We start from the raw sequence: 72,089 nt of genomic DNA, 5'->3' as shown, positions 1-72,089 counted from the left end.
GAAATGCCCTAAAGTGGCTAGGTAGCAAAATCTGCGGGATATTTGTTTTAAAAATTGACCATCATTACTTTCAGTGCAGCAGGTGCAGTGACGATGGGGAAATAGTGTGAAGGTGTACTACACCCCATTAACGGCTGTGTCTAGCAAAAAGGGGAGTGGGAGACATTTTTCGTGCTAGCATTGGGGCCTGGTCACTCTTGCTGTGTGCTGGGAAGAGGTCCTAAGCAGGTGCCTTTTTTAGTTTTTAACACATAAAGTGGCAGACAAGTTAGCAGGCCTAGGAGTGATTGTCCAGTGGAGTGGGCAGTGGAATAAGTATTATTGGTGCTGCAGATGCAGTGCAACTGGGGCTAAAGAGTCTGAGGGCCTAACTAAACCCTAATTATGGCTGCTTTACTATACTTCCTAGCTGCTTTCTTGCTTTCCTACTTCAGAGTTAGGCTACAGACTAATGACCCAAGAGAGGGAAAATTTTAAAGCAGAGGTGACATCCTAGCTTAGGCTACAGAGAGATGGCAGAGTGGCAGATGGGGCAAAATGGAGGTCCATGTTTAACATGCTGTGTAGGAGACTGTCTGCTTCACAAGGCTGTAGATCCCATTAGTGAAACTGGTGCCGTAAAGCCAGTGCCCAAGAGTGTGACGTGCCAACAGCATCACAATTATTACTGTTTTACTTTACAAAAGATGCATGGTGGCTCGTTATGCATGCTACATTTGGGCTGAGGGCATTCTTGCTGCAAAGAGGCATGCAACAAGATTAATTTTTAAAGAAAAGCACAAGGGGTGTGTTTCAACATTGGAGTAATGTCCAGAAATGGCGGGGGGGGGGTTAAAGAAGCAAGGGAAATAACCTGCTACTCATGAGTGCAGCAGGTGCAGTTGTATTGTGGAAGAGGAGTGTGAGGGTCTCACATCACACACAATATGGGAACCAGTGTTGTTTGGTCAATTTCCTGTTTTTGTTTAATATATTTGCTCTTTTATAAATGTCACACTTATTAGTGTGGATTACGGGCTACAGTAATAGCACCCCTGAAAAGACCTGATAAGCCTCATCCCACCATCTCCCCCATTGTTGACAGTTATCTCCACACAATCAAATTACATTTGTTTACACAAGGGGGCTTATTACGATGTTGGGCGGAATGCCTCAGCTTGACACCGACTTGCGGTTGGCGGTTCTGACCACCGGATTACAATGCGACCGAACACTGTTCAGTCGGAGTATCATTATACCCATAAGAGCTCGTGTTCCACCAGATAACCAACCGCAACAGAGGCTCCTTGGGGAAATTGGGTACTTGCAAAAAACCCTAAATCCTGTCAGAGGCACCCCATTGTACCTGCCACACAGTGAAGGGTTTTAGAGGGGGGGTCCCTTAGGTACCTCCTCGGCCACCAACCGTAAGCCGCAGGGCCGTGGCCTGGGACCACCATTGTCACGTTCCGACAACCTTTCCGTGTCAGACAGGCCAAAGCGGAAAGGCTGTTGGAAATTGACATCGTAATCCTGAGGGCGCAAATGCTGGCCATAGGGGTGTACGATGAGGTTCCAACCGACATGAACACTCCGCTTGTCACTCTGAACCGATTCGGAATGACTGCATGGTTTATAATCTGATGCAAACATTGTAATCGGTCGGTCGGAATGTAAACCGACGGAGTTGGTCGGAAGGGCTCAGACGCGGTCAAGGAGATTCTGACTGTCGGGAGGAGGCTTTCTGCCTGACACAGTAATCAGCCCCTTTATGTTAATCAGAACACAGAAACTGTGATCCCCCACTGTCCCACTTTTTGCATTAGCTTTAATAAAGCAAGATTGAAAATTAATTCACTAATACCATTGAGTGCCGCAACTGGCTGCTACTCGGCAGTGCCCCCAACACCTCATAATAAGGCATGGCTATATATATATATAGAACCCATTGTAATTTCTTCATAACTAAAGCTATGGCCATTAGACACTGCCTCTTAGTCGTTAGCACCCTGGGTACTGGCAGGAAATTCCCTTCCAGTTTCTTCCAGAGGACATCCTGTTGCTGAAGCGAAAGTTCCTCACTTTGCAGTGTGACCGGACCTTTTAATTTGTGCTTTGGGCATTGAAGCGCCGGCCCAACGAGGAGCTGCCCGATGATGAAGCATGACACCCCTTGGGGTGTGTGAGGGCCCTTGCTCCTAAAAGGAGCACTCCCCTTGATTCACTGTATCAGGAGACCCAACAGCCTAATTCATGAAGCCCGATTCGGCTCGCAAAGGGCCAGATTCTGAGAATCTGGCCCTTTGCGAGTGAGATTTTTCCATTTGGGATTCATCATCCCAAAAGCAAAAATCGGTAATTGCGTTTTCGCAAATTTGCGATGGATTACATTTAAGGAATCTCTATTTGAGATTCCTTAAATGCAATTCATCATCCATTTTAAAATTGCGAAATCGCAATTTCGGGCCGCTATTTACCGCGAGGTCAAACCTCGTGGTAAATAGCGATAACTCAGAAAAATGCTTTTAAAAGCATTTTTCTGAGTTGCATGTTGCACACACACATGTCCTTTGGACATGTGTGTGCGCAACCCCTGTTCATATTAGCATTTAAGGGGTGCTACAGGGTGTCTTTTGGACACCCCTGGCACCCTTTCAATCGCTATCTTATTTGCGATTAGCTAATTGCTAATCGCAAATAAGGAATACTCCCCATTCATTCCTATGGGCCTTTTGGCCCATAGGAATGAATGGGGAGTTATTCCTTATTTGCGATTAGCAATTTGCTAATCGCAAATAAGGAATTAGTAGGAATCGCATTTTTTTTGCATATTCCTACATGAATCCCGTTTTGCGAGTCCTTAATAGCGATTCGCTATGACTCGCTATTAGGGGCTCGCAAAACGGGAGTATGATGAATCAGGCTGTATATCCCTACATAGGAACTGCACACTCCTTGTTCTCATAGCTATAGAGGTTTGTGTGCTGGACCTCAGATAAGCCCTAGTTCCTCCACCCTTGTATTGACCGATTTCTCTATCGGCAGGCCCTTCCTTATAATGTTACTCGAACGCCTTGCTAGCAATATTGGACCATATTACACAGTCTCTTGTTATTCATCATATATATATATATATACATACGCATTTGGCGCCAGTTTTGGGGAATGAAGGCATCTGATGAAGGAGACACTACTCCGAAACGCGTCATGCCAACACCATTCTGAATCAATAAACCTACCTGAGTACTGCCCGCTGAGTCTCCCGTCGTTTCTGTTCTAGAGGCGACTTTCCTGGACATATATTTATATAAAAACCATAGGTTTCACACCAGTTATAGTTAGGAATTAGCATTTAAAAAACCTATTAAATTCACTGAGTTATAGTTAGCTGGAAATTTTACTGACATAAAACCATTGAAATTCCCACGTTATAGTTCGTTGGACTCACTATAACTTGCGCGTCAAACCTATTGTGACGCGCAATGGTGAGTGAACTTAATAGGTTTTTTAAATATCAATTCCTAACTATATCTAGTGTGAAATCAATGGTTTTTTTCAGTGAATTTCATGGGTTTTTTAAATGCTAATTCCTAACTATAACTGGTGTGAAACCTATGGTTTTTTCAGTGAATTTCATAGGTTTTTTAAATGCTAATTCCTAACTATATATAGGGCCTCAAACCTATGTTTTTTTAGTGAATTTCAAAGGTTTTTTAATAGCAAAGTTCTATAGCTATGACATGTAATATTTTTTATATTGAATCCTATATTATATATTTATGTAATACTATTTTTTTATGCATATTGTTCATGTTTTTTATTTATATATTTTTTTTTGCCCTGGAGCGCTCCCGGTGCGCGTCCCGGTGAGCGCACCGGTAAGCGCAGTCTTGCAGCGCGCCACGGGGCGCGTACGGGTGAGCGTCCCGTTAGCGCTATTGCCACGAATGAAAACATCATCAAGACGTATCGCGTAGCCGTGTCCGCGTGAAACGCACGGCGTAAGCGCACCCGGAAGCACTCGAGCGCATACGATCGCGCTACTTAACCATCCAACGCGCTTACGCGACGCGCCCCTTTTTATTGGTTCAGGACAGTTTTGGTTTCCAAATGATGAAAGCCCTGGTCATGTGACCTGAAAATAACACTTTTCATTGGTTCAGGACAGTTTCTTTTCCTAATGATGAAAGCCCCCACCTTTTTTCCTTATTCTCACTTTGTACTTTGAGTGAGGAATACCTGTTTCAAGAGCTATTACTAATTTGTACTCAGAAATGGCTTCAGTAGCAGCAGGAGCATCTCAGCCACCACCACCACCACCAAGAGGACCACCACAACACCACAGTGGTGGAGATGAAGAAGAGGAGGAGGAGGAGGAGGAGGAGGAGAGGAGGAGGTTCCTGCCAGAAGATACTACCGCATATAGGCCAAAGCAGCACATTATCTGGGAGTTTTTTTCAATCCCAAAGGACCTCAAAAAAGTAAATGCGCCAAGGGTTACTTGCCTAATCTATGGCACTGAACTTTCAAGGGGGAACCCTAACAAAAAGTACTCTTTTGGCAATAACACCATGATTCACCACATGCAACGCCGGCACCCTAACAACTATGCTGCGCCAGAGGTCAGAGAACTGACCAGAAACCCTCCCCAATCTTCACCCAACACCTCCAAAAGTAAGCAACCTACTCCATCGGGTCCAGAGACAAGGGAGATGGTCCCAAACATACAACCCCAGTTTGGACGATACAAAATCAGTTGTATATTTTGTGGTAAAACAATTACCTATGGTGAGCAAAGCATTAAACTCATCAACCGTACTGGTGACAACCACAATTGCCCCAAAAAACCTTAATTTGTTCCTGATTTTTTTTTGCTCCAGTTGAGCCGTTTACAATTCCCTGTTTTTTGTTTCTCCCAATAAAAATAACAAAAACAATATAAAATTGTTCATAAAAGCCAAAAAAAGTACAAAATGTTCAAAAAAAAACAATAAAAAAATATAAAACAACAAAAAGAAGAAAAAGAACAGTTCTTTTTAGAACTACCTCCAATTTATAAAAAAAGGCTACATTTTTTAAAAACTGTGTCATTCTTTTTTCCCCATGGTACGCTCCCCGGTATGCTCCCCGGTGCGCGTAACGGGCGCTCCCCCCACGAAAATCAAAAAAATAAAGAATTTTTTTTTTGCCCCGCAGGGCCCTTTTATGGCCCCCATATCAAACCTAGGGGGTCAGGGGGGGCCTACTCTGTCCCCTTTTGGTCATTTCCCCCTTTGTTTTTTCCACCTCTTGTGTCTCGATCCTACCGAGACACAAGATGTCGGCCGCTCCGGACTGTTTGGAATGTTGCCAGACACCCGAGAGCCAATCAGCTTTCCGCGCGCGAACTCGCGTAGCACGCTGGTACGCGTACCGGGGCGTGCTAACAGATATATATATTTTTTAACCTAAATTACTCAAAATCCACTTGAGCTCATATCTTGAGACATAGCAAAGGCACATCAGGGTACCAGTCCCTACAATTTTGCCAAGTTTGGTGGAAATCCATTCAGCCGTTCAGGCTAAAAGTGAGTTAACCGCCCTACGGCAATTAACATGGGGAAAACATGTTTTGGGACCCCCCTTTTATCTCGGCCCGCGCTTGATGAATCCCCCCCAAACTTTCAGGGAAGGAGCGGAGTATCGCGAGGCAAATCTGAGGAAAATTTCAGGCAGATACCTCAACCGGCGCCAAAGTTATTCCCAATAGAATGTTGCGAATTCCCTATACAAAATAATCCTAACTATAACTACCTACTGGCGACCACCAGTAGGTAATATATATATATATATATATATATATATATATATATATATATATATATATATCTATATATATATATATTTATATTACCTACTGGCGGTCGCCAGTAGGTAGTTATAGTTAGGATTTTTTTCAATGTTAAATCTCAAAATTCTATTTGGAATAACTTTGGCGCCGGTTGACGAATCTGCCTCAAAATTTCCTCAAAATGGCCTCGCGGCGTTCCGGTCCTTCCCTGAAAGTTTGGGGGGGATTCGTCAAGCGGGGGCCGAGATAAAAGGGGGGTCCCAAAACGCGTTTTCCCCATGTTAATTTCCATAGGGCGGTCGATTTCACTTTTAGCCCGAACGGCTGAACGGATTTCCACCAAACTTGGCAAAATTGTAGGGACTGGTAGCCCGATGTGCCTTTGCTATGTCTCAAGATATGTGCTCCAGTGGATTTTGAGTAATTAAGGTTCAAAAAAATATATATATCTATAGCCGCGCTCCGGTACGCGCACCGGTACGCGCACCGGGCGCGCCACGCGACTTGCGCGCAGAAAGCTGATTGGCTCTGGGGTGTCTGTAAACATTCTAAACAGTCCGGAGCGGCCGCCATCTTGTGTCTCGGTAGGATCGAGACACGAGAGGTGGCCAAAACAAAGAGGGAAATGACCATAAGGGGGCAGAGTAGACCCCCCTTGACCCCCTAGGTTTGATGTGGGGGCCATAAAAGGGCCCCGCGGAGCAAAAAAAAAATTAAAAAAAATTTTGATTTTCGCGGGGTGAGCGCCCGGTACGCGCACCGGTACGCGCACCGGTAAGCGTACCGGGGAGCGTACCATGGGGAAAAAGAATGACAGTTTTAAAAGTAGCTGTTTAAAAAAAAAATGTTTTGTTGTTTTTTTTATACATACACATACATATATATAAATGCATATGCATATATATATATGCATATATGTGTATATGTGTGCGTGTAGAGAGAGGTAGAGAGGTAGAGGTGTAGAGGTAGAGAGGTAGAGAGGTAGCGGTAGAGAGGTAGAGATTAGTAGAGAGAGAAGAAGAGAGAGGTAGAGAGGTAGAGAGTAGAGAGTGAGTAATAGAGAGTAGAGAGTGAGTAGTAGAGAGTAGTAGAGAGCAGTAGAGAGAGTAGCAGAGAGTGAGTAGTAGAGAGTAGTAGAGTGAATAGTAGAGTGAGTAGTAGAGAGTAGTAAAAGTAATTTACAATCGTTCGGAATATCGGTGTTTGGGCAGATATGATCCAGGGACCCCCAGTATGCAAGGGGAATTAGTCCCCCCTCTACAAACGCGCCAGTGGCCTGCAATGCAGAGAGGTGTAACAAGGGTGTGGCCTCATTACACTTCTCTGCAATGCAGCTCCCTCGCGCATACTGGAGGCTCCTGGTGGACCAGTTAACCCCAGGGACCCCCAGTATGCAAGGGGAATTAGTTCCCCCTCTGCAAACGCGGCAGTGGGCTGCGTTGCAGAGAGGTGTAACAAGGGGCATAGTCTCATTACACCTCTGCAATGCAGCCCCTGGCGCATACTGGAGGTTCCAGGTGGGCTAATTGGCCCCCAGGGGCCCCCAGTATGCAAGGGGAATTAGTTCCCCCTCTTCAAACATGCACGGGGGCTGCGTTGCAGAGAGGTGTAAAAAGGGTTGTGGCTTCATTACACCTCTCTGCAATGCAGTCCCCTGGCGCAAACTGGAGATTCCTGGTGGGCTTTCAGGTCTTATATAGTTAGGAATTAGCATTAAAAAAACCTTTGAAATTCACTGAAAAAACCATAGGTTTCACACCAGTTATAGTTAGGAATTAGCATTTAAAAAACCTTTGAAATTCACTGAAAAAACCATAGGTTTCACACCAGTTATAGTTAGGAATTAGCATTTAAAAAACCTATTAAATTCACTGACAAAACCATAGATTTCACACCATTTATAGTTAGCTGGAAATTTTACTGACATAAAACCATTGAAATTCCCACGTTATAGTTAGTTGGACTCACTATAACTTGCGCGCCTGTAATGCACTGCTGATGACGTCACATATTACATCACTCATGACATGGTCAGTGACATCACTCATGACATCACTGATGACACCATCCTTGTGACAGAGTGACAGACCTAATTTCAGTGTAATGTAACGCTTGAAACACATATTCAAAAATAGAAACAAACATTTTCAAAAAAATGGAGATACCCAAACCAGTAACAACAACCAATTCAGTAATTCCACCATCTATATACACATCCACTCATTCACCAACAGTTCTATATAGTCACTCATATATATACTCACTCATCATATGTAGTGATACACCTATACATCCTGTTACACATCAGCAGTCATCCAAAAGTTACTCACACACATACTCACACATGCAAATAAACTATTGAACATCCATTTATTTGCATATACATTTATACACACACTACCACCTTACTTCTAAGGAAACTTACCCATACTTACTCTCTTAAACAATCACTTATAGAAACACATACTTATTTAAACAGGAACTCCTACAATCTCTCACTATATATACTATACTCACTTATATACATCAATACTCACATATACTAGATTAAAACATATGTCGTTACTAATGAAGACACTAGTGAGACAGTCATTCACTCACTAACACACACATATACACACTCATCCACCCATACAGTCCTGCACATGTGCTGTCTTCAAAACACATACAAACAGTGAGTCAGTCACCAACCCCTGCAGCCACTTATACACAAAGAGAAACACTGATACAAACATTTAAATATTTAAACAATACTCGCTAATATATGTATTCACTAAGATACACGTAATAAGCCAGTTACCCAACCAATTTTTTTTTTAAAAAAACATCCATTTACACACTTATTTAAACATTTATTCTTCCATCGACCTTTACAAATACATATATAAAACAAATTTATTTTTCAGAAAGACACACATTCACTGGATGGTGTCATCAGTGATGTCATGAGTGATGTCACTGACCATGTCATGAGTGATGTAATATGTGACGTCATCAGCAGTGCATTACAGGCGCGCAAGTTATAGTGAGTCCAACTAACTATAACGTGGGAATTTCAATGGTTTTATGTCAGTAAAATTTCCAGCTAACTATAAATGGTGTGAAATCTATGGTTTTGTCAGTGAATTTAATAGGTTTTTTAAATGCTAATTCCTAACTATAACTGGTGTGAAACCTATGGTTTTTTCAGTGAATTTCAAAGGTTTTTTAAATGCTAATTCCTAACTATAACTGGTGTGAAACCTATGTTTTTTTCAGTGAATATATATATATATATATATACATATATGTATATCTACATATGAAAGGCTCCATCCGGGACCCAGGACCTGTGAGGGGTGGTGCGTGTTGCCAGCGTTGCATACCAGCATCAATTTCCCACAAAGAGATCCAAGCACACTTAGGACAGTTGCGAAGCTCAGCATATTTTATTCTCATTCCCAAAGTATATGCTGAGTTTCACAACTGTGTCCTGAGTGTGAGTGGATACCTGAAACTTTTTGTAGGATACTTATATACATATATATATATATACCCTATATACCTTCTTATTACATAAAGCAACCTATGTGTGAGGTGTAAGATGATAAAAAATAGGGAATGTAATGAAAGAATAGACATTCAAAGATGGTGCCTATGTTGTGTTGGAGGGTTAAGTCCTTTGTCTATGTCCTTGGATGTAAAGAAACTTTATTAACATGTCGAGAAGAGAGTGGCAATGACACTGACGAAGGCAGAACGCCGAAACGCGTTTGTGTGGTCCCCGAATGAAATTAACCTGTGGACCTGATTTACCCCTCTGGAGTGCTGTGATTTTTGCTAATAATAAACAAAAATAGGTGCAAGTGCCGCTAACTCATGGATATGACAACTATTTGGTCAAAACATACGGGTAAGACGATATGTTTGATGGTTTTTAATCCAATTCCTTTATTTCTTTCTTATTTTTGATTTTTCACTTTTGTTTAAGTGTATGATTTATCAGATTATTATACAAATGTTAAAACCTGGTATACACAACACAAAATGTGACATTCAATATATCAAAAACAACTCTCCTATTTACAAAGATTTACATTCTATTATACATTCAATCCACACTCATTCATCAATCATACCAGTACAAACAACACAAAGAGACATCAATGGTGCAGTGTATGCTGGAATCTCAATATTCACAACAAAAAGCCAATGAGTGTTTTGAAACAAAAACATATATATATACACAATTTTTGATTTTTCTTCAATTACTAATTTGTAATTTTGGCTTGTAACATAAAGTCTACGCGTTTCGAACTTGTATCATTTGCGAGTTCTCATCAGGACCAATATCTGTAATGGAAGCACAAAAGGTTGCTTTTAGGATTTTTTGGGTGACTGCCTCTATACTACCTCTCCCCAAAACTACAAACTACAAGTTTCCACACCTACCTCGCGCTCATCAGAGTATTACTGGAAATGTCCACAAAGTCACACACTACAAAAAATGCAAAAACGCAAAAGACCATAATCAGCAACTAATTTGTAACCAATCTTAACCACATCCTCAAACATTCAACCACATGCCAGTCCACAATCACTTACTTGTTTGTTTTTATAGCCCGATTAAAGCTGCCTGACTCCCAGCGTTCTAAAAGACAAGGAGAGCAAAAGGAGCGCCTCAATTAACTTCTTGGTCCTGTTCCAATCAGCTATATGGCTCGGTGTGGGGTGTTTACAACACAGCGCTTACCTGGAGAGGGGAATCAGGCGCGTTGTGTACGTTGTCCGCGAGCTTCCGTGTTTGGTTCTGTAAACAAGCGGGAGACTCAATATTAGAAAGTTACGTCCCATTCGGATTTTCGGAGCATTACTGACAAAGCACATTCGTTTCCTGAAGTCACGCTTACTTTCTTCAAACGGAATCCGCTGTGGCTGTCGAGCCTTTGTTCAGACAGCTTCGAAATGCTTTCCTACTCGCATTCACTTCCTGGTCCGCATAGGATCATGGGAAGTGTAGTACGGAAGCGTTCCGATATTTATGTCATAATTATAAGTGACAGGGTGTTTATCTTTCAAATTCAATCTTTATTTGTTTATGTTTGTCCGTTAAATTGTGTCGATCGCATTTGTTAATAAAAAAAGATTAATTTAAATATTGTTATTGCCACAGTGATGATTCGGCATTTGTAGTTTTTTGGAGTAGTTGTTCTGAGATTGCTCTTTAAGTGCCAGAAAAGCATGTATTGATAACGTCCGTCCGGTTTTTGAGTGATTATGTAATTTTAAATCGTGTTTCCCTTCTGGTTTTGAGTTGGTCACTACATGTCATCGCCTGCATAACCAGTGCATGTTCAGTTCGTACAAGTGGTCATGGTGGGTGTGGTCATGTTTTGGCAGATTCAGTGGGGAGAACATTGCTAATGGGTTGGTATTCCATGTTGATTCGGCATTTGTAGTTTTTTGCAGTAGTTGTTCTGAGATTGCTTTTTAAGTGCCAGAAAAGCATGTATTGATAACGTCCGTACGGTTTTTGAGTGATTATGTAATTTTAAATCGTGTTTCCCTTCTGGTTTTGAGTTGGTCACTACATGTCATCGCCTGCATCACCAGTGCATGTTCAGTTCGTACAAGTGGTCATGGTGGGTGTGGTCATGTTTTGGCAGATTCAGTGGGGAGTACATTGCTAATGGGTTGGTATTCCATGTTGTGGCCTGGAGTGTCCAGCCTGCTGATCAGATTAGCCTATCACTGGGATTGTTATTGTCATAGTTTGAACATTTCTGATAATTCGTTCAGTCCTGACAATGCTGTATTGAACTTGACTATAAGCATCGCTTCTCTTCTTATGAGTTTGGCATCCAAATCACCACCTCTTGCGTCATTTTCCACCTTTGAAATTACTGTCCATGTCATCTCTGACTCTTTGTGATTTTTTTCTTTCCAATGGTTTACCAGAGGTGCATTTGCAACATTGTTTTTTATTCTTTATTTATGTTGCTGTATTCTTAGACGCACCTCTTGATTGGTTTTGCCAATGTATAGAAGGTTGCATGGGCATATGATCACATACACCACATAACGAGTTTTACAATTCGAAAACGCTTCATGTTTCCAATTCGTTTGATTGTGTGTAAAAACTTTTCCTTCCTGTGTTGAATCACAGCATGAACAAGTACCGCATCTATGGTGGCCTTAAATAGGGGGTAGACATAACATGGTACGCAAGTCTGGGTTCTTAACTTCCGGTACAGCTGCTCTCCCTAATTGATTAGCAATGCTATGATTTTTCTTGAATGCAAAAAGTGGTTCATTCTTAAAAGATGGATCCAAATTTTTTAACAAATGCCAATTTTGTTTTATCAATTTTTTCAAAGTGTTTGAATTCGGACAGAAAGTAGATACGAATACCATTCTTTCAGTCTCCTTTTTTTGGTCTTCTTTCCAGTAGGCTTTCTCTAGGTGTCCACCAAGCTCTTTTTAATGATTTTTTGAGTAGTTTTTTTGGGTATCCACGTTGTTTGAGGTTGGAAGTGAGGATTTCTGCATGTCGTAAATACTCTTCTTTTTCTGTACAATTGCGCCGTATCCGGAGATATTGCCCATAGGGAAGATTATCCTTAAGGCTACGCGGATGATTACTTCCGAAATGCAAGGCTTTATTCCGATCAGTATTTTTTTGTACAGAGTTGTTACTAACCCTCCACTTGAAGGATAAACCTCAACATCCAAAAATGGCATTTTGTCTCTGGAATGTTCCATACTGAATTTAATTGTGGGCATTCTGTTATTTATCCATTCATGGAAGTTTTTTAGATTCTCCTCTGAGCCGATCCGCACAAAAAAGATGTCGTCTATAAATCGATACCAGTGTGTTATCCATTGTGCAAAGGGATTGTTATTATAGACAAATGTTTCTTCATACTTAGCCATGAACAACACAGCCAATTCCGGGGCAAAAGGGCAACCCATGGCCACTCCTCCTACTTGAAAGAAGAACTCTCCATTGAAATTGAAGTAATTCCTCTTTAAAGCAAATTCTGCAAGTTTTTTAATGAATGTGGTCGGTACCCTATGTGGTCTCTCGCGTTCCTCCAGATATAAATCAAGGACATTAATTCCTTCGTCTTGGGGTATTTGGGTATATAGAGAAGTGATGTCCATCGTAACCATTAGATGAATATTTTTGTCAAACTCAATAACAGAGAGTTTATTGATGAAATCAGTTGTGTCTTGTATAAAAGATCTAACCTGATGGAGAAAAGGCTTTAGAAAAAAATCGACAAACTTAGAAATAGGTTCCAATAAGGATCCACAGCCCGAAACAATCGGGCGGCCAGGGGGAGGTGTTTCATTTTTATGTATTTTTGGCAATACATATAATAGGGGGGTTCTTGGATGTTTGGTTTTAAGAAATTCAAACTCCTTTTTTCCAAGGAACCCTTGTTCAAAACTTGCATCAAGTAGGGCAAATAGTTCATTCTTCAAGTCAGATGTTGGATCTTTATTAATTTTGCGATAGCAAGTATCATCACTTAGTTGTCTCCGTACTTCTTGTATGTATAATTCCTTGTCCCAGATGACGATTGACCCGCCTTTATCGGCCTGTTTTATAATGACCGAAGTGTCTGCTTTTAGATTGGAGAAAGCTGTTGACTCTGCTTTTGATATATTGTATTTGATCCATTTCTTCCTGTCTTCCATTTGGGTCACAGCAGATAATAGGGTGCGTTCAAACGTAATTATTTCTTTGGGGACTTTATTGGTTGGGGGGCAAAAGGATGATTTATTGCGTAATCCTGTTGTTTCTAATGATGGCTGGTAAATATTGCCGGCAAAAAATGATTTTAATCTCAATTTTCTACAAAATTCAATCACTTCTGTCTTGAGTTTGATGAAATCTGTATGTTTAGATGGAACAAACATGAGTCCTTTTCTTAAAATAGACTCTTCATCTTTTGTGAGGATTTTTTCAGACAGATTAAATATTGGCGATGGACTTAGTTCTTGTAATTTTGCTGTCTCGTCGACATTTCCCATGGTTGGGGGGTATTCCTTGTCTTCCCCCGTTGTTTTGTTTGGCCTCTGGCTAAAAAAGATCCTTGATGTTGTTGCTGGAATCCTTGATGTTGCTGTTGGTGGCCGCCTCGTCTGTTATAGTTTCTCTGAGGGGTTGAATTTTCACCTTCACTAGAGCTACCAGATGACGATGTATCTGAAAAGGTTATGAATTTGTTGAAAGATCTTCCCTGATATTGTTGTAGGTATTTACTAGATTCTGATCTCGAGTAGAGATCCGATTGGAGGAACGGATAAACTTTCCCTAAATTGAAGTTGTTTTTATCCTTGTCAAATTGCGCGGTTTTTTGATTGATCGTATAATCTTTAAATTCACCAATCTCCTTCTGAACTTTTTCCAGTAGCGTTTTAGCGTCTGTTATTAATTGATTGTTGGAGATTGCAATTTCCAAAGCTTGAATCTCCTCTAACTGTGTTTTCGATAATCTTTGTGCCGTTTCAATTGTTAATACCATTAAATCCCTGCTACATTTGGTCTCTATGCAGCTGTAACCTTTTTTATATATGGGATTCTCTGTGAAGATGACCGGAATGTTTTTTAACTGTAATCCACCTGGGATTGTTCCACCTCTCAAATGTTGCAGAAGGAAGTGACCATGTAAATCCGTCCGGATTTGTTTATTTTTTAACCTCGTAAGTTTGTCTATTTCATTTTGGTTTTGAGCTGAGACGCTTAGTGATGCGGAAACGAATAAGGGGGGGGCAGCTAGCAGAGATTTTTGCTAAGGCGGAAAGTAATGAGCAATATGTTTTGCGGCATTCCACGAACCGCTGACAGCACCCGCCGGTGAGTGCGCGAGAGAGTAACGTGGAGTACGAGCGGTTTCTGAATGGTGTCGTGCACCGCCGCTGCTGTTTTGGACGTGAATTGAAGTCAAAGCCTGAGGACCGAAGCGGTCGAGTGTACCTGGTGATTCCGGGAAACTGACTGATGAAGACGTCCTCCAGTGAGCCCATTTTTGTATTTATGAAACCAACAGCGTGATTGCGGCAGGGCGTCTCGGAAGCGCATCAGAATCTACAGAGCGGGGCTCGCAATAGACCAACAGACCGCAGCTAGATCAGCGTGCTGGTCTTTTATTTTTGACTCTTGGCATGTTTTCAGATACATGTTTAAACGGCGAGAATAGCCGTGTGAAGCTACATCAAAAGCGGCGGAACCGCAAAGCAGCAAACTGAAGGACAACATGTCCAAATTGGAAAGACTTCACGAGCGTGAAGTATGGAAATGGTGGGAGGCGACAAGCTTAACAAGCTACATTGAAGTGCATCGGGTACCAAGAGGCTTGAGAGTTCATACTGTTCCATCAAATGAACATCCGGACCCACAACTATTAACGGATTGGGCAGAGCACACGGCCATGTACTGTGAAGGCACTCTTAAGATACTCGTGAAGTATGCCTGGAGCGACAGGGAGAAGGCTTTGGTGGAAATCAAACTGGCTGAATAAGAACTTGATAAGGAGCCAGATTCAGAAAAGGTACTACAACTTAAGGAGCTGATGAAAGCGCGTCTTATCAAATATGAACAGAAGATCAGATTTAGAAAGCAAGAGAAATACGAGCGCAATGAGAATGACTAACTACAAGGCCGCGTGTTAACATATGCTAAAAAGTTTAATGCTCCACGAAAAGCACTCCGTGAAGGCACACAAGCCACAACTGATCCGGACGCAGTAACCTTGGAATCGGAAGTTATTGAAAATGAATCTAGTGACGACCAACAAGACTCCAAGAGTAAACAAAGAGGAAGAGCTGGGGCAACCTCTTTTCACGAGGAGTTCAAAGTAATCAGAAAATCATGGCTACGTGGGGGAAAAAACAAACCACCCGAAGTGACAACAGGAGGACCAGGAGGACCAGGAGGGCAGGGGGTGGCAAGAGGAGGCAGAGGGAGAGCAAAAGCCACAAACTGGGCCAACCGCAACAAGAAGTAGCAACTGAAGCGGAAGAAGTGAGAGTGACCAATCTAACTGTGGTCAATCTCACAGAAAAGATCTTGACGGACACGGAAATTGATGTTTTGAGCCTAGGGCTTACCTTCTGCCCCAATAGTAACCTAGAGTATACCCAGACAGGCATCGATCTCTTTAAATTTACAAGAAAACTGAAACTCCACAAATATGTTAAGCTACACCCACATATGAAAGCTATAACTAAGAAAGGTTTGAGAGCAACAGCTACGGACATATTAAGTAGCAGAGACATACCGACTGTAGAGGCCCTTGAGGATTTAAGAACAGAACAAGAATCTAACCTCGGTGCCCTGGGCATGACCCAACGGGCAGAATTGGAACAAGAAAGGGATGAAAGCCATTTTAAACCAGTCTCTGCTTTTGTCCCACAAACACCGTGGGATGCTGTGGATGTTTTCAAGGAGGCGATGAATAATGATCTGATGAGGTATAGAAAGGCCACACACCCGAGCAATAAGAACAGCACAGACCCGCAGAAGACAGCACTACAGAATTTGATGAGAGATAACACTGTGGTAGTGAAACCCTCGGACAAAGGAGGGAATGTTGTTCTTCTCAGTAGGGAATACTATAGGAGTGAAGCAATGAGGCAAATATCGGATGAGAAGTACTATATCATGTGTAACAACGAAGTATATCAACAAAGCATCAAGGACTATGATGTCCTGATTCGCAAATGGTATGATGAATCAATGCTGGGCAGAGATGAACATCTTTTCCTATGTAGTAACCATCCGATAACTCTTATGTTTTACCACCTTCCCAAACTGCACAAGTACAGCACATGTCCTCCAGGACGTCCAATTGTTTCTTCAATAAACAGTCTCACAGAAAATATGTCCAGATTTGTCCAGATTTGTGGACAACTTTTTGTTTCCTTTCGTTGTTTCCTTACAAGACAGTAAGGACTTCCTGAACAAGATCCAGGATATGGCATTGGACTCTGATTACCTGTTGATGGTGTTGGACATCACCAGCCTATATACATGTATAGAACATGGACATGGTCTGGAGGCGGTTCGACATTTTCTGGACCAACGACAAATGCGTTTTGCTAATCATAATATAATGATTCTGGAATTCACAGACTTCTGCCTTAAGAATAACATCTTTCTGTTTGAAGATCAACTGTACAGTCAGAGGTCTGGAACGGCGATGGGCACCTGCTTTGCCCCCAGCTATGCAAACTTGTTCGTTGGCTGGTGGGAGGAGCAGGTGCCCAGGAGCTGTATAGTGGGGCAGGATAAGGGTGAAGTTGTGTGTTGGCACAGGTATATAGACGACCTATTCATTGTGTGGCATGGGGCAATGAATACGGCCGAAAAGTATATTGAGGTACTGAATAACAACGAGTATAATCTGCACTTCTCAGGTTCAATTAGTCCGGTGGCAGCGGAGTATTTGGATCTGAAGGTGTTTATAGATGAGGGCCATATACACACTGCTTTATACAGGAAAGAGACTGCTGGCAATTCAATACTCTTTGCCAGCAGTAGCCATCCACCCCAGTTAGTATAGAGCATCCCTTACAGGGAATTATTGAAACTCCGGAGGAATAGCTTGAGGGACCAGAATTTTGAGGCGGCTGCCAAGGAATGCCTAGCGTGCTTCACACTAAGAGGGTATGGTGTGAAGCTATTGCAAGACGCTTTGAAAAAGGCAAGAAGAATCCCTAGGAAGGAACTTTTGAGTAAAAAACCTTCCAGAGAATCCTTTGAGAGTAATGATGTAAATAACGAAGGGAAATTCAGAATGATAACTCCATTTTCTTGAGGGGCCAACGACCTAAGAGCCATGTCGAGAAAAAACTGGCACATTCTCCGGACGGATAGGATGATTTACTGCATACCCTTTGGTGACCTTTAGCAGAGCTAGGTCGCTAAGGGACATGCTTGTAACAAGCCATTTAGAGTGACTGATCCCGAGAACTAATACCTTATTGGAAATTAAGGGCGTTTACCCCTGCAGCCGCTGCAAGGCCTGTGCAGGCAGCAAGAGAGTCCTTACATATGATGTACCTGAAAAGGAAAATAATGCAGATAAAGAAATTCATCACCTGCAGTACCCCATATGCAGATATTGTTTGATCTGTCCGTGTGGCTTACGCTACATTGGTAGCACAATCAACCAATTAAAAATGAGAATATTAGAACATCTTAGAGCCATTGAGAAAGCGGATCCAGCCTATCCGGTGACACGCTATTTATTAGAACTGCATAATAGGACAGAAGCAAGCTACAATATTTTGGTTTGGATTGTGTTCCACTGAGTGTCAGAGGTGGGGACCGGCAGAGACGGCTCCGTAGACTAGAGTCAAGACCAAACATCCTAGGGGCTTGAATAGTGGGGAGGAGATGGCGGTTCATCTGGGGAAATGATATAGAAACATGACAATATTTTGATATGCTGATTTGTTTGCTGTGTAACTATGGTGTGAAACATATTTAATGAGTATTGAGAATCTGATCTAAATGTGAAAGAGTAATAAGAGACCTCCAGGATGTGATGAATTGATCGATCAGGGAATGATTTTCCAGAGTGATGATTACTTTAGTGCCGTTTGATGAAGTTTATTGAAAGCAACGTGAACAGAACATTGTGTGTGAATATAAATAGGGTGTTCCGTTGTATTTGTAGTGATCTTATTTATGTGATCCTTTTTTGATCTTTTGGATCGTTTGAATTTCTTCTTTTTTGCTCCGACTTTGACTGAGTAGATCTTTAACAACTTGGGCAGAGTAACAAAGGACATTAGCCGATCCACGGCTTTATGAGTGACAACTTTGAAATGATGACACTATATACCTTCTTATTACATAAAGCAACCTATGTGTGAGGTTTAAGATGATAACAAATAGGCAATGTAATGAAATATTAGACATTCAAAGATGGTGCCTATGTTGTGTTGGAGGCTTGAGTCCTTTGTCTATGTCCTTGGATGTTAAGAAACGTTATTAACATGTCGAGAAGAGAGTGTCAATGACACTGTTGAAGGCAGAACGCCGAAACGCGTTTGTGTGGTCCCCGAATGAAATAAAACTGTAGACCTGATTTACCCCTCTGGAGTGCTGTTATTTTTGCTAAGACGGAAAGTAATGAGCAGTGTATATATATATATATATATATATATATTCAATGAAAAAACCATAGGTTATAGGCCATATATAGTTAGGAATTAGCATTTACAAAACCTTATTTTACTCGCATAAAACCATTGAAATTCCATATATAGTTAGCTAACTATAAGCGCTAACTATATATCGCGCACCCGCAATCCACTGCTGATGATGTCACATATTACATCATTCATGACATGGTCAGTGACATCACTGATGACATCACTGATCAAAACAACCAGTGATTGTATGTGTCTGTAAAGTTTAAATATGTTTCACATATTGAAGAATGAGTGGATGTATAAGTGTCTGGATGAAGAATTTAGTAGGTGCATGACTGACTGTATGAGTGAGTGATTAAATGTGTCTCACTGAGTACATGGGTTAGTGACTAAACTGTCTTAATTCGTGCATCAGTATGTTTGTTGTTGTGTAAGCTGCTGCATGTGTTGATCAGTAGCTATAAGAGTGGCCATATGGGTTATTGATTGGTTGCCCAAATATTTGAATGGGAGGCTGAGTGTGTGTGTGGGTGGCTGGGAGGTGCGTGACTCTGTGCATAGATGTGTAAGCAGTTGATTCACTAGGAGTATGAGTTCAAGAGTGCATGTGGAAACAGCTATATGGGCGGTTGACTGTGCATGGGTGTGTTGGTGAGTGAATGGATTTCTCATTGCTACATGTGCAAGTAAGTACGTATGTAAAACACAATACATGTGAGAGTTGAGATATATAAATAACTGAACATAAGACCCAGTGAATGTGTGAGTGGCTGTATCGATCACTGTGAGCTTGTATCAGGGATTATATAAGAGAGTAAATATGTGTTATTATATGTTTGAATAAGTAAGATGTGTATAACTGTATAGTTGAGGAAATGGAGGTGTGATTGATTCTTTGCATGACTGACTAGGTGTGTGAGTAACTCCATGGATGAGTGACAGTCTGTGAGTGTCTGTTTATACTGAGTGTATGTAAGGTTATATTTAGAGTCTGAAGAGGTTCATTGTATTATCACATGAGTGATGTGATCAGTGATGACAAATGAGATGTCATCAGTGATGTCATTTGAGTTGTCATCAGTGATGTCATCAGTGATGTCATTTGAGATGTCATCATTGATATCATTTGAGTTGTCATCAGTGATGTCATTTGAGATGTCATCAGTGATGTCATCAGTGATGTCACTGACCATGTCATGAATGATGTAATATGTGACATCATCAGCAGTGGATTGCGGGTGCGCGATATATAGTTAGCGCTTATAGTTAGCTAACTATATATGGAATTTCAATGGTTTTATGCGAGTAAAATAAGGTTTTGTAAATGCTAATTCCTAACTATATATGGCCTATAACCTATGGTTTTTTCATTGAATTTTCAAGGTTTTGTAAATGCAAATTCCTAACTATATATCCACTATAACCTATGGTTTTTTCTGTGAATTTCATTGGTTTTTTAATAGCAAATATGAAAAGCTTTAAAATGTCAAGTACGTGATAGATAAAAACATTTTCGTATTTATGCACGCTGATGTGCTTTGAACGCTGCCCCCCCCTCCCCTCTTTTGCCTTAGTAGTACTCTCTCTTTGCAGATACAGAAGGGTAGTTAACGCAGGCCTTTACCCCCGTTGTAATCCGTCGTACCTCCTTGTCTCTCCATTTGATTGATTGTTGTCCAAGCATTTACTGTTTTAGAATTGGTTCTCTTTGGATCATTCTCTATTTACAAACAAGCACAAAGTCGCAATACTCTGTTTAGTCTTTGCAGATAGTGAAAAATCGTGTAAAAAAATAAAAGTAATCGAGCAAAATCAGTAGGCCACTAATTGGATCTCTTTTTGACCTCGCTAAAATAGAAATATTAGGAACAACCCTTCTTGAGAAATACGAAAATAGTGAGATGAACTGAGCTCCACACCATGAGGGCTGCAAGACAGCTCGGCTCCATCACCCATCCCGCACAAAATAATGACAAACCCTATGCAAATATTAAAAATATAGACAACACACCAGCAAAGAAACAGGGTAAAACATTTTATTAAAAAACTATTTACATAACGTTGGTTTATAAGATGATGTCAGTAGTGGACCGATGTGTGAATAGATCGAAAACAGCACAAGGCTCCAAGATCCGGATAGCAAGCTCCTGGATGTTGGGTGCCATAGTTTAGAGTTCTGAATTTCAGCCTTTTTCAATGCCTGTGCTTTGTTGAATCAAAATGGCGGCTTGACACAAAGCTGACTCAAGCGTTGTTACTGATGCTATGCAGACCAAAACTGGTTTTCAGTTTGTACATTTTTCTAGATTTTTCAATCCAACTTTGGTTGACTTTGTAGAACGATGGCTTCAGATTTTCAACATACGGTGTGGTGGCGCTGACTGGGAGGGGGCGCTTCGCTCCTGCCCCCTCCCCAAGTAAGATTTTCATACGTGAAAGTACGTTAATGGTTTTGGTCCCTGAGATGCTTCGATGTCACTACCATTCTCAAATAGCATAAGTTCTAGATGTTGGGTGCCATAGTTAAGAGTTCTGAGCAGCGCTTGTAACACTGTCTGAAGCTTATTTCCACCTACTGCAGCTTCACTATTCTCAAAGTAAGTGAGTGTCGTTTGTGGACCTGACTGCATTAGAAAACAATGTGATATGTTACCTTCCTAAACAGCTTGACGGAGGCCCCTGAGGGGCGCTGTGATGGCCATGGACTCGGAGAAGACGCTTGGCTCCGACACCCTCCCCAAGTCTTATAGCACTGGTGTAGCCTGAGATCGCCCCCGACATAGGCGGCCGGCTCCCGGGGTCCGGCGGTACTTTTTGCCTTTTGATGACTCTTCAATTCTGGACCTTGTCCCACAATCCGTTTGACCTGAAGACAAGCTGTAGTGAGGCGCCCCTTTATCGTTTTAGTTGCCATTCCGCCCGCTTTTGCTACACTGTGCCTCTTCCGCCATTCAGCTGTTTTCCGCCCGCTCTTGCGACTACAGCGTCTCGCTCACCATGTAGTTGAGATGCGCCCGCTCTTGCGGTGCAGCGATAGGCGGCTGCCACAGGACTCTCAAAATGGCGGCCGGCTCTTCGGTTTTGGGCCTGGTCCACTAAAATGGCCCTGGGACACCTTGGAACTCGGACGCTTGTCTGCTAGGGCTTGGGTCCCATTCTCGAAAAGCGTCCCCTCAGCCGTGAAGATTCTACAAAAGTCTTGGGGGCCTCCGACTCCCGCAGGCTTCTGGTGGGGAGCGGCTGCCATGATTGCTCGTGGAATGGCCACGACGGAGCTACGAGATGGTAGTGGTCTCATGCTGACGCCAGCTTTAGTCTGAAACATCCAGAAACACTGTAGACTACCAATTCGATCAGTTCCGGTAGCGCCCCAACATGACCCGGAAGAGAAGAACTTGCCCTCCCCTCTTTGACTGATGGTTCTTATTGCCTGTCCCCTCTGTTGTCATTTAACAGAACTTTTTGGACTGCTGAAAGGGGTTGTGTTCTGAACGCTGGTTGGTGGAGACATTTAGACTATATTCTTGACCTACGTTGTCGCGTAATGCGTTTTATGACACGCCGCGTTAGCGCACCCGGAAGTGATCCGAGGCGCGGCGCGCAGCGCGTAACGTAAGCATAACAGGTCATGTGACTTGTTAATAAAACTTTTCATTGGTTCATTTTACTTTTGTTAATTTAATGATGAAAAGCTTGGTCATATGACCTAAAAATTACGCTTTTTATTATTTTCGAACAATATTTTTTTTTCAAACATATGTTATAATATTCCAGGCTAATGTACTTTCCCTGAAAATTTACAACTGTCTTGCAAGTAAAATATATTCCTTTTTCGAGAAAAAGGGCGTTTCTTCCTTCCATGACGGAGCCGTTGAGTAAAAGAGATTCGGCCTGCTGTCTTAGTCGCCGATACGCCTGATTATCAGATTCTTATCGATCACTTTATGTTGCAGACATGAAAAACACAACTGCCCTTGACCATTTATCTTTACTGCGTTCCTACATATTATACCTTTTATCCGTCATGTAATTGGACTGCTTTATTTCACTTGCCTTTTACTGATTCGAAAACAGTCACTAAAAGTAAAAACTTTACAAATGAAAATACTACTACCGTGTTTTGTTTTAAAAACCTTTATTGTGAAAATGTCAGTATACAAATACGGGCCTATAACCACGTGGGCCGGCCACGGAGCAAACTCAAATCGTATATGATGAGGAGACATTTACACTGTAGAAGAACGTAACGAGCGGGCCATTAGGTGACAAGAACAAAGGTGTCTAACAGTTGCGGAATCGGTGGACGTACATTTTGTAATTAAAATACGACAGGGCCACTTACAATAACATTTTCTAGATATATATTTGCGGGCAAAGAGTTACGAGTCCCATTTATACCGGCGCCATTTTGGGCGAGGCCGGGCAGGTCCAAGATATAGTCAAAATGTCTCCACCAACCATCGGCCAGACCAGAACCCCTTTCGGCCCTTTATGTTACAAGATGGTGTCTTCCATTCAGAAAATATTGGTGGCAGCATTTTGAAAGGAAACAGAAACAGCCGTTCTCCTAGTGAGTTTCACATTGTTACATTTAGGAAGAATGTTGAAGAGTAGTATGTGGAAAATCTGAAGCCATTTTTCTACAAACTCTCAATCAGACTTGGATGGAAAAAAAAACCTGAAGAATGTACAAACTGAAAACCAATTTTTGTCTGTATAGCACCAACAGTAACGCTTGAGTCAGCTTTGTGTCAAGCCGCCATTTTCATTCAATCAATAGCGTCCCCCTGCACACATTCAGGGACCTGGTCGTGTCTTCAGATGAAACGCATTGTAGGGAAAGAAGCAGAAAGGAAAAGGAAAAAAGTTCCGCCGGACCTAGTGAAGCTGCAGCAGGTGCAAATAAGCTTCAGACAGTCTTACAAGCACTGCTCAGAACTCTCAACTGAGGCACTCAACATCCAGGACTTGCCATTCGGATCTTGGCGCCTTGTATTTTTGTTTTGTTTTTGATGGAGGGGAAAGAACAAAAAACAGACATTGAAAAAGGCTCAACAGTGCAGGGCGCCTTGTGCTGGTTCCGACCTATTCACACATCGGTCCGCTACTGACATCACCTCATAAACCAACGGGGCACCCCACGCCGACTTTCGGCGCAGCATTGTAGGATGGCCACACCAGTGCAGCCACTTGCTGGACACCACCTCGGTGCCATCCGGATCTCAGCGCGTTCGAGTCACTGTGCCGGAAGAGTGACCGGAACTCAGCTGAACACGCCGTCTTTCGGCGCAGCATTGTAGGATGGCCACACCAGTGCGGCAATTTGCTGGACACCACCTCGGTGCCATCCAGATCTCGGCGCGTTCATTCATTCAATAGCGTCCCCCTGCACACATTCAGGGACCTGGTCGTGTCTTCAGAAGAAACGCATTGTAGGAAAAGAAGCAGAAAGGGAAAGGCAACAAGTTCCGCCGGACCTAGTGAAGCTGCAGCAGGTGCAAATAAGCTTCAGACAGTTCTACAAGCACTGCTCAGAAATCTCAACTGAGGCACTCAACATCCAGGACTTGCCATTCGGATCTTGGCGCCTTGTGCTGGTTCCGACCTATTCACACATCAGTCCACTACTGACATCACCTCATAAGCCAACGGGGCACCCCACGCCGACTTCCGGCGCAGCATTGTAGGATGGCCACACCAGTGCAGCCACTTGCTGGACACCACCTCGGTGCCATCCGGATCTCAGCGCGTTCGAGTCACTGTGCCGGAAGAGTGACCGGAACTCAGCTGAACACGCCGTCTTTCGGCGCAGCATTGTAGGATGGCCACACCAGTACGGCAATTTGCTGGACACCACCTCGGCGCCATCCGGATCTCGGCGCATTCGAGTCACTGTACCGCAACAGTGACCGCAATTCAGCTGGACACGCCGTCTTTCGGCGCAGCATTGTAGGATGGCCACACCAGTGCGGCAATTTGCTGGACACCACCTCGGTGCCATCCGGATCTCGGCGCGTTGTGCTGCCTTCGGCCTATTCGCACATCGGTCCGCTACTGACGCCGCCTCACGTGCCAACGGATTTTCTACGCTTTTTGTAGCCCTATGTCGCATAACAGGTCATGTGACTTGTTTATAAAACTTTTCATTGGTTCATTTTACTTTTGGTTTCCTAAAGATGGAAGGCTTGGTCATATGACCTAAAAATAACACTTTTCATTGGTTTAGAACATTTTTTTTTCCCAAACGATGAAAGCCCCACCTTGTTTCTGGATCATTCAGACTGAAGCTGGCGTCAGCATGAGAGCACCACCATCTCTTGGCTCCGTCGTGGTCATTCCGCGAGCAATCATGTCAGCCGCTCCCCACCGGAAGCCTGCGGGAGTCGGGGGCCCCCAAGACTTTTATACAATCTTCACGGCTGAGGGGACGCTTTTCGAGAATGGAGCCCAAGCCCTAGCAGGCAAGCGTCCGACTTCCAAGGTGTCCCAGGGCCATTTCAGTGGACCAGGCCCAAAACCGAAGAGCCGTCCGCCATTTTGACAGCCATGTGGCAGCCGCCTATCGCTGCACTGCAAGAGTGGGAGCAACTCCACAACATGGTGAGCGAGACGCTGTGGCCGCAAGAGCGAGCGCAACTCAGCTAGATGGCCGCCACCTGGGGAGGCCCGTTCACGCCGCCTCCCCCCCCACCGCCCCCCCCCCGGGCCGCCGCACGCCAATTTTCGGAGCAGCATTGTAGGATACCAAAACCAGTGCGGCAGTTTACTGGACATCACCTGGGTGCCTGTCGTACATGTTGTGTCAGCCATGTGACACTGGACACAGACCGCTACTGACGAGGCCTCCCCCCGCACCACCCGGGACGCCCCACGCTGTTTTTCTGTGCTGCATTGTAGGATCCCTAAACCAGTGCGGCACCCAGGCGACATCACCTGGGTGGCGTCCAGAACTCTGCACGTTGTGCTGCCTTGGGACTATTCGCACAACAGACCGCTACTGACGAGGCCTCCCCCCGCCCCACCCGGGACGCCCCACGCCAATTTTCGGAGCAGCATTGTAGGATCCCTAAACCAGTGCGGCACCCAGGCGACATCACCTGGGTGCCGTCCAGAACTCTGCACGTTGTGCTGCCTTGGGACTATTCGCACAAAAGACAGCTTCTAACCATTGTTGCTTTTTGTGTTAATAAATGTTTAAATGTTTTTAGTTTTTGTTCTGTTCATTATCGTTAAAAGTTAATAAAGTTTTATAACCTTAATTTGTTGGAGTGTTATCTATTTTTTGAAAAACGGGTGAATGGGGCCTTGAATCGGGTTATTGTCATGTGTGGGCTTTGGAAGTGTGCTGCTGCAGGATCGGACATTTCAAACTCAAATGCACGTTCTTTTTCTTACCTTTCCGAAGCATGGAGCGCAATAGCAGGCAGAGAAAGGGTGATGCACGTGTTGAACACTACCTGACCTGGCAAGTTGCTGGCAGTGCCCCCCCCCCCCCGCCCGCTCCTGAAAGAGGGCACACACACACCGCCGCCCCGAGTACTTCACAAATCTTTAAAAGACCATGCGCTTGTTCATGAGGCTTAAATGGTTTATCACCTCTTCTAGAACCCCTACATCGACCCTCTGACGTTTCATGGAAAAATTACCATGTAACACAATACCAAGCCCTGTCAGCTGAAACCCCCAAGGAATCGTGGGGCATATTATCAAGGGGGTTTATCTCCGCTTTTTTGGCTTTAAAAACCATGAAAGCGGAGATAAAATTATTTCCCTATTATCAAGCTGTCGCTAACACCAGTTAGTGACACCTAAAAGGAGATAGCGACCATCTTGGGCCCGGCTTTGCATGTCAGTGATACTTATCACTAATGACATGCAAAGTGGCGTGCCAAGATGTTAGCGACTGGAAACAGTCCCTAACATCGCTACCTTCTATTACCAACTTTTGGAGATATTCGCGCTAAGCGCGAATATCTCCAAAATCTAACACCTGCCCTGAGCAGTTCTTAGCCATGTTATCCAATGGGAGGTGGATAACATGGCTAAGAGCATTAGGTCGATAATACATGAATATCGCTGACTTTTCTGCGATAATAGCAAGGTTTATCTGCGATAAAAATCGCCGATGTGCGGCGATAATTTTTGTCTCTAAACAAGTTATAGACAAAAATTATCGCTAGTTGTTCGTAATATGCCCCCGGATTTTTGCTTGCAGAAATCGGGAGGCGGGAGACTAGCACTGAAATCAGTACTCACACGCCTGAATCAGGAGGATTGGCATGTCTGAATTCTCTACAGCTGGGGCCATAAACTACATCCGCAGGGGTAGGTGATAGCCTGGGACCAGCCTGGCATCTAAAATGGCTGCCGTGCACGACAAAATTGTGGCATTCGAAAAAAGGCAAGATGGCGCAGCCGCTGAAAGAGATATATCAACATATATCAGCCTCCTCAGCCACCCCCAGGAAACATAGGGGATTAGGATATGTCTCCCGCACCCCCTTATACCTAGTACTTTAATTAACGAAGCACAAAATGGCGAATTCCCGTTTCGCTACCAGTTTGCGGCCCAGTTCGCGGCCCGTGAAGCACTTCTACCGTGAAAAATCATTTTTTTTTATTTTCCCCACGGGACCCTTTAATAACCCCAACAATATTCCTAGGGGGTCAAGAGGGGGATACCTTGCCCCCTTTCATTAAATTCCCCCTTAGTTTTTCACCTTTTCTTCTCTCTCGATCCTACCGAGAGACAAGATGGCGGCCGCTCCGGACTGTCACGCAGCAAAAAAAAAAAAAAAGCTCACGCACAGCCGCTGGAAGAGATGTATCAACATATATCAGCCTCCTCACCCACCCTCAGGAAACATAGGGGATTAGGATACGTCTCCCGCACCCACTTATAACTAGTAATTTAATTTACGAAGCACAAAATGGCGAATTCCCGTTTCGCTACCAGTTCGCGGCCGCGCTTCTACCGTGAAAAATCTTTTTTTTTTTTTTTTCCCCACGGGACCCTTTATTAACCCCAACAACATTCCTAGGGGGTCAAGAGGGGGATACCTTGCCCCCTTTCATTAAATTCCCCCTTCGTTTTCCACCTCTTCTTCTCTCTCGATCCTACCGAGAGACAAGATGGCGTCCGCTCCGGACTGTTTAGAATGTTGACAGACACCGGAGAGCCAATCAGCTTTCTGCGCGCAAAGTTCCGATAAGCGAAAAGTAAGCGGACCGGATCGCTGCCCAGAGCGCTGTTACAGATATATATCTTGGTTTGAACGTTAATTTCTCAAAAACTACTGGAGCACATATATTGAGACCTAGCAAAGGCACATCGGGCTAACAGTCCCTACAATTTTGCCAAGTTTCGTGCAAATCCATTCAGCCGTTCGAGCTAAAAGTGAGTCCAACCGCCCTATGGAAAACTCAATGCAAAAAACGCGTTTTGGGACCCCCCTTTTTTCTCAGCCCCCCCTTGACGAAACCCCACCAACTTTTCAGGGGCTGCTCAGAAACAAAATGTGCCATTTTCCTGAAAATTTCAGCCGATTCCGTCCACAAACGCCAAAGTTATTAGACATAGAATTTTCAAAAGTCCCATAGGGAATTAATCCTAACTATATATACCTACTGGCGATAGCCAGTAGGTAATATATATATATATATATATATATATATATATATATATATATATATATCATCAGTGATGTCATCAATTATGTCACTGAACAAGTCATCAGTAATGTAATATGTGAGTTCATAAGCAATGCATGGCAGGAGCGAAAGTTATATTTAGCTCTCATAAATATAACTGGTGAATTTCAGTGTTTTTTTTAAGTTTAAAACGTTATCTTGTCACTGACATTTTCACCTAACTATAATGTGACTTTGGGGCATGGCCAAGCCCCCGACCATGATGGCCGCGTAGGCTTGGAGCTCCACGACTGATTCCCCTCATTGGACCTGTTGTGAAAGTATAATGGTGTTTGTTTGACCCCCTGACGTCCTGTAGGCATGGGAGGCGATGGTGCGGCAACTGGTGGGGTAACCAGTCTATCTGCGACTCGTGGTGCGGATTGGCGCCGATTGCCCTGGATGGTAGGGGTGAGGACTCCAGCCATGAGGCAAGCCGGGGGCCTCAATTGCTGTACTAGTCGGAGTGGGAGAGTGGCATCATGGACTGTTGAGAGAGGCTGCCGGACAGAGGAAGGTTGCGGTAAGCGGATGCGGTGGGGCCTGGGGGGCTGACTCCACCACTGCCAGGCTGCTGAAACTCTCAGAAGCCCTGTGGCGATAGAGGCCTGGGGCGGGCTTAGGGATCAGCCACTCGACTGTGATCAGCATTGCCCACAATAGCCACCCCCCTCCCCTGCGGCCGCACCCGTATCTGCCTGGTTCCCAGCATGCTGTGGTATTGCAGTGCCAGTGACCTTATTATTTTTTCCTCCTCATATCTGCCTCCCTTCTCCCCATGTGACTGCTTGGGCCTTGCTGTGGAGTGGGGGCCACTTGGTGCTGTGGCTGGTCCCAGGAGAGATAGTGCTTGCACGCAGCGGACATTCCAAGGTGGGCAAGTGATCCCTCAGGCCCCGGGTGACCACCATCATGGCAAGAACATTGGCATTGTCCTCCAACTACCAGTGTGACAGCTGTTGGGCGAGCTTCGGCTGTTGCCTTGTTAACTACTGGGACTCAACTGCGGCATTATATCTCCAACGTGCCCCCTGCTGAAGATAGGTCCTGCGGCCTTGCGCAGCGTTGGGCTGCAGTGAGACTTCTCTACCTCCAGGGGTAGCCAGGCTATCCTGTGGGCTGGGTGACTGTTGTGGGCAGCTCTGCCGTGATTGAGGTAAGGAGTGTCAACAGCGAGGAGAATGGAGCGCAATGACCCCCAACAGCCCACTATGGCGGAGGGAGGGGAGACGTCTGCGAATGACCCGGTGTGGTCCGACAACTTGCTGGCTGAATTGAGGGCTGGGTTCAGAGCCCTAGACACTAGATTTGATGCCCTTGACAGGAGCCTGGAGTACATGGGGACAGGTTGGATGCAAAGGAGGGTTGTTTGACAGTGACAGAGGGGCGATTTCTCAGATCTGGAGGACGGCGTGGCCCAAACCACTAAGAAACTTGAGAGGATGGAGAAGCTCCTTAAACCAGTAGCTATGAAGAATGACGAATTCGAAGCTCATGGGAGAAGAAACAATATCCAAATTATGGGGGTGCTAGAATCTACCAACACTGGGCGGCTGGATCGCTTAGTCGAAATCCTCTTAACGAACATGCTTGGAGGCAAATCATTTACCACCACTTTTGTGGTTGAGCGAGCGCATCGTATCATAGGGCCGCAACACAACCCAGGGTGCCCTCCGAGACCCATCATAGCCCGGCTTCTAAAGTTCAGGGATAGGAACAACGCTCTCCGACTGACACTTGAGAAGGGCCAGCTACAGTGGCAGGGCTTCAACATATCCTTATTCCCAAACTTCACACCCATGGTCCAGGATACTTGCAGGAAATAAACTGTTGTGAAGGCAGCCCGATGAAAAATTGGATTACGCTACTGGATACTGTACCCAGCAAGGCTGAAGGTGGACATTGATGGTCGGTCCTGTGTGTTTGACTCTCCCCATGATGTGCAAGAGTTCTGCCGGAGATACTCCAATGCTGCAAGGAAACAGGATGCAACATCTCCACAGCATAACCGCGACATACCAGACTCCGGCGCTAGTGCAGAATTGTTTACTGCTAGCTAGTTAAAATGCTCCTACTCTTCAGCACCACAGTAGTACGATGTTCTGTTCCCAGTACTTGTGCTGCTTCGCTGTAGAATTGTGCCTGTGTGCATGTGATGGTGAGCTGCCATAGACATACTATATGCCACTATGCAGGTCCTTTTGTGCCAATAATAGGGATAGTGGCGGGGTGTTGCTATCCCCTCAGTGCAGTTGCGCAGGTTTCTGAAAGTGTTGGTTTACAATGTGATCTGTTTTTGTTTCTATGATTCCATTAGTATGAGGCTACAGGATGGGGACCTTCAGCCAAAAATGGGTGTGGGGATTGATGGTGGGAGGGGGGTTTTGGACTCATTGGTCAATGTTTGTAGCATGTTCTTACCACACATCACAGTTGCAGTGTCGCTTAAGTAGTCCTGATATTTATGTGACAGAACCACAGGATTTAGACAATGGCTAACAGAGTTGTTGCAGAGGCTAGTGTGGTGATCATGGCCTGATATGATAAGGGTTTAAATAATGCCCGTAAGTGTAAGCAGGTGACTAATCACATGCAAACATTCCTTTGCATTTTTACAAGAGACCCACCTTGCGCCACATGTTAAGCTGCCTTTGGTTGCGGGATGGGGGCCTCATCAACACTTTGCAGGATACAGCGCCTATGCTAGAGGGATTGCGGTGTTGATGCGCAAATGGGTGCCCTTTCGGGAGGAGGAGGTTTATCGGGATGCCAGGGGTCGCTATTTATTGGTGAAGGGCACCATCCTTGAGCATTCACCACTGTTTGTCAACATCTATGCCATAAATGTTGACGACCCTGAGTTTGTCGAGGAGGTCCACGATCGCATAGTGTGCATGGGGGCAGATTGTGTTTACATGGGGGGACCTCAACCTGTTGCTCAACCCAGGACGTGATAGCACGGCTCATGTGATAGCTACGAAGCCAAGGGCGCGACACTTAGTGCTGGACACTATGGAGTAGATTGGGTTGGTGGATGCATGGAGGTACCACTGCGCTGACCGAGCGGGTATACTCACTCTTCTGCGCCTCATAATACCTGGACTGGTGATTGTCAGCTAGGGTTGCTCTGTGGGTCAATGAGGTTACAAATCTCTCATGTACTACTATAAGATCATTCCCCAGTTATGGTGAACTTCCTCGTCCCTAGGGCAGGGGGGTGGAGCGACCATGGCAGTTCGCAGACATGTCCTTGAGAGATTCTGTCTTTGTGACTGAGCTCGGGGAAGTGATTGTGGAAAATTTCAAAATTAACACTGGGTCAGTGGAGTCTAAGGCTACCCTGTGGGAGGCCTTTAAGGCCTAAGCAAGGGGAGTATGTATTTCCAAGAACGCCGGGGTGCTTAGAGCTTTGCGGTGCAGCTAGCCGATATAGAGGCACAGCTTATGGAGCTGGACCTTGAGAAAGTCACTGCAGATCGCCCCAATCTACACAGACGTGCAGCACTTTTGGTAGAATTCCGTGAGGCTGCAGAACGTGAAGCGTATTTCCTCTGTAAGTATGCAGTCGCTCGATGGTATGGGGAGGGTGAAAGGCCTGGTAGGACATTAGCCAGATTTATACAGCAGACTCGCAGGCCTACCTACATAGCAGAACTAAGCGGGGATGGTGGCGAGACGATCTCGGGTAATGTAGGGGTACTGAGAGAGGTGCTCAAGTATTACATCAATCTGTACACTTCTGAAACTCTCAAACACCCTTCTGCCTATAGTGATTAACTCGATGAAGTGTCACTTGTTTGGATGGATAAAGATCACCAAGAATTTCTGGCAGAATCATTCACAGAGGATGAGATCACCAACACTATTAATGTGCTGGATGGGTCTAAGGCACCTGGGTTAGACGGCTTCACGGGTTGTTTTTATAACAAATATAGGAGCCTGCTAGTACCCCATCTCATTGATATGTATCAGGTCATTGAACTTGGAGAGCTTCCACCCACTTTTAGAGAAGCCATTATAATCCTGCTGCCTAAACCTGGGAAGAATGTATTAATATTTTTGACAAAACAAGGACCCCCTGTTATGGATAAATATCCTGGGACAGGGCAAAAAATATATGTGAGATAACAATCCCAGGCATACAATTAAGGTAATGGCACACTAGATAAAGGCAAACACACAACTAATTCAATATGAAAAAATACATTTTTAATATGATAGAGACATATAATAAAAATCAATACATTGATCCAAATTGATAAAATAACATTGTACTAATACATATGTTGTCCCAATAAAAAGTCGTATTATAATAAGAACAGATGGTTTCCTGCCGACGCGTTTCGACATACACACTATGCCTTCATCAGGACTTTTACCATCATATTTCTGTGAAAAAAGGATTATAAAAATGTTTTACTACATGGTTTCTTCATTCTATAACAAGATGATTGAATCAGTTTCAGTTTTCCAAAAAATTCTATTGCCAAATATTTATCCCAATCCTGATATACTGCTCAATAATTTAATGCCTGTATTCTTATTAGATACCTATGCATTACTTATTTTCTAAAAACATCACAAGTGAAACATACATGTCTTCAACATAGCACCACATTTGATATAATGTAAACGATGGTTATGTATAAATCTTTTTCTTATTCATATATAAGTTTGACATCTCCTATTTGTACATAATGGCTGAATACAATAGTCGCTGCATGAGTCATTGACAATTCATAATTATACTTGGAATTTTATTAATGATTTATCTACAAAACAAACATTTTACTAGCATAAAAAGGAGTAAGAAATTATAGCATGGAAAATAGGAAGAATTTAAGTATAAAGATACAGGTAGAACCATTAGGAGAGGAAACTAATCCTATATTCTATTTTTGAGCCAAAGGTACTGTAAGGGTAAAGGTTCAACATTTAAATACATCCATACTTTAAAGTTTAGTATCGTTCCTACTGGGTATCCTACGCGTCATTTCTTCTTTTCAAGCTAGATGTTCACACACCTGAGTGTAGGTATATAATATGGTCCACTTAACAGATTTCCTACTGTTTTCATATTCATATAAGGCTAAGTTTACTTGTTCCTGGGTAAGGGCATATCCCACATTCAGAGGTCTAGCTTCAAGAGATGTGCCTTGTCGCATTCACTACCCATTCCAGATTCTTACCTTTTTAAAATTGTAGGGTAGTTTTAGACTGGTATAAAGTTAGATGTTCAAATTTCAAAATTCCAAAATTAGCTTGTCGAACATCTGTGGGTGAAAAGATGATAATTCAGGGCCTGACCTTTACATTTCTGTGTTTAAGTTTTATTGTTTGCTTTAACTAGTTTTTGTTAAAACTGACACAGTTTCAATCCTAATTTATTGACCATATGCAGTCTGTAAGTTAAGGTTTATCCTTATGGCTGCGTGAAGACAGTATTGTTCCCTGTAAAGGTCAGGCCCTGAATTATCATCTTTTCACCCGCAGATGTTCGACAAGCTAATTTTGGAATTTTGAAATTTGAATATCTAACTTTATACCAGTCTAAAACTACCCTACAATTTTAAAAAGGTAAGAATCTGGAATGGGTAGTGAATGCGACAAGGCACATCTCTTGAAGCTAAACCTCTGAATGTGGGATATGCCCTTACCCAGGAACAAGTGAACTTAGCCTTATATGAATATGAAAACAGTAGGAAATCTGTTAAATGGACCATATTATATACCTACACTCAGGTGTGTGAACATCTAGCTTGAAAAGAAGAAATGACTAGTAGGATACCCAGTAGGAACGATACTAAACTTTAAAGTATGGATGTATTTAAATGTTGAACCTTTACCCTTACAGTACCTTTGGCTCATAAATAGAATATAGGATTAGTTTCCTCTCCTAATGGTTCTACCTGTATCTTTATACTTAAATTCTTCCTATTTTCCATGCTATAATTTCTTACTCCTTTTTATGCTAGTAAAATGTTTGTTTTGTAGATAAATCATTAATAAAATTCCAAGTATAATTATGAATTGTCAATGACTCATGCAGCGACTATTGTATTCAGCCATTATGTACAAATAGGAAATGTCAAACTTATATATGAATAAGAAAAAGATTTATACATAACCATCGTTTACATTATATCAAATGTGGTGCTATGTTGAAGACATGTATGTTTCACTTGTGATGTTTTTAGAAAATAAGTAATGCATAGGTACCTGATAAGAATACAGGCATTAAAATATTGAGCAGTATATCAGGATTGGGATAAATATTTGGCAATAGAATTTTTGGGCAAACTGAAACTGATTCAATCATCTTGTTATAGAATGAAGGAACCATGTAGTAAAACATTTTTATAATCCTTTTTTCACAGAAATATGATGGTAAAAGTCCTGATGAAGGCATAGTGTGTATGTCGAAACGCGTCGGCAGGAAACCATCTGTTCTTCTTATAATACGACTTTTTATTGTGACAACATATGTATTAGTAAGAATGTATTAATATGCAGCTCATACCGACCCCTTTTGCTCCTGAATTTTGATGATAACATTTTGGCCAATGTATTAGCGACAAGGCTTGCTTTGATTGTAGAGAAACTGATCTCCCCAGTGCAGTCAGGCTTTATTCCCCAGAAGCCCACTGTCCTAATACTTGTACCCTGTTCGCCACACTGAATAGGATCTCGCCGTCAGTTCCTGCAACTGCTGTCCTCCTTGACGTTGAGAAAGCATTTGATTCCCTTCAGTGGCCCTTCTTGTTCGCTACCATGGCAAGGCTGGGAATGCTGGAGCAGTTTTTGGCAGTGGTTCGGCTACTGTATACATTGCCTATGTCCTGTATCCTATTGAATGGCACATTGACCAAGGTGTTTCAGCTCACACAGTGAACTTGACAGGGTTTCCCCCTATCCCCTCTTTTGTTTGTCTTGGCATTGGATCAGTTGGTGCACCAGTTGTTGGAAAGACACAGTCATAGGGGATTGCAGTTTAACACCGGGCCTTTGCTCCTCACACTATATGCAGATTGTATTATCCTCTACGTATGGCACCCGGATGACAACTTATCACCGTTACTCCGAGCGGTGGCGAGGTATGGCACCAAGTCGGGCCTTCATATCGATTAGGAAAAATCGAAGGTGCTCCAAATAAAGGAGGCAGCCTGTGCTAAAATGGTAGATTACCCCCTGACCTGATGTGATGGAGTCCACGTCCATAGAGACAAGGACCGTATACTGCAGCTGAACTATGGTCCAGCAGTTGAGAAATTGGAACGCAACATTGAACTTTGGTTGCGACCACCACTGTCAATGGCTGGAAGTATAGCTATTATTAAAATGGTGGTACTGCCACAATTTCTGTATCTCTTTTTGAATATCCCCATCCCATTATATAATAGTTTTTTCGCTAACATACGTACATTGTTATTAGCTTGGGGTGATAAATTGGCCCGTATTGGTTGGGACACCTTAACATTCCCTTACGAGAGGGGCGGGCTTGGAGTGCCGAACCAACAGATTTACTATCAGGTGGCGCAGGCGAGTTTTGCCCGACATTGGTAAAACGGATACTTGGTTCCTGCATTATCAGCCTGAGGCCGATTTGGTCCTTGTGCTTAACTCTCTGTTGCATAGGAACCCGCAAGATGTCCAGACGGTGTCCACCACCAGCTGGGCATGGCACAGGTTGCAGCGTGTGACTGGGGCACGCATATTGTACTCACCCGGACTGCCATTGGCAGGTAATAGTTGGATTCCCATCGTGCAGGAGGCCTTGGTAAAGCGTACATTGGACATTTTCAAGATGATCACATTTGGCAACCTATTCCCAGGAGGGCACATATTCTCCCGTACTGAGAACCCCTGTCTCCGCTCGGCCACTATGAGAGACCATGTTGTATTACTGAGAGTAAGGAGGGCGTTTCATGCATGTATAGACAGTTATCCATTGGAGCCTCTGGACTTTAACTGGGGTCATTAAGGGTGGTGATGGGAGCCATTTGGTGACCCGGATGTATAAGGTGGCGGTGGCATTGCTCCCATGCCATGATGTGACTCAACTGCAGCATTATATTTCCAAGGTGCCCCCTGCTGAAGATAGGTCTCGCAGCCTTGCGCAGCGTTGGGCTGCAGTGAGACTTCTCTACCTCCAGGGGTAGCCAGGATATCCTGTGGGCTGGGTGACTGTCATGGGCAGCTCTGCCGTGATTGAGGTAAGGAGTGTCAACGGCGAGGAGAATCGGGCCCAAAGACCCCAAACAGAGCACCCTGCCTTTCAAGCAACCTTGTCCGGGCACATCTGCACAACAGCCACTATGGCGGAGGGAGGTGAGACGTCTGCGAATGACCGGGTGGGGCCCGACAACTTGCTGGCTGAATTGAGGGCTGGGTTCAGAGCCCTAGACACTAGATTTAATGCCCTTGACAGGAGCCTGGAGTCCATGGGGGCCAGGTTGTATGCAAAGGAGGGTTGTTTGACAGTGACGGAGCGGCGAATCTCAGATCTGGAGGACGGCGTGGCCCAAACCACTAAGGAACTTGAGAGGATGGAGAAGCTCCTTAAATCAGTAGCTATGAAGAATGAGGAATTCGAAGCTCATGGGAGAAGAAACAACATTCAAATTATGGAGGTGCTAGAATCTACCAACACTGGGCGGCTGGATCGCTTTGTGGAAATCCTCTTAAAGGACATGCTTGGTTGCAAATCATTTACCACCACTTTCGTGGTTGAGCGAGCGCATCGTATCATAGGGCCGCGACACAACCCAGGGTGCCCTCCGAGACTCATTATAGCCCGGCTTCTAAATTTCAGGGATAGGGACACTGCTCTCTCCGACTGACACTTGAGAAGGGCCAGCTACATTGGCAGGGCTTGAACATATCCTTATTCCTACACTTCACTGCCATGGTCCAGGATGCTGGCAGGAAATAAACTGGTGTGAAGGCAGCCCTATGGAAAATGGGATTGTGCTACTGGATGCTGTACCCAGCAAGGCTGAAGATGGACATTGATGGTTGGTCCTGAGGGTTTGACTCTCCCCATGATGCGCAAGAGCTCTGCCAGAGATACTCCAACTCTGCAAGGAAACAGGATGCAACATCTCCACAGCATAACGGGGACATACCAGACTCTGGCGCTAGTGCAGATTTGTTTACTGCTAGCAAGTTAAAATGCTCCTACTCTTCAGCACCACAGTAGTACGATGTTCTGTTCCCACTACTTGTGCTGCTTCGCTGTAGACTTGTGCCTGTGTGCACGTGATAGTGAGCTGCAATAGACATACTATATGCCACTATGCAGGCCCTTTTGTGCCAATAATAGGGGTAGTGGCGGGTGTTGCCACTTCCTCGGTGCAGTTGTGCATGTTACAGAAAGTGTTGGTTTACAATGTGATCTGTTTTTGTTTGTATGATTCCATTAGTATGGGGCTACGGGATGGGGACCTTCCCCCAAAAATGGGTGTGGAGATTGGTGGGGGGAGGGGTGTTTTGGACTCATTGGTCAATGTTTCTAGAGTGGTTCTTACCACACATCACAGTTGCAGTTTCGCTTAAGTAGTCCTGATATTTATGTGACAGAACCACAGGATTTAGACATTGACTAACAAAGCTGTTGTGGAGGCTAGTGTGGTGATCATGACCTGGAATGATAGGGGTTTAAATAATGGCCGTAAGTGTAAGCAGGTGACTAATCACATGCAAAGATTCCATTGCATTTTTACAAGAGACCCACCTTGCGCCACTTGTTAATCCGCCATTGGCAGCGGGATGGGAGCCTCATCAATACTTTGCAGGATACTGCGCCTATGCTAGAGGGATTGCGGTGTTGATGCACAAATGGGTGCCCTTTCGGGAGGAGGAGGTTTATCGGGATGCCCGGGGTCGCTATTTATTGGTGAAGGGCACCATCCTTGAGCATTCAACACTTTTTTTCAACATCTATGCCCCAAATGTCGCCGACCCTGAGTTTGTCGAGGAGGTCCACGATCACATAGTGTGCATGGGGGCAGATTGTGTTTACATGGGGGGACCTCAACTTGTTGCTCAACCCAGCACGGAATAGTACGGCACATGTAATAGCTACGAAGCCAAGGGCGCGACACTTAGTGCTGGACACTATGGAGTGGATTGGGTTGGTGGATGTATGGAGGTACCACTGCTCTGACCGAGCGGGTACACTCACTTTTCTGTGCCTCATAATACCTGGACGCGGTTGTATTACTGGTGATTGTCAGCTAGGGTTGCTCTGTGGGTCAATGAGGTTACAAATCTCCCTTGTACACAATTGGATCATTCCCCAGTTATGGTGAACTTGCTCGTCCCTAGGGCAGGGGGGTGGAGCGACCGTGGCGGTTCGCAGATATGGCCTTGAGAGATTCTGTCTTTGTGACTAAGCTCGGGGAAGCGATTGTGGAATATTTCAAAATTAACACTGGGTCAGTGGAATCTAAGGCTACCCTGTGGGAGGCCTTTAAGGCCTATGCAAGGGGAGTATGTATTTCCAAGAACGCCGGGGTGCTTAGAGCTTTGCGTCACAGCTAGCCGATATAGAGCTACAGCTAATGAAGCCCGACCGTGAGAAAGTCACTGCAGATCGCCCCAATCTACACAGACGTTTTGCAATTTTGGTAGAATTCAGCGAGGCTGCAGAATGTGAAGCGTATTTCCTCTGTAAATATGCAGTCGCTCGATGGTATGGGGAGGGTGAAAGGCCTGGTAGGACATTAGCCAGATATATACAGCAGACTCGCAGGCCTACCTACATAGCAGAACTGAGCTGGGATGGTGGCGAGTGGATCTCGGGTAATGTAGGGGTGCTGAGAGAGGTGCTCAAGTATTACATCAATCTGTATACTTCTGAAACCCCCAAACACCTTTCTGCCTATAGTGATTACCTCAATGAGGTCTCACTTGTTTGGATGGATAAAGACCACCAAGAATGTTTTGCAGAATCATTCACAGAGGATGAGATCACTGACTGACTTAATGTGCTGGATGGGTCTAAGGCAACTAGGTTAGACGGCTTCACAGGTTGTTTTTATAACAAATATAGGAGCCTGCTAGTACCCCATCTTATTGATATGTATCAGAAGGTCATTGAACTTGGAGAGCTTCCACCCACTTTTAGAGAAGCCATTATAATCCTGCTGCCTAAATCTGGGAAGAATGTATTAATATGCAGCTCATACCGACCCCTTTTTACTCCTGAATTTTGATAATAACATTTTGGCCAATGTATTAGCGACAAGGCTTGCTTTGATTGTAGAGAAACTGATCTCCACAGCGCAGTCAGGCTTTATTCCCCAGAAGCCCACCGTCCTAATACTTGTACCCTGTTCGCCACACTGAATAGGATCTCGCCGTCGGTTCCTGCAACTGCTGTCCTCCTTGACGTTGAGAAAGCATTTGATTCCCTTGAGTGGCCCTTCTTGTTCGCTACCTTGGCAAGGCTGGGAATGCCGGAGCGGTTTTTGGCAGTGGTTTGGCTATTGTATACATTGCCTATGGCCCGTATATGATTGAATGGCACAATGTCCAAGGTATTTCAGCTCTCACAGTGAACTTGACATGGTTTCCCCCTATCCCCTCTTTGTTTGTCTTGGCAGTGGATCCGCTGGAGCACCAGCTGTTGGAAAGACACAGTCATAGGGGATTGCAGTTTAACACCTGGCCTTTGCTCCTCACACTATATGCAGATTATATCATTCTCTACGTATGGCATCCGGATGATAACTTATCACCGTTACTCCGAGAGGTGGCGAGGTATGAAGTTGGGCCTTCATATCAATTAGGAAAAATCGAAGCTGCTCCAAATAAAGGAGGCAGTCTGTGCTAAAATGGTAGATTACCCCCTGACCTGATGTGATGGAGTTCACGTCCATAGAGACAAGGACCGTATCCTGAAGCAGAACTATGGTCCAGCAGTTGAGAAATTGGAACGCAACATTGAACTTTGGTTGCGACTACCACTGTCAATGGCTGGCAGTATAGCAATAATTAAAATGGTGGTACTGCCACAATTTCTGTATCTCTTTTTGAATATCCCCATCCCATTATATAATAGTTGTTTTGCTAACATACGTACATTGTTATTAGTTTGGGGTGATAAATCAGCCTGCATTGGTTGGGATACCTTAACACTCTCTTACGAGAGGGGCGGGCTTGGAGTGCCGAACCTACAGATTTACTATCTTGTAGGCGAGTTTTGCCCGACATTGGTAAAATGGATACTTGGTTCCTGAGGTCGATTTGGTCCTTCCAGCTGTGCTGAACTCCCTGTTGCGTAGGGACCCGCAAGATGTCCCGACGGTGTCCACCACCAGCTGGGCATGGCACAGGTTGCAGCGTGTGAGTGGGGCATGCATATTGTACTCACCTGCGCTGCCATTGGCAGGTAATAGTTGGATTCCCATCCTGCAGGAGGCCTTGGTAAAGCGTATATTGGACAATTTCAAGATGATCACATTTGTCAACCAATTCCCAGGAGGGCACATATTCTCCCGTACTGAGAACCTCTGTCTCCGCTCGGCCACTATGAGAGACCATGATGTATTACTGAGAGTAAGGAAGCATGCATGTATAGACAGTTATCCATTGAAGCCCCTGGACTTTAACTGGGGCCATTAAGGGTGGTGATGGGAGCCATTTGGTGATGACCCGGATGTATAAGGTGGCGGTGGCATTGCTCCCATGCCATGATGTGAATGTGCGAGCAGTGTGGGAGCGAGATCTTGGGTACCCCTAGGCGGATGTGCAATGGAAGCGGTGTTGTACTCAAATACACCAAGTATCTCCTAACCATAGACATAAACTGCTCCATTTAAAAATTTTATGGAGGGCATACATGACCCCTAGAAAACTACATCGTATGGTTCCCTCTCGTCCCACGTGTGCCCATGGTGTCGCTCCCCGGAGGCCGATTTTGAGCATGTGACGTGGACCTGCCCTAGACTTGAGGATTATTAGAGGTCAATTTTTAGGGAACTGTCCCGGATGGTGGAGGTTGAGATGGCGCTATCGCCATCTCAACCTCCTCCTTTCCATTATTAGGATATGTTCGTGATCTCCCTAAATCAAAACGCCACTGTGCTGCAATATCGCTTCTTCTCACCAACTTGAAATAGCTATTAACCCCTTGTGTGCTCAGGACAACCACCAGCGTCCTACGTCATGTTGGGTGTGTGGTCAGGATGGCAAGGGGCCATCCGAACGCCGCCGATTCCACAGCGTGGTGCAAATTCCCTGCCTGTGCGGAATAATTAATTAGTGGGCGGAGTTTGGATGGCCCCCGGCTCTCCTGAGCACACGCCCAGCATGATGTAGGACGGCCAGGGGCCGTCCTGAGCAAGCAAGGGGTTATGCCTCCTAATTAACTCCCGGCACCGCACCAGAATTTGCGCTTCAGGGAAGGGGTTAAATGGGCATGCTTGTGTCCCCCACCCTTGCTGCATGACTACATAGTATGATATTTTGCAACTCCACCAGAGACACTTATGCGCAGCTGCAATCGCTGGCTTCTCGGCCTGTGGACATTTGGCGACAGCTCCAAAATTACTTTTTGGTGGTGCGGTGTAGTAGTGGCCCACCCAATCAGGAACCAACTAACCCTTCTGTCCAGCAAATGTGTAATGGTGTTAGTGTATTCTGCTTTACCCATTGTTTCAGGTCTGCTACACTTAAAAACTGGTCCTTCTGTAGGCAGCGTCCACATATTGTATGGGGCTTCTTGCAATGATTGTATAGGATACGCTGCTGTGCAGGATGTTAACGCATTTTTTTTACTGTATTGCTACACTGTAACGTTATGAAATAAAAATACACAACAAAAAAATGTCAAAAAATATGATGTCACTTTAGCCTTTGAGTTTTCATTGAATTTCTGAGTTTTTTTTACTACAAAGTAAAATATTATTACAATTACTAATTATCACATCAAATTAACCTTTGTTTTTTCCAGTGAATCGCAAGGGTTCTTTTAACCTCACTATAATACTTTACTATAAGGTCACTTTCACCTTTGTTTTTTTCAATTGATTTCTAGTTTTTTTTATATAAATTGAAATAATATTGCCGAACCTAACTGTAAAGTTAATTTAACCTGTGGCTTTGTCACTGAATTTGTAATTTTATTTTTGACATAAACAAAGATATTATTATCAGACGTAATTATAACTTAGCTTTAATAGTTGGTTTTTTTCCATTGAATTTGTAGTTTTTTTATACTGTATGTCAGCATTTTATTGCCATGCCTAACCGTAACAATATTTTAACCGCTGTGTTTATTGTAAAATGTAATATTTTTTGTACATTCATTTTGTTTTGACTACTGTAAGAGCCCAACAAGCATTGAGGGATAAAAAATAGATTTCTGATACATAAGGAGCAGCGGACCTATATTATGTTAACATGATGCATCTATACGTACCCTTTTTTTGCTAAAACTATATGTATATATTTTATATGCGCTTGCAGGGGGAAAACGTTTATTCGCTCTTTGCGTATTTATTGCTAACAGGGCCGAGAACCATACAGATGCCATTTTCGAACCTATGCTCGAACACGGGCTGTGATCACATGTTAGTCTCCGGCAGTTGTCAAGCCCCAGTTCATCTGAATTACTGGGAGCAGCTGAACGTAGGCTGTCTACTCGACTGTCCTGAGACTCAAGTTCGCCTCTCGCTTTGAGTGCGATAAGCGCATTCCTGGAGGCGCCGTGCCTACACTCCCAGGCACCAAGACGAAAGGGAGTGACCCCTCCTGACCTTCCCAGTAATAAATAGCTAAGCTTTGAACTAATCATGTGTGTCATACATGGTCCTTCCCTGGAGCTCGAGGGACAACTGGTGTTTTTCCTTTCAGTGTGATTATATGTGTTGAACCGAAAAGTATATAACCTCATGTTTGAAAGGAGCCAACAGTCTTCTCTGCGCACCTGATGAGTGAGGGTTGGAGAGGCTCCTCCATAGAGTATTTTTGCTTAATAAATGATTGAACTTTCTTCACTGACAACTGACTGATTATTTGGTAATGGGATTGGAGCTATAGCCCTTTATGTTATTTTTTATGGTACTTCAGCATGATCTTCCAATCAAAGGTGTTCGCAGGAACATGTTGCTGCACTATGTCTTGTTGCTACTCCCGCAGGATGTTTGCTAGCATGCAACAAGACTAGAAACAATTATTATTGTCTTCTGTTTAAAATGGCATATTCTTTTTTCTTCTTCTGTTTAACCCCTTCACTGCTAGGCCTTTCCCTCCCTGTGCTAAGCCTTTTTTAGCTATTCGGGGTAGGTCGAGCTTAGGCCCCTGTTACTTTTTGACCATATGAGGTATCCACGCCAATTCTTCATCCATTACTTCCAACATCACAAGGATTCTAAAGGCACCCAGGACTTGTGGATTCCAATGGAGGGGACCCAGAAATTAGCCAAAATACAGCAAAATCCTTTTTTTTTTAAATCGGGAAAAAGGGCTACAGATGAAAGTCTCTGTTTTTTTCCCTGCAAATAGAATCAACAAAGGGGTTGTGGTGCTGAAATCACCATCTTCCCAGCTTTCAGGGACGAGCAGACGTTTGTTAAAAAAACAAAAAAACTTTACATAGTTTTGGCATTTTTCTGGAACATCGCCTATTTTTGCAATTTTTTTTGCTTTCAACCTCCTTCCAGTTAATGGTAAAAATAGGTATGAAAGCAATGATGAAACCTGGAAAGTTAAACATTTCTGAAAATAAGACAACATTTTGAATCCAGCAATGGGTCATTTGTGTACATCTTTTAAGGTTTTTGTATAGAAATAACTGTTGAAAATGAGTTATAAAAAACAGCCATTTCTGCCAACATCTTTACCTGTAACTTCTACTAATTTTGACAGATGTTTGAAAGCAATATTCGATACATCTGTGGACCCTTCTGGTTGTGGGTATATATAGGACTTGTAGTTCACTAAGAACCAAAGGACCCCAGAGCCAATAACTGAGCAAGGTCTTTCAATGGTTTTATATTGTGTACTGGGTATATAGCAATTTATATGGAAACATATAAATAGGGAAACAATGTTAAGAAAGTCACCTGTGTATTTCTGAAATGGGAACAAAATATAGAGTTTAGAAACAGTAGCTAGATTCACATCTCTGAAATTGTGGGTACCCATACCAGCATGTGAATTATAGGTAATTTTTTAAAGTGACTCCTTTTTTACACATTGTCTTTTGCAAAGGCAGTAATGCATTGAAAGTCAATAGGTAATAACAGTTGCTCCACAATTTTGTGTTCCCGTAAGTCTTCCAAGAAAAATGGTACCTCACTTGTGTGGGTAGGCATAGTGGCCGCGACAGGAAACGGCCCAAAACGCAACGTGGACACACCACATTTTCGCAGTGAAAACTGATCCTTTTTTTGCAAAGTGCCTCGCTGTAGATTGGGAACCCTAGCTCTGCCGGCACCTAGGTAAACCTAGCAAACCTACATATTTTTTAAAACTAGACACCCAGAGAAATCCAGGATGGGGTGTCTTGACGGTGTCCCACCTGGTTCTGTTACCCATAATCCCTTGTAAACCTCAACATTTGTAAAAGAAAAAACACATTTTCCTCACATTTCTGTGGTGGAAAGTTCTGGAATCTTTGTGGATCCACAAAATTCCACCCACCCCGCATTACCCAAAGTCTATGGAAAAAAATGGTACCTCACTTCTGTGGGTAGGCGTAGTGCCCGTGACACGAAATGGCCCAAAACACAACAGGGACACACCTCATTTTCACAGTGAAAACTGACCCTTTTTTTGCAAAGTGCCTCGCTGTGGATTTTAAACCCTAGCTCTGCCGGCACCTATGGAAAACAATCAAACCTTTACATTTTTCAAAACTAGACGTACAGGGGAATCCAGGATGGGGTGTCTTGTCTGGTTCCCCAAATGTTTCCTACCCAGAATCCCCTGAAACCTCAAATTTTGCTGAATAAATCACTTTTTTTCTCAAATTTCTGTGTGGGAAAGTTCAGGAATCTGCATGGATCCACAAATTTCCTCCCACCCAGCATTCCCGTGTCTCCAGATCAAAATGGTCCCTCACTCACGTGGGTGGGTCAAATACACACGACAGGCAGGGGCCCACAATTCAAAGTGGACCCACCTCATTGCAATGTGCCTAGGTGTAGATTGTTAACCCTAGCTAGGCCGGCACCTAGGGAAACCAAGCAAACCTAAACATTTTTAAAAACTAGACACCCATGGGAATCTAGGATGGGGTGACTTATCTGGCTCTCACCAGGTTCTGTTACCATTATCCCTTGCAAATGTCAAAATCTGTCACACAAAAAACATTTTCCTCACATTTCTGTGGTGGAAAGTTCTGGAATCTGAGGAGATCCACAAATTTCCTACCACTCAGCGTTCCCCCAGCTCTCCCGATAAAAATTGTACCTCACTCGTGTGGGTGAGTAAAGTACCAGTCACAGGCGAGGGCCCAAAACTTTTTTGAGGAGACTTCAAAATGACCCATCACAAAACAACCTGGTTTTGCAATGGGGGACACCTGGGTTTTTGGCCCCGGGCTCGGTGGACATCTTGGGAAACCCACCAAACCCACACATTTCTGAAAACTAGACTCCTGGGGGAGTCTAGCGAGGTATGGCTTGCATGGGTCCCCTAACATGTTCCTAGCCTGAATCCCCTGCAAACCTCAAATTTTGCTGAAAAAAATCACTTTTTTCTCAAAATTCTGTGTGGGAAAGTTCTGGAATCTGCGTGGATGCATAAATTTCCTACCACTCAGCGTTCCCCGGGTCTCCCGATAAAAGTGGTCCCTCACTCGCGTGGGTGGGTCAGGTACACGCAACAGGCAGGGGCCCATAATTCAACATGGACACTCCTCATTTTAACAGTGAAAATGGACCCTTATTTTGCAATGTGCCTAGGTTAGATTTTTAACTCTAGCTCTGCCGGCACAAAGGGAAACCAAGCAAACCTATACATTTTTTAGAACTAGTCACCCATGGGAATCTAGGATGGGGTGACTTATCTGGCTCTCACCCAGAAGCCCTTGTAAACGTCAAAATCTGTCAAACAAAAAACATTTTCCTCACATTTCTGTGGTGGAAAGTTCTGGAATCTGAGTAGATGCGCAAATTTCCTACCACTCAGTGTTCCCCCAGTTCTACCAATAAAAATGGTTCCTCACTCGCATGGGTGGGTCAAGTACCTGCGACAGGCAAGGGCCCAAAATGTATGGAGGAGACTTCAAAATGACCTATCACAAAACAAACTGGTTTTGCAGAGGGGTCACCTGGGTTTTTGGCCACGGGCCCGGCGGCCACCTTGGGAAACTAACAAACCCACACATTTCTGAAAACGGATACACAGGGGAGTCCAGCGAGGTATGGCTTGCATGGATTCCCAACGTTTTCCTACCCAGACACCTACTCACACACTGCCAGCCAAGCATCAGTCCACGTACAGCACCAGCCAAGCGCCTGTCCATGCACACCACCAGCCAAGCGCCAGCCTAAATACACCGCCTTCACATTTTGGGTTTTTTAGATCAAAAAAGAAAAAAAAAATTGCAAATAGATACAAGTCTACTAACAAAAAATCTGAAACTAAATACATTACACAAATGCCAACCTTTAAACTGAACAATAACTATAAAACAATACAGACCAGGCAGGTCACTTTGCCACTTATGGATGCTCCCAAAACTTATTTTGCATGTGGTACATTCTAAAACAAGCAGGCACACACAGCGCAGGGTTAGAAGGCCACTCAGGCAGTACATACGAGTCTCCTTCTGCGTACCTCTTCGCCAACAGACTCTATATCTCCTACTGGGAAAGTCTTTTGAGGTGTGAGAGAAATGTGATCATGAAAGTGGCGAACTTTCAATCTAGCCACATCCTCCACCACTCCAACTCTAGGAACACTTGCCTGCTCAACTACAAGAAGGTCGCCTACTACAGATTCCAGAAACTTAGCAAAAGCCATCTTTGACTCAGGACAACAATCCTTGAATACAACAAAAGCATTAAAGGCTGCCAAGTGGAAAAGATGGATAGCCAATTTCCTATACCAAATGTAAGCCTTACAAAGAGCTGTGTAAGGTTCCAACCTTTGATCTACTCTATCAACACCACCCATGTGACTATTATAGTCTAAAATGCACACTCTTTCTTCCTTCATGATCACCCCCCTTGCCAGACTCGTTTCTTCTTATACTTACTCCTTTCCCCTTTCCCCCCTTCTTATGACCCTTGCCAGTATGATGCCATGCTTTTGTGTTGTTGTGTTTTCTCAACAAAATCATAAAATTAAACCTTCTATATCCTTTTAGTACGTTCTATGCTCCACACTATAATGTGTGCTCAGTGATCCTCTTAAAAGTGTACTGTCCCGCTTTCTTTTTTCAATATGTGTCATAGCGGCCGGCCCTGAGGGGTTGTAGGCAGACGCTGTGTAATGTGCATTTCATAAATAAAGGTTTTTAAAAAAAAATGCACACAGGTTTAAGCTCTTCAGCAACCTGACCCCAAACAGTCATAGGTGAAGTGCTTTCATCATGGATGGTATTCAGCATGTAGACATCTCTCCTGTCTGAAAACTTCACAGCTAGAAGTTCCTTGCTTTCCAATGCACTGCACTGTCCACGCAAAAGCTTTTGACAAACAAGTTCCTTTGTGAAACCTTTACAGTTAGAGCAGATTGTGCCAAAAGTAACAATGTCCACTTTGACCAATTCCCTGAACAACTGCACACCAGTGTAGAAGTTATCTACATATACATGGTGACCTTTGTTAAAAATTCCTCTACCAAGTTCCCACACAATTTTCTCAGTCCCTCCAAAAGTGGACGGACAACTAGGGTTGTTAATCCTGGATTCCTTACCTGTGTACACCCTTGCGAGCGTTTGGGGCACGCTTTGCATGTCAGCGATATTTATCGCTAATGACATGCAAAGTGGGCATACCCAACCTGTTAGCGACTGAAAGCAGTCGCTAACATCGCTATCGCCTATTAGCAACACAGGCATAGCGATGGAAATATTCGCGCTAAGCACGAATATCTCCAAAAACTAACACCTGCTCAGACCAGTTCTTAGCCATTATATCGAATGGGAGATGGATATAATGGCTAAGACCCTGTTAGTGATAATGTGTGAATATCGCTGTATTCTCAGCGATATTCACGGAGTTTGGTGCTATCACCGGGAATTTTATCGCTTTTGAGATAAACGTTGCTAATAGCACGTTATCTCAGCAATAAAATCCTGTGATGCGCGGCGATAAAAAAATTGCCGCTAACCCTACTTAGCGATAAATATCGCTATTTGTTGATAATATGCCCCGTAGTTTCATCATCCAATGATTCTCATGGACTGAAAACTCCCTGCCTGAATCTTCCACTCCCTCCTCTGCCTCAGATGCAGAGTCAGTCGATGAACCATGGTCAGAAGAAGACTCAAAAAGCATACCAACAACCTGCTGAGCAGTAGTCCTGCGGCTAGCCATAATCTATTCTATTATTCTATTCTATAAAAAATATTTATACAGCGCACTATCACCTTCGGTTTCTTGGCGCTCTTGATAAAGATAGCGGTGATCCAGGAAGGGGGAATTAATCATATGCTGCTTGAAAGAGCAGAGTTTTTAGGAGAGTACGGAAGCTATCGTACTTAGGACAGAGACGGAGAGAGAGGGGTAGGGAGTTCCAAGTAGCGGGAGCCAGAACAGAGAAGCTCAGGCCTCCATGCCTTTTTCTTTTAAATCTGGGGACCTCGAGAAGATTCAAAGATGCTGAGCGTAGAGCTCTGGCAGGAATATTACGGGATAAGGCTGATGAAATGAACTTAGGGGCTGCGTCCTCTAGGGCCTTAAAGGTGGTACATGCCAGTTTGAAGATGCACCGTTTTGAGACAGGGAGCCAAGGCAGACTGCGGAGTAGGGGGGTGACGTGCTGGTGTCTGGGCTGGCAAAAAATCAAGCGGGCAGCTTGGTTCTGCACCAACTGAAGTCGATGAAGGTGACATGCGGGAATTCCTGCGTACAAGATGTTGGCGTAGTCAAGCCTGGAGGTGATGAGAGCAATGACTACTTGGGTCAGGGCTTCTTTGTTCAGAAACCTACTGATCTTGCGAATTCGCCTGAGATGGAAAAAGCAAGCAGAAGTTACCGCGTTGATGTGGGGTCTCATAGAAAGATCTTGGGAGATGGTCACCCCCAGGATTTTGACAGAGCTCACGGGAATTGGTGCCGTCCCCAGAGATGTAGGCCAAAAGGAGGCGTTCCATGGGTGATTGGGGCCACCCACCAAGACGAGCTCAGTCTTGGTGGGGTTTAACTTTAAGTGGCTGTGGTACATCCACTCAGCTATGGTTAGCATAGTGGACTGGAAGTTGGTGCAAGAAGAAGGGAGGGAATCGACAGGGAAAATTAACTGCAGATCATCAGCGTAGTGGTAAATTGTGACCGGGAAGTTGCGGAGAGTGGCTAGCAGTGGTTGGAGATATAAATTAAAAAGAAGAGGGGATAGTGCCGAGCCTTGTGGGACACCACAGTGAAGGGGAGAATAGGGCGCAGAGAAGGTGGAAAGGTGGACGGACTGTGAGCGCTGGTGGAGGAAGGATTTAAGCCAGTCAAGGGCCACTCCTTGGATACCGGCGTTGGAGACACGGTCGATCAAGATGGTGTTAATCCTTACTAAGAAAGGAGACTGCACAAGCAAGTCAACAACAACCAACAGTGTGCAAAATAAGTAATACACAAAGTGTGGCTTTAGCACAAAAATCTCAAAAACAAAATGACTCTCTTGCCAAAGATAGCTACACTCACTAGCACCTACTCTGCAGAGACACAACAAAAACCAACGATGTCCCACTAGAAAGAAAAAACAAAACCAATTACTCATAAAACAACAAAGTACACATCGAGCACTTACGCAAAAAGATTTTGACACTCAAAAAACAAAAGCAAAACATACTGCTATTATTACACCATTTGAAAAAACACATTCATGGAGGGAAATTAAACTCATTTAGAGTAAATAGTACAAAACAATTTCTCTTACCAAACACACGCAACTACACTAACTGCAGAACCACCAGTAACTAAACCGCAACCTGGAACAGTCTAAAGAGCGAAAGCCTTGAACTAGAATCAAACGGAGAAATACAAAATTATAGTTATATTTCACAATGTGCCTGGGGGAAGAAAGGCCAAAAAACAGGCAGAGCTGGCCGGGGGGGTGGAGAGGGGCAGAAAAAACATCCAAACAATATGTACCCCTTTGGAAGCGACCCTTGCCCAAGGGGTCGCTTCCATTTAAAAAATGAATACCATCCCTGGTGTCTAGGGGGTTTTCTCCAGGAGGCAGAAAGGCCAAAAAAAATGCGCTGATCTGCCCCCGGGGGGGGGGGGGGGGGGGGGGGAGGGGGTCAGAAAAAACATGCACACATGTTATGCCCCTTTGGAGGCGACCCTTGCCCATCACTTTTAACTTAGTTTAGAGATTTTCTCTGTAAAACATTTTTTTGGTTTGTCCTATGGTTTTGAGTATTACTTGCATGGTTTTTAGGACTCGCTAGAATTATCGCGGGGAACAACACTTACAACGCAACTTTTACAACGCACTACCTTTACAGCTAAACTTTTACAACGCAACATCCATTACAACGCATGCCATTACAACACAACCATTACAACGCAAGTCACTACAACGCATCCCACTACAACGCATGTCATTACAACGCAGACATTCCAGCCATACCATTACAACGCATACCTACACTATCCAACACTTACCCTACTGTGGCACCCCCTGGAGTTAGAATAGTAATTTTTACCCCTACACTATCCAATACTTACCCTACTGTTGCACCCCCTGGAGTTAGAATAGTAATTTTACCCCTACACTATCCAACACTTACCCTACTGTTGCACCCCCCTGGAGTTAGAATAGTATTTTTTACCCCTACACTATCCAATACTTACAATGCATGCAATGTAATGGTATGTGTTGTAATGGTATGTGTTGTAAATGTAGTATGCGTTGTAGTGGAATGTGTTGTAAAGGTAGTTTCAAAGAATTTGTTGTAATGGCATGCGTTGTAATGGAAGGCATTGTAATGGATGTTGCCGTGTAAATAATGCATTGTAAAAGTATGCGTTGCAAAAGTATGCGTTGTAACAACATACATCCAATTATCTCATGTGTTGCTCTTGCGAGACATTTAGTAGCTGCTTAAAAAAGCGCTACCTTGCCGTCCACCAGCTTGCTATAACGCGCACAGGCGTGTGTGACATGCACAGCACTTTTTCCCGTTGCGTGCGCACAACTCGGGTCACTACTTGCGTTTTTTTGTTTATTATTTAATTTTGCGGCCGCGCGGCCAAAGCTTGTTTTTCCCGGACTCCAGGCATTTTGCACAGTAACCCAACCCTTAGTGCTTTGAAGCTTGAGAAAATAAATTACTGGCTATTACTATGTGGGGAGGGACTATCATCCCCCACAGACTACTCATAAGGGCAACATTTGTGCATTCTAGGGTGTGGGAAGAGACTTGCCTCTCTGCACAGAGACAGGGCAACAGGCAAATGCTGTAGGGTGTAGGAGGGGACTGGACTTCCCACATAGACACTCACTAGGTTGACGGACATGTGCTGCTGTTGTGAGGAGGGTGGGACTTCTGCACACAGACCACTTCCCAGGGCGATGGGCGCGCGCTGTAGTGTGTGGGAAGGGACTGGCTTCTCCACTTAAGCCATTCCCGAGAGTGACAGGCATGCACTGTAGGTTGTGGGGAGGGAGTGGCTTTTCTGCAAAGACCACTCCCCAGACGGTGTGCGGAGAAAGATGCTTCTCTACACAGACCACCCCCTCGAGTGGCACATGTGCTCTGTAGGGTGTGGAATGGGACTGGACTCTCCACATAGACGACTCCAAAGCACCAGTCGTGGCAATGTAGGGTGGGGGAGTGGCTTCTCACACAGACCAGTCCCCAGGGTGATGGATATAGTCTGTAGAGTGTGGGGAGGGACTGTTTTTTCTGCATAGAAGACTCCCCAGGGTGATATGCATGTTTGCCTGTGGTGTAGTACGTAGTTACTAGACCTTCACATATCATCTAATTCCATGGGTGGCTTGCGGAAGTCAGTAAGGCCTCTTGCACTCGAGTAAGCCTCAAACAGGATCATGAAAACCCCCTAAAAAGTATCTCTAGGGGGGCGTGGCCAAGATGGCGGGCTGAGAGGACGCACTTGCCGTGAGCTCCCGAGCCCCTGGAAACCCTGCACCGCTCTACACCGCTGATCTCCCCCAGATCGAGCGGAAAACGCATCCAGTGCTCCCCGTTGTGGTGTGGAACAGTCTGCGGACCTTGGTTCCCCTCCCGCGGCAGCGGTACCGCTAGAGAACCAGCCGAGGCGGCAGCCGCAGAGGGACTTGCCGGGGAGGCCCGGGAGCCGTGGATCTTGAGGGCTTGGTGTTCCGACGTGGAGAGCCTGCAACACAGGGCGGGCTGCTGGCTTGCACGCGACTCGACACCCTGATGTGTGCCGGGACAGCCTTCATCAGCGGAGCGGAGCCGCGTTGATGGTGGAAGCGGAGGCAGAGTCAGCGGGCAGTAACTACGCAAGCCCGGGGATCAGGAAGGCCTGCGCCACGTGGCCCGTCCCGGAGCCCCTCCTTTGACTGCTATGGAGCGCAGTCGGACCCTCCGGTGCCCTTGATCACCTCGGCGACATTTGGCTCCGGCTACCACCCACTCTGCGAACTTAGCGCCCGGCTGTGCGATCTTCGATTGGCCCCGCGGGGAGGGACTGCCACGATCCCCGGAACTGGGCCTAGCCGGAATCGTCGGATGTGTTTCTGGGGGTGATCGGTGAAGAGACTGCTCGGAGACGGCCTAGTTGCACTGATAGTACCGGACCCCCGCGCCGGGCAGCGTGACACATAGCCTGGGATCTGGACTATGCCAGTTCAACGCTGGCTCCCGGAGCCGGAACGAGCGGCTATTTTGAACGGGTGCTGAGCGGCTGCATCGGCCTCATACGAGGGCTCCTCGCTGGGAGTGCCCCCACACCGGCAAGAGCGGTGTGAACTGCCGTCCACTGCTGGACCACGGCCCCGGCCTGTGGCACCTACTCACCGCGGCCCGCGGGCTCCAGTGATTCCCGCCTCTTCGCGATGTCGAATGCCAGGGGGCAGAGGAAGGGCGACCAAACTTTGCCGGAGATGCTGGGTCGCGGCGCCCCGAGACAAGACAGGACCCAGCCCGCCCCCGAACCCCCCGACCAGCTCACGGGGCGCTGAAGGTGGGGAACCCCCAGTGACTCGATCGTTCCTGGAATCGCTGTTCAGCTCCTTGAGGGAGGACTTTCAGGCCTTGAAGCAGGAGGTGGCCGGGGAGGTCCGGGAAGTCCGTAGAGAGGTGGACTCCCTGGGAGAGCGAGTGAAGTGAACACGGTGGAGGCGGCTGGCCACTCCAGGGACGAGGAAATCACCCATCTGCAACAGGAGATCCTGAGGCTGCGGGACCAACAGATCGATCTACAAGCCCACGCCGAGGACCTTGAAAACCGGTCCGGGCGGAACAACATCAGGGTCCGAGGTGTTCCGTCCAACGAAGAAGGTGAAGACGCGGCTGCCTACTTGGGAGCCTTGTTCCGCGAGATCCTGGGAGAATCCGAAGACTTCCAGATTCGGATCGACAGAGCACACAGAGTTGGCCGACCTCGCAGGGCTTCGGCGCCTCCCCCGGACATTTTGGCCTTCTTACCGGACTTCCCCTTGAAGGAGCGGATTCTCCGTGAGGCGCGGCGGCAGCAGCCTTTCCGCTTCAGAGACCACCCGGTAGCTCTCTATCAGGACCTGTCCACGATAACATTGCAGAAGCGAAAGGCCTTTAAGATTGCCACAGACTTCCTAAGGGAACATGACACGCAGTACTCGTGGGGGCATCCCTTCCGCCTGATTTTTTGGTGGAATGGAACATTGCATCAGCTCCGGTCCCTCCAGGACGTATGCGGGGTACTAGGGATCACTGCGTCGGACACGGACACCCCAGCGCCTTGCCGCAGACGGAGCACGCGAGATGGCTGGCAACTGGTCGGGGAGAGGCGATCCCCGCCACCCGCGCGAGGCCTGACTCGCCCACAATTCAAGCAGAAATGTCTAGCGCCATCCAGGAGGCCTCCAGGACTACGGCGAATGGCGATGTGGCCCTGACGGCCTGAACTTACTCCGGGGGGAGTCTACAGTAGCCTATCTTCATCGCAGGTGCGGGGGTTCCGGGGGTGGGGGGTGGCAGGGGTGCTGGTGGTGGTGGCTGGACGTCCACTAGAATGACTTTTCACGGCCTTGTCCGCCAAGGACCGGACTGGGACAATGATGTTTTTTGAATGGTTTGGGGAGAGGGGGGTAGGAAGGGGAGTTGGATGGGGAAGTTCGGGGTCTGGGGGTTCACTGGGGGAAGGGGGAGTAGGGGGAAGTGTGGGGTTGGGGGTGTGGGGTTCCGGGGGAGGGGGGCTCACACAGTTGAGGGGTTTTGGGGTTTGGGGACTGTACTGTGCTGTGGGGTGGTTTGCTTTCTCTGTACGCTGGTGCCGCTTGCTGTGGCCTTTGAGTTATGTCCGGTGGGCCTTGCCTGCCTTAATGTGCGTTTCTGGTATTCCCCTCACTGATGGCCCTTAAAATTGTTACCTTGAATGTGAAGGGGCTGAATAACCCTGTTAAACGACGGGCTGTGTTGTCCCTTCTGGAGGACTCACAGGCCGACATTTGTCTTCTGCAGGAGACCCACCTGCTGGCTAAAGATTGTCACAGGCTGCGGACCCCAAGGTTCCCCACACAGCTTTTCTCTTCCTGTGCCTCCAAGACGGCAGGGGTAGCGCTTATGATATCTAGGCGGTTCAAGGGGGAGGTTTTACAAAAGGTGGCGGAACAGAAAGCGAGGCTCTTGGCGTATAGGATCAAGGCGGGAGGTTTAGTGTTTACTGTAGGCTCTATATATAGCCCCAATGACCATCAGGATCAGTTCCTACACAGGGCACTAGAAGATGTGGCGTCCACTCCTGACAGACACATTGTCCTTGGGGGGGACTTGAATGTGGTCTTCGAAGCATCTTTGGACAGGTCGGTGCAGAGGCGCCTACAATCGGGGGAGCTTTTGGGCTCGGTTCGTACCCGTTTGGAGGAGCTTGATATGCACGACATGTGGCGCCGTCTCCACCCTGCAACCCGTGCATACTCCTATTACTCCCACGCCCACAAGTCGTATGCAAGGCTGGATCATCTCTTAGTGACGGGCCCGATGTATGAACTGGCCTCGAGCGCCGATATAGGGGTCCTATCTCTCTCAGACCACGCACCAGTGGAAGGCACCTTCCAACTGCCTCCGGTGTCTCCCTCGAGAGGGGTCTGGCGCCTCAGGGACACTTTTCTGCATAAGCAATCGGTGGTGAAACAGATCCGTGAGTCCATAGCGGACTTTCAATGCATTAATGACAACGACGACACCACCCGCGCAACACAATGGGCTGCCCTGAAGGCTGTGCTCCGTGGTGAGTTTATCGCAATCTCCTCAGCGGAGAACAAAGATCGCCAGCTCAAGAAGGACGAACTTACCCGCCAGGTGCGGGAGCTAGAGCAGGTGCATCAACGGACGGGTGCCCCCCGTGTCTGGAGGCAACTAAAGGCCGCCAGGAAACTCCTGTCCACGCTTGACATGGACAGAGCGGAGTACGCAGTGCTTCGCTTGAAGCATAAGTACTACACCGGAGGAGACAGGTGCGGCCGGCTTCTGGCGCACAAACTCAGGGTGCAGCACCAACAGCACAGGGTGAAGGAATTAGCGGCCCCCGCCGGGGGGACGGTCACGGAGGACAGACAGATTGCGGAAGTTTTCCGTGGTTATTACGCGGATCTCTACGCCGGCGTTCCCCCCTCAGCGCAAGCTGAAGCGGACTATCTAGAGTCGGTGTCGCTCCGTCACTGACGTCGGTTCAGGCCCAATATCTGGAGTGGGAGATTCGGATTGAGGAGGTGGTCACGGCGATCTCCCGGCTCAAAAACGGGAAGGCCCCGGGACCTGACGGTTTTATCCCTCTCTTCTATAAGGCCTTTTGCCGGGATCTCGCACCGCTTTTAACGCGCCTATTTAACACGTTCCCGGAGCCGGGCGCTATCCCCCCGGAACTCCTTCAGGCTACGGTATCGGTGATTCCGAAACCGGGCAAGGACCGGACTGCCTGCGGGTCCTACCGGCCGATTTCACTTCTAAACACAGACCTGAAGATTTTCACCAGTATCCTAGCGGCACGTCTGGCGCTCCACCTCCTGGGCATGGTTGACCCGGATCAGGTCGGGTTTGTACCGGGCCGGCATTGGAGTTCTGGACTTTTTGGTTCCGTCCAGAGGTGTCAGGGAACAACACCCAAAGACCCCGGAGTTCCACCTGCCTTGGTGCACAAATGAACAGAAACACGGGCTTCTCGATGGTGGCGTCAAAGACCAAAGGTTTATTACTGCAGGGACACAGAAGTCACAGAAACTACGCATGGGCAGTAACCAGGAGCCTGTTCGATTTGTACAAAGAGGGTTGCTCCTTATATACTAAATGTTGGCCTTCAGGCGAATTCTTTACATGTTGGTGCGTTCCCAAAACCTTTGTGTCATAAACAATAAATATTTGGCGTACATAGGAACCGTTGATAAAATCTGTTACAAAACATCTACGAAGAGGGGTTCCCACTAGTTCATCACAATCCCTTGTCAGTATTGCATTCAAGAGCTGGACCGCCTCATCGTAAATTTCGTTACCTCCCCCTAATAAAGATTCGGAAAGAAAGGAACGGAGCCAGGTGTGGAAGATAGAAAAGCGGGATAAGAGATGTTTGTAGGTTGTAAATGGGCAAGGCTACCGGCTTCGGCCGCCTAATCATGATCGGGACAATGGACACGAAGACCAGTTTAGCAGAACTGGCCTCGGGCAGAGGAGGCAGCCTTTGTCGAGTCATGCAGCTACAGCGTGATCTGGTCTAAGGTGCACGTGTCACTAGAGAGGTGAATCTCCGGCTAAGGCTACGTGTCCTTAATCGAAATGAAGTGGTCAGAGGTTATTGCGTATGTGAGGGCAAGAAACACAAAATGGCGGCCATGATCTAAGATGGATGCCGTGGGTAGATCAGAAATGTGTTTATAAAAGGAGTGCTCTTGCTCGTAGCGTAGCGAAAACACCAGGATATACTAAAATGGATCATTTGCGGTTCGCTGATACCAATATTATGTATTTCCGACAATATTGAAAACACGGGTTCAAATCGTCACGGAACCTCAGACCCTCCTTTTGCCCTTACATAGGCAATTACTCAGTCTATGTCAGAGTCTAATTCTATGCTCATCAGGTCAGTGACATGCTGTTGTATCATCATCCTTTCTCGTGCCTTTTCTCCAAACGCAGGTGGCTTCCTAAAACAAGTTGCAGCACAAAGACTACACAGAGCAGGACCACACTGGATAATCAGGCAACATGAGAATAGGAATACTAAGATGACACCAATGACCATTAGAACCTTCCATCCCCACGTCGAGATCAGAGTCCAAAACCACTCCATGAAGGACCAGTTTCCCTTGTCTACGTGAATAGAGTCGGAAATCTTGTGTAGCTTAGAGATCGCCTCATAGACTGTTGGAGCATTATTAGGAATAAAGACACAGCAGCTCGATTGGATCATTCTACATACCCCACCTCGATCTGCAAGGATAACGTCTAGAACCATACGGTTCTGCAACGTCATGAGTCTATCCGCCTGAAGCTCAGCTGTCAAATTGCTAAGGGCACCAGCAGTTTCGGTAATAGTAGATTCAACTACCCGTGTTAGCTGACGTATATTTCTACTATTGGCCATAGTCCCCAGAACGGAAGGAAGCCTTTGAAGAAGTCTCCAGCTTCCTGACCAGCAGTATCTTCCTTGTTGAAGACACCTCTCACTACTCTGGTTCTGTGGTAATCAGATGAAGCAGTGTATGTCGGAGGCAATAATCGAGCAATATAGCATGATCCTGAAAAGTCGGCAGGCAACCATGTATAAGCTCTATCTCGACAGATGAAATAGGTACCCCTAGCAGTAAGAAAGGCAGGGGAAGAGTTAGCCGGAAACACATAAGTCTCTACGCACTCACTCCTCCCTAGCTGAGCTCTCGGATTTCTCCCATTCCCTTGCAAACAGACCTGACCTCGGTGAGGTACGACCCAGATTGGAGTTGAGCTTTTACGCTTGCTCTCTCCTAAACTAAGGCGATACTCTGAAGTATTCCAACTTAAATATACTCGCAATTCGTCTCTAGGGTATGATGGAGTATTATTGACGTCCTTGACCATGTCAATAATTCCCTGGACTAAAGCTTTGTTGGCAGAGTTATATTTAGTGGAACGTGGTGGACGTGGAGGATAGGTTTCAAGGGCATAAGCAAAGATTGTTTGAAGGGCCTGAAATGATCCATTGTAGCTGAAAGGCAAAACCAGATAAGGAATACCTTTATCCATAGTGTGGGGTATCAAGCCACACACCCAGCAGTCTGTAGTGTTAACTACCAGTTGGTGTTGATGCAAGAGTTGTACAAAAGTGTTGTTAATGAACTCTGAGCGTCGGGCTTGCTCATGTTCGGGAAACAAATGAAAAGAGTGTATAGAAGAAACAGTAGAAGTAGCAGGATCAAGGGGAGGTACTGTAGTAACTGGCACAAAAATCAAATTTATACTGAAGACGATTCCACCCACCAACGATATCAAAATAATCAAGAATGTAATGGCACATTGCATCAAAAAGCATTTGCTATGAAGAATTCTATAAAGTCTGTTTCTGCGAACATAAATCACATTTTCTCGTTGCAGCGCAGGAAGCTCCATCTTCTACAATCCGCTCGCGACCACTGATGATGTGTACGTAGATGAAAATGCCTCTATCAGCCCTGGGAGTTCCCAGAACCAACAGAAAGATCGACCTTGTGTCAGACTCCTGCAAATTCAACTAGGCACACAGCCACGACCCTACGGCTACCCAGACGGCAAGGCAATTTAAAAATAATAAAACAAATAGCAAACTTCCTGGCTGAAGGCAAAAGTTCAAAATGTCAAAATATCACAATAGGCAGTTGCCTGCTTTATTTGTCCATTTTACGGTTTCGTAAGTTATATCTCTGCTTCGCAGGTACTGTCTGATCAGCAAATAGCGTTTCACTGGTAGCTGTTGCAGTGTTCAAGTTCGCAGATGACAGAGTTTTTTCTGATGCAGGGGACAAATGTTCAGTGTTCGAAAGAGTCTTTTCTGGAGGAGAGTCAGAGCTTGGAGTTTCAGTGATTAATTCGGCATCGCTGAAGGGGATGAATTTTGGTGTGCTTTCAAATTCGGAGGAACCAATTCCCTTCTTCACCCAGTCGTCGTAAGGAAGTGGCAAAGGCACACGCTTTACATGGGATGCATGCACCCAATGCTTGCGTCCAGCCACACGAACCGCTGTTCTCGTTGCCAGTAGGACTTGGAAGGGTCCGACAAATCTCGGTTGAAGGTTCTTCGTCCTCGCAAAGTTTCTGATCACAACTTGATCGCCGGGTTTCAGCTGATGCCCTGGACTCTCCGGAGGTTTTGGCAATGCATCGAAAACCTGTTGGTGAATAAGACTCAATTTAGCAGTCAAGTCGTACAGGTAGTCTATCAACATAGGATATTCTAGAGAACAAAACTTTTTAGGCCTCGGCACACCCCAAATATTTGCCGGACGGCCAAAAATTATTTCGTATGGACTGAGTCCCACTCTAGAATGTACAGTTGCTCTCGTTGATAACAAAGCCAAAGGAAGTGCGTCTGGCCAGGCTAAACCTGTGGATGCTTGTATTTTAGCTAATTTTAGCTTGAGAGTGCCATTGTAACCCTCCACTAAACCAGCAGACTGGGGATGGTTCGCACTGTGGAATTTTTGTTTCAGACCTAGGCCAGCACACACACTCTGCATAACTTTCCCTATAAACTCACTTCCGTTATCTGACCATACAATCCGTGGCATTCCAAATCTAGGGAAATATTCTTTGAGAAGAATCTTGGCAGTTGATAGGGCAGTATTGTCCTTTAGTGGATATGCTTCAATCCACCTGGAAAAAGCACAAACTACCACTAGGACATATTTTAAATTATTACAGCGCTCCATGTGAATGAAGTCTAACTGAATCACTTCAAAGGGGCAGGAAGGAGGAGCGAAATGACCAGCTGGAGTTGGAGTTCCCTTGCCAGGATTATGCATCAGGCATACCATACAATTTTTCACCACTCTCTCTGCACACTTACTGATCCCATCATTCTTCCAGACCGGAGCCAACATCTTACAAATTCCTTTAGAACTTATATGCGCTACTCCATGCGCCATTGTCACCACTGCAAGCACATACGCGTCAGGCAACATCCAACGCTGCTGTTCTGTCAAATCAATCCAACATCCATTCGAATCCAACTTGCCCGTACTTTCTCTCCATACACGTTTTTCTTCCTCAGTTGCTTCTTTCTGAATCTCTTTCACACTTTCCATAGTATCCTCACACATTCCAGAGTCAGCAATCCATCTTGCAGACGTAGCAACATACATTCTGCTCATCGTGTCTCTAGCTGTCTGTTTAGCAATTTCATCAGCAAAAGCATTCCCACGACCAACATCATCCGTGATTGCTTTATGAGCACTGCACTTTACAATCGCAACTTCAGTCGGCAAGGTTAGAGATTCCAACAAGTCGTTAACTAGCTGACCATGTTGGATCTTAGTCCCATGGGACGTAATGAAACCTCTTTCTCTCCACAAGCGGCCAAAACTATGGGCCACGCCAAATGCGTACTGACTATCTGTAAAGACATTCACTCTCTTGCCCTTAGCTAAAACACACGCTCTTGTTAGAGCTATTAATTCTGCAGCTTGGGCAGAATTCTGACTCACTCTTGCAGTCTCCACAATCGTCTTCAAAGTCGTTACTGCATAAGCAGCAGTCACATCACCATTCTCCAATTTAAAACATGACCCATCCACATACAGCGTGCCATCTGGATCGGATAACGGAGTATCCTTTAAGTCTATTCGTCCTTTTGTCTCTTCCTCCGTTTTAAAACAACAATCATGTGGCTCGGAATCACTCGACTCTTGATCAGTCGGCAACAGTGTTGCTGGATTCAATACATTACATCTTTTGATCTGAATATGACTCGCTAGTAATGTCAGCTCGTAACCAGATAGTCTCGCACTGGTAAGGTGTTGTGTCTTTGTTCGATTCATGAGTGTATCCACTGCATGAGGAACCATGACCACTAGCATGTTGTTCATCACCAAACCAGCAGATTGTCGAATGGAAGCCGCAGCTGCCGCTGTAGCTCTCAAACAACTAGGCAACGCTCTAGCTACCGGATCTAATGTTGATGAAAAATACGCACAAGGGCGTTGTTTATCACCAAACTTCTGTGTCAGAACACTCAACGCGCAACCTTCTCTCTCATGAACATAGAGCGTGAATGGCTTACTGTAATCAGGTGTACCCAATACAGGAGCTGAACACAATGCATTTCGTAACTCAGAAAAACTCTCCTGACATTCAGCAGACCATGGCACCGGACTCGGAACATTTTTCCCAGTCAAAGCTACCAATGGTTTTGCTAAAAGAGAAAAATTTGGGATCCACTGCCTACAGTAAGAGGTAATGCCTAGAAAGGCACGCACTTCTCTCTGTGTGCGTGGAACACTCATCTGTGTAATTGCTTTTATTCTCTCTGGGGTCAACTTCCTTCCCTCCTTTGACAAGAGATGACCTAGGTAGGTCACTTCTTGGCAGCAGTATTGCATTTTCGAAGGTGACACCTTGTGATTCAAATTAGACAAATGATGCAATAACGAAATCGTAGCTGCTTTGCAAGTTTCCTTGTCTTCGGCAGCCACTAGAAGATCGTCTACATACTGTACTAGAGCAGAACCTGGAGGAAGGACAAAGGAATCTAACTGGCTTTTTAATGCTTGACTGTAAATAGATGGGCTCTCACAATAGCCTTGTGGAGCGCGTTTAAATCTGAAACTGCGACCTCCTAGACAGAAGCCAAAAATATCTCTGCTCTCCTCGGCTATCGGAATGCTGAAAAAGGCATTCTTCAAGTCGATGACTGAGAACCAAGTGGCTGTAGCAGGAATCAATGTCAACAAGGCAGTAATGTCTGGGACTACAGGAAACTGCGGGACTACAATCTTATTAACTTCTCTAAGGTCGATAACAAACCTATAAACTGGTGGCTTTGTAGGATCAGTTTGTTTCAAAATCAGTAGTACAGGACTGTTACAGACATTTCCTCTTGTTTCTTCAATCACACCTTTCTTAATCAAATCTTGCACAATCAATAAAAGTGCACGCTCACCTTCACTAGATATTTTGTATTGAGGAATTCTTGGAAATTTTACGTTCGCTTTTAAAGTCACTACATATGGTGGTATTTCTAAGAGGCCTACATCGTTAGGACCAGTTGCCCAAAGAGAATCAGGGAGTGAGCGTAGTTCTGGCGGGAGTGCATCCATTGACAAGTACATCGGAGAAGTGATATTTTTACCCAACGTAAGCTGTACTCCTTCCGGAGAACAGTACAATGTCGCATATAGTCGTTTTAACAAATCTAGACCAAGCAGATTTTCATTACAACCTGTCGTCAAAATCAGAGGTGCTTTCAAGTGACATGGTCCAACAGAAATAGACAAAGGACCAGATATCGGGTTGTAAACAGGGGCGCCTGAAAAACCTACAGAAACCTTTGTTGAGCCGGACAAAGGTGCGCCAGGGAGTTTCGCATGAATGATAGAACTTTTTGCGGCACCAGTATCCAACAGAAACGGTTCGACTACACCTGATGTTGCTACTGCGACATAAGGCCCACTCTGATCCACTGGAACTGATACTACTCCCTCTCTCTGTCCATGGCTGTCCTAGTACCCATTTTGCTGAAATACCTCATCCACTTCACAATAGTCTTCAACAAGATATTGTTGAGATCTATTTTGCTGAGTAGACTGTCCATTTCGTTGATCAAAGTGATTTGAAGGACGATCATTCGTTTGTGGAGGCATAGCACCTCGCCCTCGACCTCTAGAATTTTGCACAAAACCACCACGACCTCTCTGAGCTGCTGCTGCATTATTTTGCGCTAAGATCGGACATTCATTTTTGTAGTGACCCTCTTTCTTGCAGTACGCACATTGGTTCCACTGATATTGAGGTCTCGATATACTATAGTCTGTTCTTTGATACGAACCCTGTTGCATATTAGTTTGATTCGTGCGAGGCGGATACGCCTGCTGTAAAAGAACTTTAGTCTTTAAATCCTTTGTTTTCTTCTCTGATTTCTCCTTTTCCTCTTTATCCCTGTTTTCGTAGTACTGTGCTGTCGCAAGTATTTGCGCAGTTGTGGACACAGCCCACGCACTCTCTGAATCTTTCAGTTTATTGCATAATTCAGGTAACAAATTATGCACAAATTTATCGACAAACAGTCTTTGCCCTCCTTCTGTACTCATGTCCTGACCACTATGATCTACAAAAGTCTCTTCGAACCTCGTGAAGAAGTCAGAGACACTTTCGTCTTTCTTCTGCTTGCATGCTGATAACTTGTCCCAATTAACACGCAATGCGGGCATCAGAGTCTTCATTAGATCAATTATTCTACCTGGAAGGTTAGCAATTAGGGGTTCGGGTTTTGCACCACCTACTTGCTGACCATCCGCTGCAGTGATAGCTGCCCAATCACCACCTAAGGCAACTTGATGATCCTCTCTACGAATTTTAGCCCACACTGGTTGTGGAACTACGTTGCCAAACAACATATCGATGTCTGCTAAGTTCATTATACAAGCCTCAACTGTCTGTGTCAATTCTTTATAATATCCAGCAGGATTCTTACGCGGATCTGGCAAGGCCTGCTTCACTGCTAACACTTCAGCTCGCTTCCACGGAATGTGTATCCACACTCTTTGGAATTGGGCTGGAGCGGCTGCAATATTATTCGGTGCGTCAGCTTGCACAGCTTCGCGCCAAATTGGAGGAACCTCCCTCATTGGATATTGGCGATTTAGCTTCGTCTTGCTTTTCTCTAAATCTCTCGGTGAACGAAGTGATGGATCATTCCTATAACTTAAAATCAGTTCCATCGCTTCTTCTATATTATCACCCACTATCATTCCTGCTGCAAACTCTTTCTGAACCTTAATCAAATCTTCTAGATTTGATTCAACATCATCTTCTTCTATCTCCTCACGTAACAACGAGCACATCTCGTCAAAGACATACCGTTGCGTTGGTTCTTTCCACTGCATGAACGTATCTAGCACATCTCTCGTACTATATCTCCTACTCTTCGAAATCCACCTGAGAGCCGTGGAATCTAGAATTCCCCGTTCCTCAGTACTCGGAAACTGACTACGTCTCTGAACAGAATCGGAAGTAGGAGTCTTGATTAAAGTTTTATAGAAAGGAGACAGAATGTTAGATACAGAATCAGTGATTCTCCGACGAACAGAAAGTGGAGTCAACATACTCGCAGATGCAGAAAACACAGTAGAGGTAGGAACAGATAACGGATTAGTAGAAGTATCAAGGAAGATAGTTTGTGGAACAGTAGGTGTAAGCGAGACAGACACAGGTATAGAAGTCGGCAATCCAGGAGGAGGAGGAGCCGTAGGAACATTTACGTTGACCACAGGAGGTACGGGAACCTGATTCTGAGGGACAGGAGCAGGAACACCAGGTTGTCCAGCAACCGGCAATTGAACATTCGGTAAAGGTGGAGCCGTAGCACCTTGTGCATACGGTGGAGGTGACCGTAACAAATAAGATAGCAGAGGATCGTTTTCGGAATCCTCCAGTATCTTAGCTGTTTTCGATGGCAAGGCAGGATAGCACTTGTCAATCGCTAAATTGTGCTCTCTAATGGCCACCTCTATGGCTTTCTCACACTCGTTAGCTTGCAACTGCTTAGTCGCTTGCTCCAGAGTTAACTCTTCTTGCTCTTTTTGTTCTTTCTTTAACCTTTTCATTTCTCTCTGTTTGGATTCTTTTCGCCAGAAACGGAAAGAATCAAACATTGCCGGCCGGGCTTTCTTCTTAAACAATTTCGCTTCTAAACTGTCGAGAATTTCGGGTTCAAAACTACCATGTAGTGGCCAACTAAGGACACCATCTTTCTCAGTGTAACGGATCCATACCTCATTATAAGATATAGGACCCACACCATATTTACAATACAAGTCATACAGGGGAGTCCCAATCGGAGGAACCAGACATGAGTCCTCCAACCGTGAGTCACTGTTGCAACCAAAACAAGACAACATACAGTTTTTCCGACTTACCATTTTCAGTCCGGAACACAAAACAAACAAAACACGAAACAAATATGTGCACTCGAACCAAGAACTTAGGCCTACCAAAACGAACTGATGTATCGATACCCAAACTAAACCAAATAGATTATCGTAACTAGAACAACCAGTGATAATCTTACGAAACCAAACCAAACCAAGAACCGATCAAGGATTTTAGCAACCCTCACAAAGTAACCAGCTAGCTATCACTAAATACTTAACTGAGGCACTGAAGACGTCACCAAGGAGAAACCCGTCACGTTTCGCTGTACTAAGGACTGCACCTCGGGTCCAAGACAGGGCGACGGTCAAGGCAACGGCCCACTGCAGCCGTCCTGAACGGGAACCCTCGTGGAAGAGAACGTCGGGCCACTTTTGCGATATGCCGGGATCGATGAAGTGGGGCGCCTCCCTCAGGAATCTTCACACGAAGCTTCTCGAATTCTTCAGGCTTTTGGACCGGTACCGAATGACGTCGCCCCACGAGGGCGCCAATTGGAGTTCTGGACTTTTTGGTTCCGTCCAGAGGTGTCAGGGAACAACACCCAAAGACCCCGGAGTTCCACCTGCCTTGGTTCACAAATGAACAGAAACACGGGCTTCTCGATGGTGGCGTCAAAGACCAAAGGTTTATTACTGCAGGGACACAGAAGTCACAGAAACTACGCATGGGCAGTAACCAGGAGCCTGTTCGATTTGTACAAAGAGGGTTGCTCCTTATATACTAAATTTTGGCCTTCAGGCGAATTCTTTACATGTTGGTGCGTTCCCAAAACCTTTGTGTCATAAACAATAAATATTTGGCGTACATAGGAACCGTTGATAAAATCTGTTACAAAACATCTACGAAGAGGGGTTCCCACTAGTTCATCACAATCCCTTGTCAGTATTGCATTCAAGAGCTGGACCGCCTCATCGTAAATTTCGTTACCTTCCCCTTAATAAAGATTCGGAAAGAAAGGAACGGAGCCAGGTGTGGAAGATAGAAAAGCGGGATAAGAGATGTTTGTAGGTTGTAAATGGGCAAGGCTACCGGCTTCGGCCGCCTAATCATGATCGGGACAATGGACACGAAGACCAGTTTAGCAGAACTGGCCTCGGGCAGAGGAGGCAGCCTTTGTCGAGTCATGCAGCTACAGCGTGATCTGGTCTAAGGTGCACGTGTCACTAGAGAGGTGAATCTCCGGCTAAGGCTACGTGTCCTTAATCGAAATGAAGTGGTCAGAGGTTATTGCGTATGTGAGGGCAAGAAACACAAAATGGCGGCCATGATCTAAGATGGATGCCGTGGGTAGATCAGAAATGTGTTTATAAAAGGAGTGCTCTTGCTCGTAGCGTAGCGAAAACACCAGGATATACTAAAATGGATCATTTGCGGTTCGCTGATACCAATATTATGTATTTCCGACAATATTGAAAACACAGGTTTAAATCGTCACGGAACCTCAGAAGACTGTCGACAACACTAAGAGGGTGACCCATATCCTGGAGAAAGCCTCGCGGATACCCGGGGAACGTATGCTCCTCTCCATTGACGCCGAAAAGGCGTTTGATAGAGTGCATTGGCCGTACTTGGAGAAGGTCCTGGGCAAATTTGGCATCGGTGAGAAGTTCAGGCACCTGGTGTTCAATTGCTACCGATTCCCATCCACGGTGGTGAGGGTGAACGGGTGCAGCTCTCAGCACTTCCCAATAGAGCGAGGCACCAGACAAGGGTGCCCACTGTCACCATTGCTTTTCGCTCTTTATATGGAGCCGTTCGCACAAAGAGTTCGCCAGAACCCCGACGTCATAGGTGTCCGTATGGGGGAGTTCCATCATGCTCTAAGTCTCTACGCGGACGACGTCATACTGACGCTCGATGATCCACGGAGGTCATTGCCCGCGTGTATCGCAGAACTGGACCTCTTTGCGGCGGTGGCGGGATTCAAGGTAAACCTTGGAAAGTCGGCGGCCCTTGACATCTCGCTCTCTAGCACCACCAGGGCTGACTTACAGAGACTCTTCCCTCTGAGCTGGTCTGGGGACCGGATACCATATTTGGGGATTCTTCTAGCACCCACTCTCCCTGCTATGGTCACTGCCAACTACACGGCTCTAAGTGCGACGATCAAGGAGGAACTGGCCCGCTGGGATAGGGGCATGTTGTCGTTGCTGGGAAGAGTGGCCGCGGTGAAAGTGACCCTCCTGCCACAAGTCCTGTACCTGTTTCAAGCTCTCCCGCTGCAACCCCCCACGGGATGGCTAGCGCATACCCAGTCTGCTATCACACGTTTTGTGTGGCAGGGCCGTAAGCCTAGGATCAAGAGAACCATTGCCACGCTGGCACCTGAGTCTGGTGGCCTTGGGATACCGGATCTGCATAAGTACTTTCAAGCTGCTCAATTGCGCTACTTGGTGGAGTGGAGCCGGTGGGAATCAGACAAACACTGGTTGTTTCAAGACCAGGCGGTGCCGAGCAGGACGCTACAGGAGGTGCCCTTCCTGAGAAGGGCCACCGCCTCCCCCAACCTCTATGCGTCCTTTGTGACGCGGGTCCCGCTCCATGTGTGGGACTCAGTGTCCGTCAAGCATGACCTTACCACTTTTTCCTCTCCTTTCACGCCAATAGTTGGTAACCCGGACTTTAGCCCAGGTATGGAGTCGGGAGCCTATGAACTCTGGCGAGCGGCCCGCTGCTCCGCTTTATTTCATTTGTATGGCCCGAAGGGTGTAGTTTCCTTCCAGGACTTGCGGCGGGACTACGGCCTTCCTGAGACGGAACGCATGCGATATATGCAGGCGCGCCATTGGACGCTACAGCCGGCGGTGCGAGCTACGGCGGATCGGAAAATCACAGCATATGAGCGTTGGCTAGTGACTCGCTCATCGGACGCCAAACTTATTTCCGACCAATACAAGATGTTGCAACCTCCCCCCTTTCGCATCTACAACCCAGGGAGGGAGCGGTGGGAACGAGAACTTGGTCGAGCGTTGAGCCACACTGAATGGGACCACATTTCTTACCGGGCGCGTCACTCTGCCTATCACACCGGACTCACGGAGACTTTCACCAAAATTACGACTTATTGGTATCGCACCCCCGAGAAATTACACGACAAGGACCACTCGATACCCAAGACATGCTGGCGCAACTGCGGCCAGACTGGCACGCTCACTCATATACTATGGGACTGCCCCCTGTTAGCTCCTTACTGGGAAGAGGTACTGAATGAGATTGATAAGTGCTTTGGGATTGAATTACCCCGCTTCCCCGCCTATGTTCTACTGGGCTTGCCGAATGGTTTAATGTACCCACTAAGGTCTAAGAGAGGTAGACAGACAGCGATAGCCCTGGGGTCGGCAGTACAGAACATACTCATACACTGGCGCACTACCACACTTCCTACTGTTGTTGGCTGGCTACACAGACTGTGGCATGTCCTGGGCATGGAAAAGCTGTCCCTAGTGGTGGCAGGGGAGGTGGACACTTTTGAAGAGCTGTGGGCGCCATTCCATGCTTTGTTAAGATCAGAATTGAAGGAAATCACTTGCCCTAGGTATCTCAGATTGTTACGGCTGACGCCACCGCCAGATCCGCCAGACTGAACTGACCATGTGGGCAGTTGGAGGGAGGGAGGGATACCTAGCTGCCACAGTGAGAGAGTGAGGGTTGACAGCACAGTACAGGGGGTGGGGGGGGGGGAATTGGGGAGTTGAGGGGGAGGGGTGGTTGGGAGGGGGAGGGGGGGGGGTGTGGTCCCTTTTTTTTTTCCTTTCCTTTCTTTTGTTCCCACCCACAGGTGCGCTAGCCATGAGACTTTGGCACGGATGTGCCCACCGCACTGAAAGAACTGCCTTCACGCATCTATTGTATTGTGCACACTTACCTTGGGGAGCACCTGTGGTTATTTGTTTGTGATGTTGTCCCCTTTCTTTTCTTACTGCAATAAAATACTTTAAACCTAAAAAGTATCTCTAGATATATGGCACCTGGGGGTATCCCTCTAGTACCCTGCACACAAGATCCAGTAAGTCGTGTAACACCCTACTCTGGGCCCTTCTTCCATTTGTTTTTTAATTCAGGGCCTGAGGACTGAGTCCCAGTGTCCTGAAATGATGTCTACAACATTTCTCTTCCTGATGCAGCCAGCCAATGAAAGGGAAAGCTCCCACAGAAACAAGATGGTCAGGGCGTGAAAAAATCCCCCTTGACCAATCAGATCTCTGCATTATTTTAAGCTATGTGATTGCTAAACCATAGAGAGCCGCCCACCAGCCCAACCATCTAGATATGCAAAGGTTTTGAACCTTAAGTTCTCAAAAACTACTGAACAGCTTTACACCATAAAAGCATGATTTCTGGACCAAGATCTAGCATTCTCCCAAATCTGGTGTAATTTCTTTCAGCAGTTTTTGTGGTATTGCTATTCAATTGTTCATATGGAAAACTGAATGGGTAAATTGCGTTTTGGGATCCCCTTTTTACTCAGCCTCGCTTGACCAATCACCCAAAACTTTTCAGTAAGGAGCTGAGGTGAGAAAACATTTTGAAATAAAGTTTCTTGAAGATTTATCAAACAGCATAAAAGTTATCAGCAAACCATAAAACGCTCCTCTGATGGCAACTAGGTTCAGTAGGCTCCAGTCACAGTATAAGGGAAAATAAGTTATGGCCCTACAATGTAGAGAAGTAGCCTAGCAACTGAAGACACACTTGCATGGTGGCAGCTGGATTCTGCCATCCTGAAACAGGGGCTTCTGACTAATTTTACATTAAGGCAAAAAGGAAATTCAACTGTCAGAACCATCCTAGGTGTAAAGCATTTTTCTCTTCACGTTCAGTCAAAGAGGCAGCATGGTCCGGCAATCCCCTGAAAGCATCCAACGGTCAACGAATAGCATAAACTGGGTGCCGACTGACACTCCCATAGAAAAGGGGGTTTGGGAACAAATGGCAAACAACAAAAGAAACTCAAAATAAGATGGATTGGTGCACTTTCATGTAGTCGAGAGGAGTCACAACACTGTTACCTGACCTTTCCCCAGTGCCAAAAGGGGCACACTGTTTGTAGCTTCCTCTAGAACTAGTGGATATATTACTCTAAAAATGAAATGGTAGTAATGGTTCCTTACCCAAATAAGGTCCTGCCTGTGAATGGAGAGGCTCCCTCTTAAGAGTTGCAAGGAGGAAGGAAGATGACACATCTGTGTAACGTTGTGGCTTCTGTAGAACCACTCTATGGAACAATGTTGATTAGTCATGCACTCCTAACATGATTTGTTTGACAGGACATACATACATTGCCAACACGTATTTCACAAGCACATGAAGCTTCACACAATACCACAAGTCTTCACTGAATCCATGCAGGGTCGCAAATAGCAGTTCTGCACATATAGTTTATAGTTTCCCTGAAAGGCTATTACTGTTGTCTCTGGTTTGTAAATGTAGCACTTTTGTAAATGTAGCACAAGAAATATACTCAGGTGTACCGAACCGGTCTCTGCCACCGTCCTTTAGTTTTGACAATGTACAAGTGGCCAGGATTGGTGGTCATACTCACTGTGCCACTGTCTCTGGGTCCAAAACCACAAAGTGGCGGACTGTGACACTTATCTAAGCAGGAAGGTGTCCTGAGCACTCACCGCCTGACTCCAAAGTCCGCACTCACCATGTGTGTCCGAGCTGGCTCTGGATCCTTGCTGGCTGTCAATTCCATCAACCAGGAAAATCAATGCGAAGCATCGAGCACTTCCTTGGTGGGGTTTAAATAACTTGGGAATCCAACGATGGCAGCCAAGATGTGGGCGGCCTCGGGGGAGTTCCTTGTGTGGCACTAGTAACAAAGGGCCGTCCTGGGTGGAAGCATTGTAGCCCAGCAACAGTGGGTCGCCTCAGTTACACTGCCCCAGTGGGAAAGGGCCGGACAAAATGAAAAAGAGCCTTCGCCTACTCAGGGCCAGCCAGAAAGCTGCTGCATGAAGAATGCAGAAGACTTGGCCAAGGATAAGCCATCTATTGAGTCTTCAAGGGAATGGATTATCTGCAAAAGAT

Source organism: Lissotriton vulgaris, chromosome 2_1, assembly GCF_964263255.1.
Source record: "Lissotriton vulgaris chromosome 2_1, aLisVul1.2, whole genome shotgun sequence".
Classification (NCBI taxonomy): Eukaryota; Metazoa; Chordata; class Amphibia; order Caudata; family Salamandridae; genus Lissotriton; species Lissotriton vulgaris.
This window is presented reverse-complemented; position numbering follows the sequence as displayed.